This window comes from Lotus japonicus, chromosome 1, assembly GCF_012489685.1.
Source record: "Lotus japonicus ecotype B-129 chromosome 1, LjGifu_v1.2".
Lineage (NCBI taxonomy): Eukaryota > Viridiplantae > Streptophyta > Magnoliopsida > Fabales > Fabaceae > Lotus > Lotus japonicus.
Window position 1 is genome coordinate 37,477,017 of NC_080041.1, and position 72,089 is coordinate 37,549,105.

The 72,089-nt window shown below is 39.7% G+C and overlaps 2 protein-coding genes and 1 pseudogene across 2 annotated transcripts in view; 2 read left to right on the forward strand and 1 right to left on the reverse strand.

The window, feature by feature from the left end:
• Positions 1-16,549: 16,549 nt before the first annotated feature.
• On the reverse strand, positions 16,550-38,928 carry LOC130734698 (pre-mRNA-splicing factor ATP-dependent RNA helicase DEAH1-like; annotated as a pseudogene).
• Positions 38,929-62,546: 23,618 nt separating this feature from the next.
• LOC130734793 (uncharacterized) lies at positions 62,547-63,056 on the forward strand. The gene has a single exon (XM_057587205.1). It carries the CDS (start codon positions 62,547-62,549, stop codon positions 63,054-63,056), a length of 510 nt encoding a protein of 169 aa, XP_057443188.1.
• A 627-nt stretch (positions 63,057-63,683) lies between these two features.
• Positions 63,684-72,089, forward strand: part of LOC130734611 (plant intracellular Ras-group-related LRR protein 7) — a 9,755-nt gene continuing 1,349 nt past the window's right edge. The window contains exons 1-7 of the mRNA XM_057587099.1: positions 63,684-63,938; positions 64,953-65,022; positions 65,184-65,230; positions 66,133-66,241; positions 66,345-66,430; positions 67,010-67,100; positions 67,640-67,725. Of these exons, the coding sequence (XP_057443082.1) occupies positions 63,840-63,938; positions 64,953-65,022; positions 65,184-65,230; positions 66,133-66,241; positions 66,345-66,430; positions 67,010-67,100; positions 67,640-67,725 (588 nt within the window). The 5' untranslated portion in view covers positions 63,684-63,839. The remainder of the gene's footprint in view (positions 63,939-64,952; positions 65,023-65,183; positions 65,231-66,132; positions 66,242-66,344; positions 66,431-67,009; positions 67,101-67,639; positions 67,726-72,089) is intronic.

Consider the following 72,089-nt stretch of genomic DNA (forward strand, 5'->3'; position numbering starts at 1 on the left):
GAGCTCCATACACTTCTCCAAGTGAAGCTTGGTTGGTGTCCTATCTTGGCCTTCATAATTGAGCACTAAGGGAAATATTTCGCCTTCCAAACTTTGAATAGGATTGAGTCTTCCTTCGTGAGGAGCCTTCACACTTGCTTGGCTAGGAGGGCTTGGTTAAAAGCCTCCAAATCCCTGAATCCAAGGCCTCCTTTGTCTTTAGGGTAGCATAATTTTTTCCAGCTGGTCCAATGCATCTTCCTTTCATTGCCCTTCTGACCCCACCAAAAATTTGCCATGTATCCCTCAATTTTGTGACAAGTGCCACTAGGAAGCTGAAAACAACTCATCACATAAGTTGGTATTGCTTGAGCCACTGATTTGAGAAGAATTTCTTTACCGGCTTTAGACATTGTCTTCTCTTTCCATCCTTGCAATTTCCTCCAAACCCTCTCCTCAATTGTTGCAAAAACTTGCTTCTTTGAACGGCCAATGATGGTTGGTAGCCCAAGGTACTTGTCATGAACGTCCACAACCTTTACTCCCATCCTATCACGGATCATCTCCATACTGGTAGCTGGCACATTTTGGCTGAAAGATAATTCGGACTTGTCCATGTTCACAAGTTGACCTGAAGCTTGCTCATACCTCTTAATGACCTCTAAGAGACAGGTTGCTTCCTCCATTGTTGCTCTGGTAAAGATCAGGCTATCATCTGCAAAAAAATAAGTGGCTGATGTGGGGGGCACCTCTTGCAACTTGGACTCCATGAAGCGACTTCCTCTGATGTTGTTGCAATATTAAACCTGAAAAAGCTTCAACACAAAGAATAAAAAGGTAAGGTGATAAAGGGTCTCATTGTCTAAGACCACGCTTTGGGGCAAAAGCGGGTGAGGGCTCGCCATTCACCAATACTGTATAGGAGACTGTGGTTACACACTTCATGATGGTGCTAATCAAGAAAGTGGGAAAACCCATGGTCTTGAGAACCATCTCTAGGAAATCCCATTCTATTCTGTCATAGGCCTTTGACATGTCTAGTTTCAGAGCCATATATCCCATCCTTCCTTTCTTTCTCTTCTTCATGTAATGGAAGACCTCAAAACCAGTGAGAGCATTGTCAGTTATCATTCTATCAGGGATGAAAGCACTCTGCTGCTCACTAACTATGTCACCCAGGTAGAGCTTCATTCTGTTTGCCAAACATTTGGTAATGATCTTCATTAGAACATTACACAAACTATTAGTATGTTTGAATTCATAAATTTTACTAGTAGTTTTCTTCACAATTTAAAACACTTCATTCTAATATTTGAAAAATATTTGTGTTTCAATGTATTTTTTCTTGAACATTTTAAATATAATATTGAAATTTTAAACAATATCGCGCAATTTTTAACAATATCAGTTTTTTTTTTTTTTAAATCGCACATTTATGAGCAAACTCTCCATTGTTTCACAAAACAATTACAGAATGTTCCGATTTTATATGTATAAAAAAGAAGACACATCGAAATAAAACAGAGCACTTAAATCTCACAGAAAAAAAATTAGGAATGACTTTCAAATCCCTTGTGTAGGATAGCTTAGGCCTCAGGAAGCAAAACATACGATAGAAGAATCAAGGAATTTATATATCAGGGAATATAAGCGTCTCCTTTTCCATTATTTGCTGTCACGAATAGTGCTTTACAATATGTATAACATATTAAGCTCAACCATGTCAATGTCCTTAACATTTGGGCATTTGGCCGTACAAGCCATACTTGTACTTTCATTTGCCAAGTATAAAAGCTACTCTGCTAATATTATCCTGATGAAGCAATGCCTCCTGATAAAATTATACAATATGAAACCAATACAAATTAAATCAGATGCAAACTATCACCAAAAATGGAAAGACAAGCCTATAAAGCAGAATTTCTGTCACTTCCAAAACTATCCGGTCACCACCCACACCAACGCGGGCACAAGTGAAACATGCAAGAGTTAGTAGAGTGGAGACTAAATGCACTGACAAAATAAATTTTACAGTGCATCTTCTTCCAAGTTTAAGGACGACATTTTCTGCCGCCAACAAAGCCATCTTGTCACGAATTGTGCATCCTCCTCCCAAATCATCTTCGATGATGTGCCAGCTGTCTGTCCTACGTTGCACGTCCTTCTCCACGGGGCATTTTCTTGGACGCCGCTGCCAAGAAATTTGATTAAACAGCTCAATAGCTAAAGAGAATAGTATAAGTTTGCTTAACTCTAATCTCAGAAGTTATTGTCATGAATACACAATGTTCTGGCCATAATAATTAACAAACTAAAAACTGTTTAATATGCAATGTGCAGATAGACCAAATTGGTCTCCATAATTAAAATTTATGTTAAAGCTTGAAGGGAAACATGGTTGATTACTGCTACAGATAACAACAATATTAAGGATAAAGATAAAGAGAGTGTACCGTCTTCAACATCTTTAAGCTGGTAATAGTGAGGGGCTATCTCCACCAGCCACTCTGGCTTTAATTCTGTAACCTGCAATTTGAGAATGTGGTTTTAGCTTATATCACAAATATCCATGGAAAGAAGTCATAGAATAGACATTTGAATTACAACAGTTAGGAATACCTGTCTCATGTATTCCTTGGTTGTGAGTACTAGTTCATAGTATACAACCCATCTAGGAAGAATCTATTAAGTGTAAACAAAATGAAAAAAAGAAATTAGATGGTTATCACGAGAGCACAGCAGTTCAAACTTTATTAATGTGTATGCAATTAGGAAAGGCATAAGTAATAGTTCTTTTATGACCATTATGACTATCACCCCCAATCACGTTAAAACCATGGAAACTCCAAGCCAGAGGAGAAATTTATCAAATATTGATGAGAAACATGAATTGCTACAGTAAAATTTATTCCTTGTGAGAAACATGGATTGCTCTCTAACAATTAGTATGCGGTAGAAATAGATTAGGATCCTCTCATGTAAAAATTCTCTCATGTTAAAATTTTGTATCCATCTCTCTCTTCACATGTATTCACCAATCTCATCTGTTACAAATAAATGTAAATAGGGCTGACTGTGGGTAATTAAAAAAACTTTAAATTATGTATTTAAGTCTTCCTAGTATATATATAATCCTCCATTGTTCAATACAAAAACACAGATTTATTCTATGCCTCTAGTTTATGGTTCCTAAGACGGATGAGAGGCAATCATAATCCGTGATTCCCAGAAGACCCCCACTGCCGACCAGTGTAAACCTTTTTTGGAAATTTTTTTCCCTTTCCGGTTTGCGACCATACTCACCGTCGTGTCACATTTCTGGCAGGCTTCGGTCACTTTCTACTGCCACCGCCACTTTCTGCGCACTGTTTCCGTCTGGCGCATTTCTGGCTGGCAAACCCGCTGCTGACATCGCCTTGCCAAGATCAACAAACCCCACACAGCCCTCCAATTAAACACCGCTTCATGAGCTCTCATTTGCCTCCTCGGGAACGTGGTATTTACACCATCCTCATCTCCCCTATATGGCCTTATTTTATAGTTTAGAGGTCTGGTAAGTTGTAGATATGCTGTTCCAAATCTGTTTTCTGGGCGTTTCTCTCTCCAGCCCCCGTTTACTTTGTCGTACGTCCCAGATCTGCCTTTTTGGTTCTTTTGAGGTGGTTACAACACGCCAACCCTCAATCCCTCTTATGAGATGGTTACAACACGCCAACCCTCAATCCCTCTTACGAGCTTAGATTGTCCCTCCCACTGGTAATGAAATCTTATATCAAAATTGTCATGTCTAACATTGCTCGACCTCATCCCTATTCCCTTGTCCCTCTTTCTGCATTCAAAGGTTTGAAGGTCGACATGACGACATGTATGTGCGAGGTTGAAGGTCCTCTGTGCCTATCTGTTCGCATGCCACTCTGTTCTGTAGTTCTTGGTCTGCGATTTTGATTCTCTATATTCTGTTTTCTGCCTTTGCCTTTTTGGTTCTTCCTCTGCGAATTCCAATTATGTCTTCATATTCTGCCTAAGCAATCCCGACGAGGGCCATAAAATCTGTGTAAGTGCCTTCCCAAAGCGCACGTCCCTCCGGATTAGCACGATTTTATTTGACACCACATTCATCTATATGCCTTGCTGGTGTGGTGGTTATATTAGACTTGCATTGTTTTAGGTTTATAAGTATTAGTTGTAACTTATATTTCTTATGGCCGTAAAAAAAATTCATATTTCTTATTAATGCATTATATTTAAATTTATATTAATGATATAAATCAGAGGCTATTTTACTTATCTATGTGATTTTCTATGTATATGTTTGTCATCATGTATAATTTTGCATTTTAGATCTTAGAATCTGGTCTACGATCCTACGACCTATGACCTTTCATTCCCCTCCACATCCTTAGTAGGATCCCGATCTTAACAACGTTGGTTTTTGGGGGACGTTATCCTAACTTCTTATTTACCTACATAATCAAATGTCCTCCTCTATTAGATTATAAGAATAGGCGTTTGTTTTTATATTTTTTTTTTTATAATGTTTTGTTTTTATATTTAATTCTATTGTATTGTCTGTTATTAAAATGATAGGACTTATGTAATCCTAATTTCTGTTGTAACTAAGTATGTCTATATATTATCCTCTTTAAACACACGGATTCATTCTGTCTCTCGTTTCTCTCATTTTCAACATCATCTAATGATTTTTTTACACGGAGTAGAGGTGGAGTAAAACCCAGTTCAGTCTAGTGAGTTTCAAGTAATAACTCAACAATATACAACACCAAGTACCTGTGCTAGCCCCGAACTAGGATGTATGTGAACAGTCTGTGGATGTTTAACAGTTCGATATGATCCATTCTTTTGCAGTCGTGCAGAGTGTGGGAAAATCCTGCAGTAGTTAAAAATTAGATTCAGCACACTGAAAACGGATTCTTACTGCAAGGAACTAAGAGTTTTATAAGTCACCAGATGTTATGGATTTCTTGACGGCATCTAAATCATTAGGATTTGAAGTGAGTTCGATCTCAACCCTCTTTAATAGACCTGCAAGTTGATCACGGATATCCCTAGCCTGTTTCATACTTCTTACCTGGACATTTAATAACAATCATAAAAAATATATTCCATCAAAACACAGTTCTACCGAAGAATGAATAATTGGGAGGGAAAGCCATTTCACAGTGGAAACAAGTGCTAGATTTTGACGCAACCATGTATCATTATGATCTCATTTACCGAATAAAAACTGAGATCATCAGAAAAATCAATTTGTGTGCATGGCAAATGAAACAAGTTCATAAAATTCTAAAATATTTTCTTATAAACTAAACTAGTGTAATAACCCGTGCGCTGCACGGAATTTTATGTTGAATTTTTTTAATAAATAAATTATTTTTCATATATATGTAATTTTTAAATTATCATTAAGTCAATTGTGTATAAGTCAACTGTGTAATAATATATGAGAGAAAAATAGAATAAATAAATGAAATTGTGATGTATACATCAAACATTTCCAAAAACTTCCTCATTTACAATACTGGTCTGTTGTTTGTCCGACTCATCCAGTATACAAAGTTTAAGACTCTTTCTTGAGCGCACTCTAGAGAGAGGTACATATAACTGACCATGAGTGAATATGGGTCTCGGAAGAAAGAGTCCAACATGAGATAGTGTTTGTCATTGGTTTTTGTTAATATCGCAAAGCATACTACAATTGAAAATTATCTTCTTCTGAATTTAATTGGAAATTCCGAATGAGAAGGAACCAAGTCCATTCTTAAAATGTACACTTTGTCATTAACATTTGCTCTCGTGATAACAATTGCACCAATAACAAGTTCACCGAGTTCATCCTCAGTTAACCTAGTTCCATTGCATAAACCTGCTGCTTGGTCTATATTTCTCAAACGCGTGACTGAAGTACCAACTTTCGATAATAGTTTGTGGTTTGACATTCCATAACATTTAGTGTCGTTCAAAAACTATGTGGTAAATCACTCACCTCTAATTTCAGAATATTCAACAGATTGCAAAAGCAGAGTCAGATGTCAGATATTCATGTTCTGGTGCAACTATCATGTCAAGTGTAGGGGCCAATATTGCTCTATTTTGAAAAAAATTAGGGTCTTCATTTTGTGCGGAATGTCAAAATGTGTATATTTAACCAATTTCATTAATTGGTCAGGACTAATTGGGAAGAGAAGATCTGTCGGAATTTGAACATTATACTCTCATGTTCCGGAATCAGGATGTTCGTTATTTTCAATTTTATGAATCCAATTTGCGAACTCTTTGATTTCTTTTGCTTCATCAATCGTCTTAGTTTTCGTTAGCCGCATGTTCTTAGACAATATCATAACTTTGCCATGCTTCCAAAACGATAAAGAGTTTACAATAGTTTTCAAAACTTGTTGTCTACTTCCTCTAGTTATTACATGTAGTATTTGTCTAAAACCACCTTTAAGTATTACTACTTTTTCTCCAAAATGTTTATGTTGTCTTCATTTTTCGGAAAAAAAAAACTTTTTCAACATTGGAGCTTCGTCCCATATAAGGCTTGTTTCAAGCAGAAGCTTTGCTCGTAGACTTTCCAGCTTTATATTGCATGTTGAAGTCTTTGTAGAAACTAATAAAATGTAAAATTTAGAATGAGTTGTTTTGCCTCCAAGCAAGGGTAATGATGATATGTCATTGCAAGCAACATTAAGCACAATTAGTCATATGAATTTATGTAACGCAGATAAAGTGTTCCAAACAAAAGTCTTTCTGGTTCCACCATAGCCATATAAAAAATGGAAGCCTCCTCAGTTTGACAACACAGATATGACAACCTCTCATATACAGACTATTGCTCAGGTGTAAGCATACTAAGAAACTCTTCATATTGTACCTTTAATGCATATTTTTTGTCATAGTTTAGTTCATCGACAATAAATCTATTGTCAAATTGCAGGACTTCATCATATTATGAAGGTGACAAAGATGGGTAATCATTTAATGACGTATCATTTCTTTGGAGTAACTTCTCAATTTCAATGACACATAAATTTTCAAATCAGTATATGCGATTTGTAGTTTTGTAGTCGAGAAGGAAGATTAACTAATGTTTTGTAATGGTTTCGAAGATAACTAATGTTCTTCACACACTTTGCAAAATTATTATGCGCAACGTGATTTTCTAAATTTTGAATTTCATTTAAATTAAACCCAAGCAATAATTATATTATTAAAGAAACATTTCAAATCTAAATCATATAACTTGAAAACCTGCATACTTGTATTATGAAATGTTTTTCTTCTATGGTGTAGAATGTCTTCTGATAAGAGAAGCCAGCATGCGTCACAAACATCATTAGGTTTTCAGATTGAATTCATCATTAACATTCTGACAAAGAGTTTCCCTATTTGTTTTTCGAAAGCTAAATCAAAGACTTCTTTAATTGCATCTATATATTCTTTCTCATTTGTTAGCAATCTCAATTGATCGCATGCTTCCTTAAAAGTATCATATGTTATTCCCTTCACCGTTCTAATACTTCTATATGATGTACAACATTTTTGCATAGTTAGCAGGATTCTCATGTAATATAACTCTCTGATGCTTGGAGAGATATATTGTAGTCTTCCAAAACCTTTTTTTCTTGGTTTTCAGATTCTATCCTTTTATGATTAACAAATCTACTGAAAATTCAGCATATGTTAGATTCCGCTCGTCCCGGTATTTCTCATTAGCTGCAAACCAAGCCATAAACTTTATGGATTTGTACCACTCTTTTCAAGAACATCTCCAACGTCTTCATCATCATTATTATATACCAAATATTCATTTAGAAGATTAAAATTTAGTTTTAGCACCTGATGCGGAAGTGGTTTCGAGCGAAAATGGAAAACAGATGGATTGTAAGGCCCTAAGTTCAATTTGGAACAATTTTATGGATGTTTGAATAAAATTGAAGTTTTAGTTAATGTTTGATAGCTGGCAGATTAGAACTGTCAACTTGTGCGAATTTTTAGAGGGTCTTAACGACTTCATTTGGGAAAACTTCCTTCATGAGAGTTGTAGACCTTCAAGTCTAGAAAATTCTCCAAGTGGTTTGGTGTCGATCCGATATCTGTAGCTCCAGATATCCCCGTTTTAGTGAACGTAGTTCCGGTTGTACAGTGCCAGCGGGATTATTACATTGTTTTTCTTCTAAGTCCGAATTTAATTATGAATTTACCTTTGAGGGCTTAGGTTTTAGTAAGTTTCAGGTCTGATTAGGTAATTAGACTGGTGGGTTAAGGTTGGACTTGGGTCGGGCTTGTGGAAAAACAAAACCCTAGCCCACTTGTGGGTTGCATGTGATTTTAGCCAAGGGGGGAAACCCTATTCTTCCACAATCAGAAAACAGAGATACACTACAGCACCTTCACGTGAAAAACAAAGAGAGAACGTGTGAGAGAAGAGAAGGGAGCCGCCGCCCAAGCCACCACCATTGTCGCCGGTCACGCGCGCGAGCAAGGGAGAGAGCGCGAATAGAGAGAGTTTCGCGAAGGAGAAGGAAGGTGAAGGAGACTTGGACAGCAAGAGATTGTTCTTCCAAACTTCATTCTCTTCTCTTTTCAGATCAAGAATCAAGGTAAGGGCTGGTCCTAGGACTTGGGTAGTTTATTAGGGACTTGTTGCTATGTTTGTTTGTGAAGAATCTTGATTGTTGAAGGTTTGCTTGCTGTACTATTATCATATGAGACCTATGTGATTTGATTTTATTGCTGGAACATAGCTTAAAGCCTTGGGCTGAGATGGTTTATAGCTTAAACTAGAGGTGGGAGTTTCGCTGCCAGTTTCCTGTACTGGACAGCGGACTTCAGAGCCCCTTTTTACCTGTTTATGGTCATCAAATGAAAAAGTGATTAAAATGAAAGTTGTAGATTTTCGAAATATCTTTCCAGACATATAAAAATCATAATTTTTGGTTTAGTAATGTGATCTGGGGGTCGTGTTTAGTAACTGTCACACCTGCTGTCTTCCTGTTCCGGACAGTTAGCTTTAAAGCCTAATATCACCTAATTCTGGGACTCAAATGAAAATGATTTTAACTAGAGAGTTGTAGATATTTAAAATAGCTTTCTAGAAAGGTATCATACGTGATTTTTGGTTGAAAGATGCATTCTGTGGCTCTATTTTTGTGAAAGTTGTTTCTGCTGTCAATATGTTGAAGTTGCGATGATATATTATGCATGAGTGAATGTTCTTGCGTTCCTTTACGTGGATTATATTTATTTTCTGAGTTAATGGTTCAAGGGTCGCTCAACTAGCCGTAATTCCCTTGTAACCCGTGAATGTTGTGTTGTGAAGGTTGTTGTATAAAGAGTATGATAAGACTCTAGGATTGATTTTAGAGACTTAACAAAGAGAAAAGTGTAATAAACTCTCTTGCAAGTAAATGTGAATAATTGGACATAGGTCTGGTGAGGACTATGGACCATGAGAACGATGGTACCTTGCACGCGAGGGTGTTTTGTGGGTTGTACGGTGAGTCCCCACGTGATTGGCTGACTGCGGTCGCCTTGTGATTCTGTGGACGGACGGTGAGTCTGGCGGACGGTGAGTCCCCCCACATGATTGAGGGTTGTACGGTGAGTCCCCTCCGAGATTTGTTCATCTGCGGATGATCGTGATTATGACCATGGAAGTTTTGGTGGGTTGTGTGAAGTGAGATTCCGTTAGTAACTGACTCTTTCCCATAAAAGACATATAATGTACTTATATTATATATGTTGTTGTTGATTTTGTCATTATCATTCTTTTGTTGGACCTGACCCTGCTTGTTTGCTATGTGTTTGTTTGGGGGGGGTAGATGGTCGTGAAGATAATGACGATGACTCGTTCTTGGGAGTTGATGCTACGTGACGTGCCAATACTGGAGGACGACTACACTTTAGAGGAAGAGGAAGAGGCTAAGGAATAGGGTTTGGGTTGAGAGTCTTTTGTTTTCTGTTGGGGTTGAGAGTTTCCGAAGTGTTGGTATCGAACAATTTTATTGCTTAAATTCGAATGAACAAGTTTTGATGTAATCTTTATTTTCATTCAGGCCTTTGTTTCGTACTCTTTACAGTTGGTTATTTAAAAAGTTTTACGAAGTTGGTTACTTCCGCGTGTTTTTTGGAAAGGTTATGTTTCAAGAGTTTTTGTAAAATGAAAGGTTTGTCATTAATTGAAGATTAATAAGTGAATCGACGAAAACTCTTTACGAAAATTGGTTAATTAGTTACTGTGTAACACTCGAGAAATCGGGGCGTTACATTGTGGTATCAGAGCTCCGGTTGAGAAACCAGAGCACTAAGGGTTTTGGGCTTACGAGTTTCCGAACTCGTTGATGTTTTTGTTTTTGATAAAGATGTTTTCAAAGCTTCACGGTGAGATTGGGTAGACTTGTTTGCTAAGATGTTTGCTTGGCTGTGAGATTGTCTGTAGTTAGTATCATTGCCGTGATACTTGAGACTAAGTGTTTGATTATATTAAGATGTTTGAACTCTGAGATCGATTGATGGAATGTCAATCGAAGGAAGAGTGGGCTTTGGAATCCCTTTTGCGCCCCAAGGTGTACGCCTGTGTGCGTTTGTGTGCACCAGTGCTGTTGGTGAAGCAAAAGGATGGAAGGTCCAGACTATGTGTGGACTACCGACAACTCAACAAAGTGATCGTGAAGAATCGTTACCCGATGCCTCGGATAGATGATTTGATGGATCAACTTCGGGGAGCTGTTGTTTTCTCGAAGATAGATCTGAAGTCAGGATATCACCAAATCCGTGTCAAGGAGGCTGACATACAGAAAACCGCATTCAGAACTCGTTATGGGCATTATGAGTATCTTGTGATGCCGTTTGGGGTTACTAATGCACCCGCAGTGTTTATGGACTACATGAACAGAGTTTTCAGGCCATTCCTGGACAAGTTCGTGGCGGTGTTTATTGATGATATTTTGATTTACTCGAAGAGTAAGGAAGAACACGAAGAGCATTTGCGTCAAGTGCTAGGAGTATTGCGGGAGAAGGAGCTATATGCTAACGGCTCGAAGTGTGAATTCTGGATGGAAGAGGTGAAGTTCCTAGGTCATGTCATATCAAGTCAGGGTGTGGCTGTTGACCCCAGCAAGATTGAATCGATCATGTCATGGGAACAACCTAAGACAGCAAGGGACATCAGAAGTTTTGTTGGACTTGCTGGCTACTATAGACGCTTCGTGAAGGATTATGCAAAGTTGACTTCACCGTTGCCTCAGTTGACAAAGAAGAACCAACCTTTTGCATGGACGGAGAAATGTGAAGAGAGTTTCCAGGAAATGAAGAAGCGACTGACTACTGCACCGATACTAGCTTTACCCAAGGAAGGAGAACCATATGACGTTTATTGTGACGCTTCACACAATGGGTTGGGTTGTGTAATGATGCAGGAGAAGAAAGTGATTTCTTATGCCTCGCGACAGCTGAAGATTCATGAGAAGAATTATCCTACGCATGATTTGGAGTTGGCTGCTATAGTATACGCTCTCAAGATTTGGAGACATTACCTGTATGGCAGTACGTTCACGATCTACAGTGATCACAAGAGTCTGAAGTATTTGTTTGATCAGAAGGATCTGAACATGAGGCAGCGGAGGTGGATGGAATTCCTGCAGGACTATGAGTTCACTCTATAGTACCATCCGGGGAAAAGCAATGTCGTAGCCGACGCTCTCAGCCGGAAGGCTATACATGTGTCCTCAATGATGGTCAAGGAGTTGGAACTGTTGGAGGCTTTCCGAGATCTGAGCTTGGACGTTAAGCTCGCCCAGGAAGACTGAGTTTCGGAATGGTGACGGTGTCAAGTGGACTCTTGGAAGAGATCAAGTCTAGACAAGAGACTGATGAAGGGATAGCTGAGTGGCGAAACCGTGTGACTCAGGGAAAGGCACCAGAGTTCTCTATTGGAAATGACAATATTCTGCGATGCAAGGGACGGATATGTGTGCCTAACGATGCAGAAATGAGAAGATTGATCCTGGATGAAGGGCACAAGAGTAGGTTGAGTATCCATCCCGGAATGAACAAGATGTATCAGGACTTGAAACTTCACTTATGGTGGCCTGGGATGAAGAAGCAGGTTGCTGAGTATGTTTCTACTTGCTTGACATGTCAGAAAGCGAAGGTAGAGCATCAGAAGCCCGCAGGGAAGCTGCAACCACTAGATGTCCCAGAGTGGAAGTGGGACAGTATTTCTATGGACTTCGTGACGGCTTTACCTTTAACTCGGAGGAAGTTCGATGCAATTTGGGTTGTTGTTGATCGTTTGACAAAGACCGCTCATTTTATCCCAATCAATCTGAAGTACAAGGTGGAGAAATTGGCGGAGATTTATGTGGCTGAGGTTGTGCGTCTACATGGTGTACCGACCAGCATCGTGTCAGACAGAGATCCGAGGTTTACCTCTCACTTTTGGGGAGCCTTGCAGCAGGCCCTCGGAACTAAGTTGAGATTGAGCTCTGCCTATCATCCGCAAACCGATGGGCAGACAGAGAGGACAATCCAGTCGCTGGAAGATTTGCTACGGGCCTGTGTGTTGGATCACAAGAGCAGTTGGGATGAGATGCTGCCATTGATCGAATTCACTTACAACAATAGTTTCCATGCGAGCATCGGCATGGCACCTTACGAAGCTTTGTACGGTCGGAGGTGTCGTACGCCCTTATGCTGGCATCAAGATGGGGAAAATTTGGTGATTGGCCCGGAATTGGTGCAACAGACCACCGAGGAAGTCAGGAGAATTCAGGAAAAGATGAGAACCGCGCAGAGTCGCCAAAAGAGTTACGCCGACAACCGACGAAAGGAGTTGGAATTTCAGGCCGGGGACCATGTCTTCTTGCGGGTTACCCCGATGACAGGTGTCGGAAGGGCAATCAAGTCCAAGAAGCTTACTCCGAAGTTTATTGGGCCGTACCAGATCACGGAGCGAGTTGGACCGGTGGCGTACAGGATCGCCCTACCACCGTCTCTATCCAACATCCATGACGTTCTTCATGTGTCGCAGTTGCGGAAGTACATGGCAGATGATTCGCATGTGATTACGCCAGACGATATACAGCTGAAGGATGATCTAACGATGGTGATGCCACCCATCAAGATCGTCGATCGAAGTGTAAAGCGCTTAAGAAACAAGGAGGTGCCTTTAGTGAAGGTCGTGTGGAACCAAGAGACTGGCGACGCGACCTGGGAGTTAGAGGATAAGATGCGGGAGTCACACCCCGATTTATTTGTAAACCCTTAAGTTTCGAGGGCGAAACTATTTTAAGGGGGGTGGTATTGTAAGGCCCTAAGTTCAATTTGGAACAATTTTATGGATGTTTGAATAAAATTGAAGTTTTAGTTAATGTTTGATAGCTGGCAGATTAGAACTGTCAACTTGTGCGAATTTTTAGAGGGTCTTAACGACTTCATTTGGGAAAACTTCCTTCATGAGAGTTGTAGACCTTCAAGTCTAGAAAATTCTCCAAGTGGTTTGGTGTCGATCCGATATCTGTAGCTCCAGATATCCCCGTTTTAGTGAACGTAGTTCCGGTTGTACAGTGCCAGCGGGATTATTACATTGTTTTTCTTCTAAGTCCGAATTTAATTATGAATTTACCTTTGAGGGCTTAGGTTTTAGTAAGTTTCAGGTCTGATTAGGTAATTAGACTGGTGGGTTAAGGTTGGACTTGGGTCGGGCTTGTGGAAAAACAAAACCCTAGCCCACTTGTGGGTTGCATGTGATTTTAGCCAAGGGGGGAAACCCTATTCTTCCACAATCAGAAAACAGAGATACACTACAGCACCTTCACGTGAAAAACAAAGAGAGAACGTGTGAGAGAAGAGAAGGGAGCCGCCGCCCAAGCCACCACCATTGTCGCCGGTCACGCGCGCGAGCAAGGGAGAGAGCGCGAATAGAGAGAGTTTCGCGAAGGAGAAGGAAGGTGAAGGAGACTTGGACAGCAAGAGATTGTTCTTCCAAACTTCATTCTCTTCTCTTTTCAGATCAAGAATCAAGGTAAGGGCTGGTCCTAGGACTTGGGTAGTTTATTAGGGACTTGTTGCTATGTTTGTTTGTGAAGAATCTTGATTGTTGAAGGTTTGCTTGCTGTACTATTATCATATGAGACCTATGTGATTTGATTTTATTGCTGGAACATAACTTAAAGCCTTGGGCTGAGATGGTTTATAGCTTAAACTAGAGGTGGGAGTTTCGCTGCCAGTTTCCTGTACTGGACAGCGGACTTCAGAGCCCCTTTTTACCTGTTTATGGTCATCAAATGAAAAAGTGATTAAAATGAAAGTTGTAGATTTTCGAAATATCTTTCCAGACATATAAAAATCATAATTTTTGGTTTAGTAATGTGATCTGGGGGTCGTGTTTAGTAACTGTCACACCTGCTGTCTTCCTGTTCCGGACAGTTAGCTTTAAAGCCTAATATCACCTAATTCTGGGACTCAAATGAAAATGATTTTAACTAGAGAATTGTAGATATTTAAAATAGCTTTCTAGAAAGGTATCATACGTGATTTTTGGTTGAAAGATGCATTCTGTGGCTCTATTTTTGTGAAAGTTGTTTCTGCTGTCAATATGTTGAAGTTGCGATGATATATTATGCATGAGTGAATGTTCTTGCGTTCCTTTACGTGGATTATATTTATTTTCTGAGTTAATGGTTCAAGGGTCGCTCAACTAGCCGTAATTCCCTTGTAACCCGTGAATGTTGTGTTGTGAAGGTTGTTGTATAAAGAGTATGATAAGACTCTAGGATTGATTTTAGAGACTTAACAAAGAGAAAAGTGTAATAAACTCGCTTGCAAGTAAATGTGAATAATTGGACATAGGTCTGGTGAGGACTATGGACCATGAGAACGATGGTACCTTGCACGCGAGGGTGTTTTGTGGGTTGTACGGTGAGTCCCCACGTGATTGGCTGACTGCGGTCGCCTTGTGATTCTGTGGACGGACGGTGAGTCTGGCGGACGGTGAGTCCCCCCACATGATTGAGGGTTGTACGGTGAGTCCCCTCCGAGATTTGTTCATCTGCGGATGATCGTGATTATGGCCATGGAAGTTTTGGTGGGTTGTGTGAAGTGAGATTCCGTTAGTATCTGACTCTTTCCCATAAAAGACATATAATGTACTTATATTATATATGTTGTTGTTGATTTTGTCATTATCATTCTTTTGTTGGACCTGACCCTGCTTGTTTGCTATGTGTTTGTTTGGGGGGGGTAGATGGTCGTGAAGATAATGGCGATGACTCGTTCTTGGGAGTTGATGCTACGTGACGTGCCAATACTGGAGGACGACTACACTTTAGAGGAAGAGGAAGAGGCTAAGGAATAGGGTTTGGGTTGAGAGTCTTTTGTTTTCTGTTGGGGTTGAGAGTTTCCGAAGTGTTGGTATCGAACAATTTTATTGCTTAAATTCGAATGAACAAGTTTTGATGTAATCTTTATTTTCATTCAGGCCTTTGTTTCGTACTCTTTACAGTTGGTTATTTAAAAAGTTTTACGAAGTTGGTTACTTCCGCGTGTTTTTTGGAAAGGTTATGTTTCAAGAGTTTTTGTAAAATGAAAGGTTTGTCATTAATTGAAGATTAATAAGTGAATCGACGAAAACTCTTTACGAAAATTGGTTAATTAGTTACTGTGTAACACTCGAGAAATCGGGGCGTTACATGGAGCCTAACTCAAAATCAAGTGAGTAAGGAGGAATTGGGTTGCAGTTGGAAAGCGGATGAATAAAAAAGTATTGTAATAATGATGTAGTTTCTTTTATTTCGTTTTAGAATAAAATGGACTGTTTTCAATTATTGTTATCACATTTTTATTAAGAACATATTCTAACAAAATTTACTCGTGAATTTTCATTATTTTTATCACAATTTTATTTGGTAATAGGTAATATAAAGTTATAATAATATAGGTAAAACCTATAATAATAATAGGTAATATATAGCTCCACATTCAAAACATGTCATGCAAGACAAATCAAGTTTATAAACTTAGAATGAAATAACATGATACTATTTTTATAATAATAATAATAAGATTCCAAAATTTAAAATGCATAATAAGAAGAAGAAAAAAGTTGGTAATCTCATACAAAATCTTAACAGTGTTTCACCCTTGTAAACTCTCACACCAATGGTTCTATACATACTATTAGAAATATTAAAACAACAGAAGTCGCCTTCATGGACGTTCATGAGGTAACATAACTTATTCCAACCGACTCCAAGCCTGATTTCTCATATTTTGGTTGACATAAGATTGCCGCAAACATCTTTCCAAATTTGTGTGCACAGGATAATCGGGGCTGGCCCAAATTCCATAAGGAATGGAGTAATAGTGGATGTAAAAAACTGTCATAAATAATAGTTTTCACTTTTAGCCAACAAACAATCAAATCGACGAAATGTTACTAATAAAAACATAAAGAATGCGACAAATACTCAAATGGAAAGTCCAACTTACGAATTGGACTCTTGAAGCCTCATAAGCCGAAAGTCTCACAATGATTTCAGGAAGTTTCCTTTTATATGATAAGAGCTCGGCGATCGCTATCAATTTTTGATTTAGAAGGAATATCTCTATTGTTAGTAAAAGGAACTAAAGGACGAACAAACATAAGATTTTTAGGTTTTGTGACAACAGGATAACTGTGATACGTTATCTCGTCTAAAGCCTCAATAGAGATATTAAAGGTGGATTTTCTTATTTGGCAAAAAAGAAACCAACAATTGAAACTGAATTTGTAAAATGATCGAATGTCAGTCCATCCATCGGTTATTACAGCAAACCCATCATGAACTTCGGACTTCAACACTAAAGTTTTTCCTAGAGGGTCAACAATGTAGCACGTCCCGACATTTAAAAGTTTAAGCCGCATTGCCTCGTATTCAATAACCAAGACAAAGTCCTGCAAATTAAAACAAAAACTAAAATTATATATGAGCCAATACAAAAGAGATTTATACCATTTCATAATAAAAATAGGTAAGATTAAACATTCCCGATATCTTATAGAACAACAAAGTTTTGCAAAGCCATGGAGCAAAAGATATATAATTGTTGGGAAAAGATGAAATCAACAGTATGGAAGAAATTTTTTTTCGTGCTTGAACTGTAATGAAGTTGAGGAGTTTTATAGCACTGAGAGTATGAAAAAGGGCACAATTTTTGAAAATTTTAATTTTTTTCAAGGCTTAAATATGTTGTAGGTCTCTCTATTATAGTGTTATTTTGGTTTTGGCCCTTCTAAAAAAAATTCTTTGGAAAATAATAGTGAGCTTTTAGCCCTTACCATTAATGTCCGTAAAAAAATGATGACGTGGCTAATAGAAGGACTATAACCAAAACTCCATTTCATTTTTTTATTAACAAAATATAATTAATTTTTTTATACATCATAAAATATATAATTAAATATTATTTAATCTTTCAAAAAATATTATTTAATTAGGTTAATTAAATTAATTAACCAATAAAACTCTTCTCAATCATCTTCTTCTCCCAATCACTCACCCAGCAAAAATCCTTCTCCGATCCTTCATCTTCTTCCAATCATCACCTCACTACCAAACTTCATATGAAGCTTAATTATAGCCAAAATAAATATCTCTCCCAACACAAACATAAAACCCAAATCTTAAAGCTGAAGAGCACCGAATTAAAGCCAAATCCCCCAAACAGAAACATAAACACATGAGGAAATCCACCACCAAATTTCAAAGCCACAAGCAGGAACTCAAATAAAAAAAATTCACGAATAGAAGAATCAAGGTGAGAGAAGTTACGTTCAAAAAAAGGTGAGGGAAGTTATTTTCCAAAAACTTGGGGTGTTCTCATTTTAGAAGAATACCAATTCATTCATCCGGTGATTTATATGATTTATAAAGGCAGGATTATTCTAGTACTGATTTGTAGCATTTTTTCAATCTATTCATCTGGTGATTTAACCTATTGCGAGCTGAAATTTAATTTTTTGATTTAACCTATTGAAAGAAAACTTGCATTAGAATTTAGAAATGCGCCGTGTTTCAAATTGTCATTTGGTGTGTCCAAAATCAATGCTAGGATTTGATAACAGGTTTGAATTCATTAAATCAGAAATATTTATGGTGTGGTTATTTGGGAATTGATTTCATTCTCATTATTTTGGTCGATTTGGTTATATAAATGAAGCCATATTTAATAACTTTTCTTTTGAGGTGAATTTGTGAAAGATTCCATTCTCATAGTTAAAATTGCTTGTTTTCCTACTGTAAAAAAACAGTCACGTTCAAAAAACAAAACAAAAAGTCAAAATTGCGTGGTGGCTAAAAGCAAAAAAGTCAAAATCACATGTGTTAAGTGATAATAATTTTTTATCTTTCTTGATTGTTTATCTCTAGTGTTAATTTGTAGAACATAAAAGAAAAAATATTCTAGTCCTGTTTTCTAGCAACTAATTTGTAGAACATAATTATTTCCTATTTAAACATGTTTCAAAATTTAAATTTTAAATGTATTAGTTGAATGAATTAAATTTTGAATTTATTAATTTACTGAGTCATCAATTTGGACTAATGAGAAATCATCAATTGTGGACCAATCAGAAGAAGACATTTGGAAATTCATTTTAACCACTAATAAAATTAAAACATATATCATTTAAGTGACTATATGGCCCACTTTGGTGGATGAACTTTATATATTATTAAGATTCAAATTTGAATAAAATTACATTAATTAATATGATCTTCCAAACATTTCTAGTTGACAAATTTTGCATTAAGTATTATTAAATTGCATTTTTTTTTTGAAATAATGAGATTGTTAATCAATTAAATTCAGATTTAAAATAACGTGAATAACTTTTCATATAATTATAACATATTTAAACATGCTATTTATAGACTATTAATTAAAAAACTACTATTGATCACCTATTAATTATTCAAATTCGAATTCAACTTAATGAGTTAATAATATTTACTATATGTTTTTGAAAATTTTGGAGTGGATGAAAATAATACTTAGTTAAATTAATCCTTACTTTTTTAGTTTTTTTAAAAAGACTTTTTTAGTTTTTAAAATTATTATTATGTTTTAAACAAATAAAAGAATTATGCTCGAAGTGTTAAAAAAACAAAAAAAAAAAAAAAACTTCCTAGCTTTAAAATAAAAACTTTTATTTTGAGTTAATAATATTTTACATTTTTTTTTTGGAAAATTTTGGAGTAAACAAAAATATTAATGTATTGAATACAATTATAAATAGTATAAACCTCAAAATTAATGGGCTAGAAGATTTTCGAAGAAATTGGATTAACTAATTGAATATGGTCAAAATTAATGTTTTCCTCTTGTAAAAAAAACCTCAAAATTAATAGGTCAGATTTGTTTTTGAAGAAATTGTAAGATCAAGTTTTGATCTAGTAGTACAACGTACTCTATGTTTTGATGATTACAAGTTAACCTTTTGATATGAACAATTGTGGTACTCTAACGTGTTTTTCTGAGTGTGCTATTTACAGGCTCTGACCTCAACTCAATCTCACACAAATCAGAAGCACTGTGTATAAAGAGCGACCCAAGCAACGCTTTCGCATTCACCATGTTCAGTATGAACAGTGGAAAAGCTTCAGAAGTTCTGAAGTTATACAAACTCTGATGTGGACTCAGTCACTAGAAGTTCTGAAGATCCAGAAAGTCTGATAACCAAGAAACACTGAAGGATCAGATATTCTGATGGTGTAGAAGACTCTGAAGATCCAGAAGCTGATTAGTGAAATTCTGATGTCCAGAAGCAAGATACTCTGAAGACCATGTACTTCCCTCTGAGTTCAGAATCAGAAGAAACAATGGTCAGAGGATCTGGGCTTTCCCTCTGACTCTGATCAACCGGCTTCACAATTTCCAACATGAAGCTTTCTCCTGATCAGAAGTCTCCTAGGTTTAAAGGTCAAGTCGCTATCCAAGTACAAAAGCAACTGTACCTTCCTGACGACCTACCTAACAGTCTCAGACACAGCAGAAGCTGGATTTTCCAGAACTGCCCTCCAACGGTAGCATTTCCCATGCAACGCTCAACCCTAATCCTTGGAGTATATAAAGAGGCTGAAGACTGAAAGAAGCGGCTAGAAGCATTCATATACGCGCAAGACAAATTCAAATTCTTCTAAGCTTTCTTTCATCTGAAATTCATTGAGTTTACTATTAGCTTTTTAGAAGCAAATCTCTTGTAAACAATTCTTTGATAAACAGTTTGTTTAGTTCCTTTAGGAGATCAAGGTTGATCGGATCCTAGAGAAGACTAAGAGAGTGAATCTTAGTGTGAGCTAAGTCAGTGTAATTGTTAGTCACTTGTAGGTTTCAAGTGCAGTTGTAACTCTTACCTGATTAGTGGATTGCCTTCATTCTAAGAAGGAAGAAATCACCTTAACGGGTGGACTGGAGTAGCTTGAGTGATTTATCAAGTGAACCAGGATAAAATCCTTGTGTGCTTTTCTATCTCTTATCTTTAGCACTTAAGTTCTCGAAAGATTTGTCAAAATCTTTAAGGTGGAAGCTTTATCTTGAAAACGTTATTCAAACCCCCCCCCCTTTCTACCGTTTTTCATACCTTCAATTGGTATCAGAGCGCAAGTTCTGATTACCACACCTAACAGTGTTCAGTGATCCGGGCCGGTGTGAAAAACAATGGCTGCCACCACCAGTGAAACTCAAAGAGATGGTTACAATGCGAAGCCTCCTATGTTCGACGGTCAAAGGTTCGAATATTGGAAAGATAGACTGGAAAGTTTCTTTCTGGGTTTCGATGCAGATCTCTGGGATATTATTGTGGATGGCTACGAGCGTCCAGTTGATGCAGATGGCAAGAAGATCCCAAGGTCAGAGATGACTGCAGATCAAAAGAAGCTGTACTCACAACATCACAAAGCAAGAGCAATTCTTCTAAGTGCTATTTCCTATGAAGAGTACCAGAAGATTACAGATCGTGAGTTTGCGAAAGGCATTTTCGAATCTCTGAAGATGTCTCATGAAGGAAACAAGAAAGTCAAAGAATCAAAGGCATTGTCTTTAATCCAAAAGTATGAATCCTTCATCATGGAGCCAAATGAGTCCATTGAAGAAATGTTCTCTAGATTTCAGTTGCTTGTAGCTGGCATACGACCTCTCAACAAGAGCTACACAACAAAAGATCATGTCATAAGGGTCATCAGGTGTCTTCCTGAAAGTTGGATGCCTTTAGTGACTTCAATAGAGCTCACGAGAGATGTTGAGAATATGAGTTTAGAAGAACTCATCAGCATTTTGAAATGCCATGAGCTGAAGCGCTCAGAGATGCAAGATCTGAGGAAAAAGTCCATAGCCTTGAAATCTAAATCTGAAAAGGCTAAGGCTGAGAAGTCAAAAGCTCTTCAAGCTGAAGAAGAGGAATCTGAAGAAGCATCAGAAGATTCTGATAAAGATGAGCTGACTCTGATCTCCAAGAGACTCAATCGCATCTGGAAGCACAGGAAGAGCAAATACAAAGGCTCTGGAAAGGCAAAAGGAAAGTCTGAATCCTCAGATCAGAAGAAGTCCTCACTTAAGGAAGTCACATGCTTTGAGTGCAAAGAATCAGGGCACTACAAAAGTGACTGTCCAAAGTTGAAGAAGGACAAAAAGCCAAAGAAGCACTTCAAGACAAAGAAGAGTCTAATGGTGATATTTGATGAATCAGAGTCAGAGGATGTTGACTCTGATGGTGAAGTCCAAGGACTCATGGCTATTGTCAAAGACAAAGAAGCAGAGTCAAAGGGAGCTGTTGACTCTGACTCAGAATCAGAAGGAGATCCTAACTCAGACGATGAAAATGAGGTATTCGCTTCTTTCTCTACCTCTGAACTGAAACATGCATTGTCTGATATCATGGATAAGTATAACTCCTTATTGTCTAAGCATAAGAAGCTGAAAAAGGACTTATCTGTTGTTTCCAAGACTCCTTCCGAACATGAGAAAATTATTTCTGATTTGAAAAATGATAATCATGCTTTGATCAATTCTAACTCTGTGCTTAAGAACCAGATTGCTAAGTTAGAAGAAATTGTTGCTTGTGATGCCTCTGATTGTAGAAATGAGTCTAAGTATGAAAAGTATTTTCAAAGATTCCTAGCTAAAAGCGTGGATAGAAGCTTAATGGCTTCAATGATCTATGGCGTAAGCAGAAATGGAATGCATGGCATTGGCTATTCTAAACCAATTAGAAATGAGCCCTCTGTGTCTAAAGCTAAATCCTTGTATGAATGCTTTGTTCCCTCTGGTACCATATTGCCTGATCCTTTACCTACTAAAGTTGCTAAAACCCTCCTAAAAAGGGATCTTTCTCTATGTCTAAATATCATGCAAATATTCCTTTAAAATATCATGTTGAGACACCCAAGGTGATCAGAACCTCTGGGGTAACTAACAAGAAAGGACCCAGAAAGTGGGTACCTAAGGACAAGATTATCTATGTTGCAGATATCCTTGATAGCTCCACTGAAACACCAATCATGGTATCTGGACAGTGGATGCTCGCGTCACATGACGGGAGAAAGGCGTATGTTCCAAGAGCTAAAACTTAAGCCTGGAGGCGAAGTTGGCTTTGGAGGAAATGAAAAGGGTAAAATTGTTGGTACTGGTACTATTTGTGTAGATAGTAGTCCATGCATTGATAATGTGTTATTGGTAGACGGCTTAACACATAACTTATTGTCTATAAGTCAATTAGCTGACAAGGGTTATGATGTTATATTCAATCAAAAGTCCTGCCGGGCTGTAAGTCAAATCGATGGCTCTGTTCTGTTTAACAGCAAGAGGAAGAACAACATTTATAAGATCAGATTATCTGAGTTGGAGGCTCAGAATGTGAAGTGCCTTCTGTTTGTTAATGAAGAGCAGTGGGTATGGCATAGACGGTTAGGGCATGCCAGTATGAGAAAGATTTCTCAGCTGAGCAAGCTAAACCTTGTCAGGGGCTTACCCAATCTGAAGTTCGCTTCAGACGCTCTTTGTGAAGCATGTCAGAAAGGCAAATTCACAAAAGTCCCTTTCAAGGAAAAGAATGTTGTCTCAACCTCAAGGCCGTTGGAACTTCTGCATATCGACCTTTTTTGACCAGTGAAAACTGAGTCTATAGGTGGCAAGAGATATGGGATGGTTATCGTTGATGACTATAGCCGCTGGACATGGGTAAAGTTTCTAATCCGCAAGGATGAGTCTCATGCTGTGTTCTCTACCTTCATTGCCCAAGTGCAAAACGAGAAGGCTTGTAGGATTGTGCGTGTCAGAAGTGACCATGGTGGAGAGTTTGAGAATGACAAGTTTGAGAGTCTGTTTGATTCCTATGGAATTGCACATGATTTCTCTTGTCCCAGAACTCCTCAACAAAATGGTGTTGTTGAGAGGAAGAACAGAACTCTTCAGGAGATGGCTAGAACCATGCTCCAAGAAACTAGCATGGCTAAGCACTTTTGGGCAGAGGCAGTAAATACAGCATGTTACATTCAGAACAGAATCTCTGTGAGACCAATTCTGAATAAGACTCCCTATGAATTGTGGAAGAACATAAAACCCAACATTTCTTATTTTCATCCTTTTGGTTGTGTTTGTTATGTTCTCAATACTAAGGATAGATTGCATAAATTTGATGCTAAATCTTCTAAATGTCTATTACTTGGTTATTCTGAGAGATCTAAAGGTTTTAGATTTTATAATACTGATGCTAAGACTATTGAAGAATCTATTCATGTTAGATTTGACGATAAGCTTGACTCTGACCAGTCAAAGCTAGTTGAGAAGTTTGCAGATTTAAGCATTAATGTTTCTGACAAAGGCAAAGCTCCAAAGGAAGCTGAGCCAGAGGAAGATGAACCAGAGGAAGAAGCTGGTCCCTCTGACTCACAAACTCTGAAGAAGAGCAGAATCACTGCAGCTCACCCTAAGGAATTGATTCTGGGCAACAAAGACGAACCAGTCAGAACCAGATCAGCCTTCAGACCCTCTGAAGAGACCTTGCTCAGTCTGAAAGGATTGGTGTCCTTAATTGAACCCAAGTCCATAGATGAAGCTCTTCAGGACAAGGATTGGATTCTGGCCATGGAAGAAGAATTGAATCAATTCTCCAAGAACGATGTTTGGAGCTTAGTGAAGAAGCCTGAGAGTGTCCATGTAATTGGAACAAAATGGGTATTCAGAAACAAGCTGAATGAGAAAGGAGATGTAGTCAGAAACAAGGCAAGGCTAGTTGCTCAAGGCTACAGCCAGCAGGAAGGAATAGACTACACTGAAACATTTGCTCCAGTAGCAAGACTAGAGGCAATCAGACTGTTGATCTCTTTCTCAGTGAATCACAACATAGTTCTACATCAGTTGGACGTGAAGAGTGCCTTCTTAAATGGTTATATTTCAGAGGAAGTCTATGTTCATCAACCCCCAGGTTTTGAAGATGAGAAGAAGCCAGACCATGTATTCAAATTGAAGAAGTCACTCTATGGTCTGAAGCAAGCTCCCAGAGCATGGTATGAGAGACTCAGCTCATTCCTTCTGGAGAATGAGTTTGTAAGGGGTAAAGTAGATACAACTCTTTTTTGCAAGACTTATAAAGATGATATCTTAATTGTGCAAATTTATGTTGATGATATTATATTTGGTTCTGCTAATCAATCTCTATGCAAAGAATTTTCTGAGATGATGCAGGCTGAATTTGAGATGAGTATGATGGGAGAATTAAAGTACTTTCTGGGAATACAAGTTGATCAAACACCAGAAGGAACATATATCCATCAGAGCAAGTACACTAAAGAACTTCTGAAGAAGTTCAATATGCTGGAATCTACAGTGGCCAAGACTCCAATGCATCCTACATGCATTCTGGAGAAAGAAGATAAAAGTGGTAAAGTATGTCAGAAGCTCTATCGTGGCATGATAGGTTCACTTCTATACTTAACTGCATCTAGGCCAGACATACTATTTAGTGTTCATTTATGTGCTCGTTTCCAATCAGATCCAAGGGAAACCCACTTAACTGCTGTTAAGAGGATCCTAAGGTATCTGAAAGGCACCACTAACCTTGGCTTGATGTATAAGAAAACATCAGAGTATAAGCTTTCAGGTTATTGTGATGCTGATTATGCTGGAGATAGAACAGAGAGAAAAAGTACTTCTGGAAATTGTCAATTTATGGGAAGCAATCTAGTCTCATGGGCAAGCAAGAGGCAATCAACCATTGCACTATCAACTGCAGAGGCAGAATATATCTCAGCAGCAATATGCAGCACTCAGATGCTCTGGATGAAACATCAGCTGGAGGATTATCAGATCCTTGAGAGCAATATCCCAATCTATTGTGATAACACTGCTGCAATCTCATTGAGTAAGAATCCTATCTTGCATTCAAGGGCAAAGCACATTGAGGTAAAGTATCACTTTATTAGAGATTATGTACAGAAGGGCGTACTTCTTCTGAAGTTTGTTGATACTGACCATCAATGGGCAGATATCTTTACAAAGCCCTTAGCAGAGGATAGATTTAATTTTATTCTGAAAAATCTGAACATGGACTTTTGTCCAGAGTGAAGATGGATCAGAACCTCTGACTATGATACTTCTTGATCAGAAGATGTCTAGTCCAGAAGGTAACTCAATCAGAGTGTGTGTACCCATTGGTACTGACTCTGAAGCTGAGATAGCAACACGTGTGTCAGTATTTCTGATGCATAGTTCCTTGTGCCCGTGTGACAGTCTGTCATGTTGCGTGTAGATGTGCTTCTCTCCTGTGTGTGATATGTGTATTTACTGTTACTATCTATCTTTAATTTTCAACCGTTGATTTTAAATTGCTTTTTGAATCAACAACGGTTATTTGTCAAAACCCACTATACACACACGATCTCCTTCACTTTCGGTTTTTACTCTCTCTCTCTTCTGCTATTTCAAAACCGCTTACCCTCGATTTCTCTCTCGATCTCTCTTCATCTTTCAACCTTCATCTTCTACCTAAACCTTCAACCGCTCCAAAAATGGTGAGTCAAACCAGAAGAGCTACTGCAGATGCAACCCAGTTCCCTCATATGGTAGTTGGTCTAGCAACAGGTCAAAGGGGTCCTGAGAATCCGAATCAAGATCAAGGTCAAGCTCAAGAGCAGATTATTCCGATTGCAGAACGGGGCTGTGCCGTTCACTGCGTATATGCTCCTGAGGAACTTCAAGTACTGGCAGAATGGAGATTCGACCTCGACAACCTTGCTACAAATGGGTATGATCTTCGTCCTGAAGTCCAAGCTCAAGGTTGGGGAAATTACTTCAACAGGCTTCGAGGACCGGTGTATGACAAACTGATCAAGGAATTCTGGAAGCACGCCGACTGCGATGATACTCAGGTGGTATCTCACATTCTTGGAAGGAAGATCATCATTACAGAGAAGTCTTTCGTGAATCTGCTGGGTGCAGAAACTGCTCTTGGGTATCGTTTCCAATTCACTGAATCGAAGCTGAAACCCAAGACGAAGGATGAGACCAACAAGGCCCTGTACACCAATTACAAACCGGGCAAGACTAATTACAAAGTGATGGACCTTTATCCCAAGCTCAGGATCTGGCACAAGATTCTGCTCAACTGCATAAACCAGAGACCAAAGGGCAGTTCCCCAGACTACATCAACTTCAACCAGAAGACGATGTTGTTCTTCATCCAAGACAAGAAGAAGATCTGCCTTCCCTACTTCCTGTTCTCCTACTTGAAGGAGTGTATCCGGAAGTCTAGGACTACTGCCTCCATCAAGTCAGCAATCAAGTATATCCCCCTTGGGAGACTGTTGTCTGATCTCTTCATTGAGAGTGGCCTCATTCAAGATCTGGTCAATGCTGGATGCACAGAGGATCTGACCACCATTGTCAGTGATGTCTTCACTGCGAATTCTCTAAAGAAAATGGGCCTAGTCAAGAAGAAGATTGCTCCTGCCCATGAAGACACATCTTCTGAAATCAGAAGTAGAAGGGTGCCTCTGAATGACTACCCTCTGTGGACACAGGCAGACAATCCTGAAGCCATTAGGTGCTATGTTGAAGACTTAAGGGCTCAAGGCTATGAAATTGATCTCGATGAATTCTTCAGCAGACTGCCGCCAGCTCCATAGTTTCCTTCTCCTATTAAGAAGAAAGTTCAGAGGAAGATGATCCTAGAAGAATCTTCTGAGGAATCAGATGTCCCTCTGACCAAAGGGAAGAAGGCTGGTCAATCCAAGAGAAAACATGATGAAACCAGCAAGCCAGATGATGGTGATGATGGTGATAATGAGGATGGTCCTCCTTCTCCTAAGAAGAAGAAGAAGCAGGTCAGAATTGTGATGAAGCCTACTCGGGTGGAACCAGCTGCTGAAGTGATCAGAAGGATTGAAACTCCTGCCAGAGTGACAAGATCATCAGCACAATCAAGTAAGTCTGCAGTTGCTTCTGATGATGATTTGAATTTATTTGATGCACTCCCCATATCAGCCATGCTCAAACAATCTTCAAATCCACTCACTCCCATTCCTGAGTCCCAACCAGCTGCACAAACCACCTCTCCACCACATTCCCCAAGGTCTTCATTTTTCCAACCTTCTCCTACTGAAGCACCTCTCTGGAATTTGCTCCAGAACCAACCCTCTAGGCCAGATGAACCAACCTCTCCCATTACCATCCAGTACAACCCATTAACTTTTGAACCCATCATCCCTGAGAAACCAGAGCCTAACCAAACAGAACGTCTGGCTCCCATAACCACGGATACAGACTCTTCCACAGCCCTTACACCTGTATCCTTCCCAACAAATGTTGCTGACTCTTCTCCTTCCAACAACTCTGAATCCCTTCGAAAATTCATGGAAGTTAGAAAAGAAAAGGTGTCTACCTTATAAGAATATTATCTCACTTGTCCAAGCCCTAGGAGATATCCTGGCCCTAGACCTGAACGTCTAGTTGACCCAGATGAACCTATCTTGGCCAATCCTTTACATGAGGCAGACCCTTTGGCTCAACAAGCTCACCCTGCCCCTGACCAACAAGAGCCTGTTCAACCAGAACCTGAACCAGAACAATCTGTGTCTAACCACTCCTCAGTTAGATCACCCCATCCTCTGGTTGAAACTTCAGAACCTCACCTTGGAACCTCTGAACCAAATGCTCAAATGTTTAACATTGGCTCTCCACAAGGTGCCTCTGAAGCTCACAGCAGCAATCACCTAGCCTCTCCTGAAACCAACCTCTCTATAATTCCTTACACTCACCTCCGACCCACATCTCTCTCTGAGTGCATCAATATTTTCCATCATGAAGCCTCATTGATGCTACGCAATGTGCAAGGTCAGACTGACCTAAGCGAGAATGCTGAACATGTGGCTGAAGAGTGGAACAATCTGAGCACTCTGCTAGTGGCTCAAGTTCCCGTTATGATGCAGCTACTGAATGCAGAGGGAAGTCAGAGGATCGAGGCTGCAAAGCCAAGGTTTGCTAGAAGGGTGGCTCTTCATGAACAAGAACAAAGACATAAGCTACTTGATACTATTGAAGAAGCCAAAAGAAAGAAAGAACAAGCAGAAGAAGCTGCACGTCAAGCAGCAGCTCAAGCTGAACAAGCCAGATTAGAGACAGAACGACTTGAAGCTGAGGCTGAAGCTCTTAGATGCCAAGCACTTGCACCCGTAGTTTTTACTCCTGCTGCTTCTGCTTCCACTCCAGCTCCTCACGCTGCTCAGAATGTTCCTTCTAGTTCTACACAGCCAAACTCGTCCAGACTCGACATTGTGGAACAACGTCTTGACACTCATGAGTCTCTGCTGATTGAAATGAAGCAAATGATGATGGAACTTCTGCGTCGATCTGATAAACCCTAGCTTTAGGATCTCTTCGTTTTGATTTCTTTTTCTTTACCTGTGTTTTATTTCGTTAACCTCTGGCTCTTTCTTGTTAATCTTTACTTTGCTCGTTTGTGATTATCTATGCATATATATCTATATATCTGACATTATGTTTGCAAATTTTTTTTTTTTTATTATTCATCATAACCGCTTTTACATCATACATTTTTTCTTTTTCCTAAAATCCTAGAATGGAGGATCCCTCCTCATTCTTCTGCACTCCTGGCGCTGCTCTGACCTCTCCTTCTCCAGACGCTCCAGTGCATACTGGATGTTGTTGAGCCTGTCTTTTAGCTCATCCCTCTCCAGAATCTCTTCTGCAGTCTTGAGCTTCTTTTCCAAGATCTCTTTTTCTTCCAGCAGCTTTAGTTCAAGCTGGCTGAGTTCTTGCACCTCCTCCACGAAGGCAAGAAATTCCCTCAAGTCTCTATTCAACTCTGGACGCAGGTCCTCCTCCAGCAGTGTCCGTGTTAGCTCTGAGATGGTTGTTGTACCCTCTGGATGCCTAATGTTGAGAAACAAGTCCTCCTCAAAGGCTCTCTTTCTCAGCTCCTCTAATGCGCTCATGTATGATGCCATTTTTCTCTGGTATGATGTTCTGAAGCTTACCTCTCTCTCCAACGCTTTATATAGGCTTCACTTTCTCTCTGAAAGTTAATGCTCCTACAGTTTCTCGAGGTTAAGTTCTTGGTAACTGACCCTCCTCTTTACTCCCTTGGCCGGTGGTAAACGTTCTTCTCTTGCATTAACTCTTCTATTTATTTCGCCTAACTCTGATTCATGCATCGTTTTAATTGTCTTTAAACTTAGACCTTCTCTAAGGGTTTGCTTATGACAAAAAGGGGGAGTAAACCCAGTTTTTGATGTGTAAGATGTGTTAGTGTGATTTATTTTTCTTTTGGAGAATTTAAGAGTTCCACCTTTATGACCATAGATGTGTCACTGGGCAAATACAAGGAATACATTTCACTTCCTCTGAAGTGATTCTAATTTGACTCTGATACCCAAGACTCTGATACCTTCTCCGTGACTCTGATTACTTATGCGCTCTGATTACTCTATTTTCATCTATGTCATAAGTTTTTCACTCTGAACTCTTATATCATTTAGCTCAGAATCTAGACTTTACTAATGTTTTCATCAAGTATTAGATTCAGGGGGAGCTAAGCTCAGAATCAAGCAGTGACTTGAATTCAGAATGAGCAAGATAAACTATTCACATCAGGATAAGTCTTATTCTATATCTCTAAACTCTGAGTGAATTCAGTTTAATGTTTAAGAATTGTTCATCAAAAATCTTAGTTTTGTCATCATCAAAAAGGGGGAGATTGTAAGATCAAGTTTTGATCTAGTAGTACAACTCTATGTTTTGATGATTACAAGTTAACCTTTTGATATGAACAATTGTGGTACTCTAACGTGTTTTTCTGAGTGTGCTATTTACAGGCTCTGACCTCAACTCAATCTCACACAAATCAGAAGCACTGTGTATAAAGAGCGACCCAAGCAACGCTTTCGCATTCACCATGTTCAGTATGAACAGTGGAAAAGCTTCAGAAGTTCTGAAGTTATACAAACTCTGATGTGGACTCAGTCACTAGAAGTTCTGAAGATCCAGAAAGTCTGATAACCAAGAAACACTGAAGGATCAGATATTCTGATGGTGTAGAAGACTCTGAAGATCCAGAAACTAATTAGTGAAATTCTGATGTCCAGAAGCAAGATACTCTGAAGACCATGTACTTCCCTCTGAGTTCAGAATCAGAAGAAACAATGGTCAGAGGATCTGGGCTTTCCCTCTGACTCTGATCAACCGGCTTCACAAGTTCCAACATGAAGCTTTCTCCTGATCAGAAGTCTCCTAGGTTTAAAGGTCAAGTCGCTATCCAAGTACAAAAGCAACTGTACCTTCCTGACGACCTACCTAACAGTCTCAGACACAGCAGAAGCTGGATTTTCCAGAACTGCCCTCCAACGGTAGCATTTCCCATGCAACGCTCAACCCTAATCCTTGGAGTATATAAAGAGGCTGAAGACTGAAAGAAGCGGCTAGAAGCATTCATATACGCGCAAGACAAATTCAAATTCTTCTAAGCTTTCTTTCATCTGAAATTCATTGAGTTTACTATTAGCTTTTTAGAAGCAAATCTCTTGTAAACAATTCTTTGATAAACAGTTTGTTTAGTTCCTTTAGGAGATCAAGGTTGATCGGATCCTAGAGAAGACTAAGAGAGTGAATCTTAGTGTGAGCTAAGTCAGTGTCATTGTTAGTCACTTGTAGGTTTCAAGTGCAGTTGTAACTCTTACCTGATTAGTGGATTGCCTTCATTCTAAGAAGGAAGAAATCACCTTAACGGGTGGACTGGAGTAGCTTGAGTGATTTATCAAGTGAACCAGGATAAAATCCTTGTGTGCTTTTCTATCTCTTATCTTTAGCACTTAAGTTCTCGAAAGATTTGTCAAAATCTTTAAGGTGGAAGCTTTATCTTGAAAACGTTATTCAAACCCCCCCCCCCCTTTCTACCGTTTTTCATACCTTCAGAAATGAGTTTTTTTGTTTTAGAGGGAAATGAATGACTTAGAAGGTGACATGAGCATAAATATCTAGAAAATGAATGACCGGACCAAAAAGTTTTGAGAATGTAAGTCAAATATGAAGAGTGAGATTTAAAAACATAAATTAAGAAATGAAGAATAGAGGCACCCTATGTAAAAGCAAGTCTGATTGCCGCGGGACAAAGAAATCATCAAGGAGAATAAGACTGAAAAAACTCAACGAAATTCAAAAAGAAAGGTGAAAATGCATGAAACAAAAAATTAGTTGAATACAATGGTACCTAGAAGAGAAAACACTCCTGGGGTACGCCAATATGGTTGAAAATATATAATTCATTATATAGTGTGTAAGTGAACCAAAATAGAATAAGGCATAATTATGAAATTTAGGGATTTGAATGGAGATTGAGAATTTGGGCGAAAATTGAGGAACTAAATAATTTTAGAAGTTAGAAGGGAGGAAGAAAAAGTCAAGGCGAAAATTAAGAAATTAAGGTAGACTTTGCTGAAATAAAAACTCAAAAATAAATTAATGTTTTTATTGTAAAAATTGATAATTTTTTTTTTACTCTTTATTATGAATTACAAATTTAATTTTTTACGGTAACATTTAAATTGAAAAGTTATACAGTGGTATAATCGAATATCTTAAGATGTTGTATTAATTCGTTTTTTCAAATTTTTAGTGGATAATGATAACTTTTTTAAGTTGATAATAATTAGACATTATATATAGTATTTGACTACATTTTAGTCATCATATCTCTTAAAAAAAGAGTAGACATTCACGTTCAAGTTCACAATTTTTTTAATATGCTTTTTTTTTTTTACTTTTAAAATTTTTTAACAATTAATTGCAAAAAATATAGAGTAGACATTCACGTTGGAATGATTCATCATGTGCCATTATCACTATCTATATTCATAATTAGAAATGATTCAAATTTAGAATTTCAAATTTTGTTGATTGAATGATTAAAATTTATAATTAATGAAAATAAAAAAGTCAAACCAATGGTATCAAATTAATTGATTCCACATGAAAGGCATCAGAAGGTATCAACTATTAATTAATTTATTTATTGATTTATTTAATTGTTGATTTATTGACTCATTAAATTCGACCAATGAAAATTAAACATGTGGACCAATCAAACGATGTCATTTGGAAATTCAATGGTAACTGTAAGACCTGGATTTACTGAACTAGTTACTTTTCCGACTCACGCGTAGAACCAGTGTAAGCGTGACAGGAGTTCGCCGTTTGAGAAAGATTAATGAAGAAGAAAGTTCAGGAATTGCTTGAAGAATGTTTCATAGTTGTTTTAGGAGTTAGTACGAGTCGTCTGCACACCTGCCTTATGGCGAGAGTGTCCAGAATAGGCTAATTTCGCTCTTAAAGCAACGTTTAAGTGAGATTTCAAATCCTTGGAAAAATAAGAAGTTCTCTTTATTTTTCCTTCGACCAGTGTTTCATTTCGGAACCCTGGACTGTACGCACGATAGTATTCACTTCTCGGAAGTTCGACGACGCTAATTTCTTTACTTCAAAAACCCTAAATTCAATCACTGAAGGAAGACTTTTCCTATTCGGAGCTTTTAACGAAGTTTCCACCCGCGTTGCCAGATTTGTTTTGATGTTTCCAATCTTTCTTCAGAACGAAGTTTTGTCGTCTGACCTTCACAACAAAAAGTAGTTTTTCGGGACAGATTAACTTACACCGCTTTTGGATCGTTTTGGATCGTTTTCCCCTAATTATAGAGATTTGTTTTGAGTTCTGGAATTCTGTCGCCAGAATCTCGCTTAGAATTCACCGATGAACGTGCTGTAAAAATCGGAATCGCGAAATTTTCATTTTTCCGCAATTTCACATTCCTATAAATAGTAAAAAAATCAAAATATCTCCCATAACTTCCCAAGGAGGCCGCGAGTTTGAGGAGAGAAAGGAGGAAGGAGATTTTCTCCGAAACTCGACCGATCTTCGAGCTGTTTGTCCCTACTTCAAGGTATCGAGGTAACTAGCTTGATTCTTACCTCTGATCGTTCTTTTCACTGCGTTTCTTTAGCTGGTTTTGTGTTCAAAGTTTCGAGCTTTTCGTAAAACTATCCGTTTTTCTTGATTTCTCGCTTGGGATATCTTATATACTTGCCCAACAACCTAGAACACTCGCCGTTGTTCGCCTATTTTGATCGAGTTGTCAAAGATCTGAAAAACTGCTTAGAAAACCCATTTGTGCACATATCGAAACTTTAATGTCGAAAAGTCGCAATCCGACTTAGTGCCTTTAGGATTAGTTGCTACAAATGTCGTTAGGAACATCGCTATCAAATTTGTTTTCCGAAGTTTTAACTTGGAGTTTTTTAGCTTTTATTTTGGACTAAAACGCCCCTGAATAGCCGTATTTTGACCCGATTGTTCTAAAAATTTTCCGACAGTTTCTTTACCCTAGTTTTACCCTAAAACTACCTTGTAATTAAATTAGATCGAAGAAAAAGAGCCGGAGCCTTTTTCCTCTTGTGGCCGAGAGCATGTTTGTGTGGGGGGGGGGAGTTTTTCGTTTGCGAAAACTTGTCCTTTCGTATTCGATTGTTGTACTCTGAAGCTTTAAATGCTTGTCTATCGTTAATTAGTTGTGTGTGATCGAGCTAATCGATTTTGTTTGGATTTCTGCTTGTTTTCTCCGAGGTTGAGTTGAAGGAACTTTGGGTTTCTCAGAGCAATTGTGTGAAGAAAACCTAGACCACGAGGCTGGAGCAACTCGAGGTTAGGGCAACTTACATATTAGCTAAGATTGCATGATAGGCGTCGATAAATTCGACTTATGTATGATTTTGATATTGGTTATGTTGATGATTTATTGTTATGACTGTTTTCATAACTTATGTTGATATTGATGTTGTATTGAATTGTACGTATTGACGCGACTTCGGAGCGAAGAATCACTGAATTGATTCCTTTTGATCTTTCGGGTTGGATGAACAACCCTAGGCAAGTCCAAACACAAGGTTTGAGACTTAGCTATCGTTTATATACTTAGACTTTCCCCGGGGGGTTACATTTGGTGGGATTTTGGCAAACTTAGAATGAACAGAATCTTGGAAACTAAAGACCTTAGAGAACTTAGTCTTCAAAGAATTAAACTCATAACCTGACTAATTAAATTCGAAACGTTTTCAGTAACGAATGAACCATAGGGAACCTAAAGGGGGAAATGATTGTGAAAGACGGGGAGATGTCGACAAGTCTTGAAGTTACTGGGAATTGGTGGAAGCCACAGAGGCGATCTACGGTGAAGACGGGCGGTCACCGAGTACTCTAGTACTCTTGTTGTTGGAGTTTGTGTTGTATTGACCGACACTAAACTCTTGGGTTTTGAAATTGGGTTTTAACCTAAACACTTGTGTTGTGAGGACGATTCGATGTTTGGCTAATCATATTGCATCATGCATCATTCGAGGTTTGTACGATCGAAAGATTGGGCCTCGGTGAAGAACGGGAAAGCTTCACGAAGGTTGGGGAATTGCCTTCATCGAAGAACACCTGGGTGTATCTTCGGCATAGCGGGCAGAGTGGCACGACCTTTGATGGTTGGGGCTGATCCGACTATGCATGGGTTTGTAAGCGACACCCGAGCAGAGTTGGCGACACTAGGCCTGTGTCGTGCAGACTCGTGGTGCCCATCCCAAACAACTATCCGGATCATATTGAATTGCATTTCACGCATACATTCACCTTGACTGGAATTGTGTGTTGTTTGCATTACTGAATTATTGTTAGAGCCGATAACATGCTAGGAATATATTTATATATATATAATAACATATATATATATATATATCCCCCAATCACATGTTGTTTGTATATCTACTCTATTCCGTGAGTTGACCCTAGCGCCTTGGCTTTGGTTTCATGTTTGTGTTTGGGCGGTCGGCCTGCTGCCAGATGTCGATGGCGATTTGGGTTTCGATGGTCTCTCCCTCGGGGGGGATCAGGTTTGAGTTGGTTGACCGACATGCCCCCACCGCTTGGGTGATCTATCTTGTGGGTCATCGAGCGACGCACTGGGGAAAGGTCGTGGAGGACCGTACTGACGAGCGTGGACGTCTAACGAAGGGAGCTTTACGACGCATGGAGCTGAGCTTCAACTTGCCAACTTCAGTACGCTGTGGACTCAGACTCTGACTCCGACACCAACGTTGACAGCTACTCGCCGAGCGACGAGGAGGAGGAGGATGAGCTTTGAGCGGTACTGGGAGGGTAGGTTTAGGCAGGCGTCATATTTTGTGTAGAGCTCTGATTCGTTTTGCTTTTGGGACAGGGTAGGTTCCCGACGCATGGCTTTTGTGTGGTTCTCTTACTGAGGGATCACAGTGAGTCAGTCGGACCATAGGGGTCTTTGCTTAGGCCATTTTGAGGCCGACCTTCTCCTAATGGATTGTAATTATAACTTTCTCACTCACACTTCTGGATCTGTATATATATTTGCCTACGGGCACACTACTTTGGAGTCACTGCGAGTGCGCATGACGTGGGAGTGCAGCTGAGGCTGTACATGTTTATATATGTTGTACATCGGTTAGTTTAGTTTTCTGGGTTATGTCTTTATTTTTCTATCGCTTTATTAAAAAGAAAAAAAAATACATGTTTTCCGCGTAAAGTTTATTTTTGAGTTACTAAAGTGACACCTGGAAATCGGGGTGTTACAGTAACAACCAATAGAATGCAAACATGTGGAAATTATGTAGCAATGTGGCCCACTTTGGTGGATGCACTTTATATATTATTAAGATAAGAGGTGAACCGATACCAAGAAAAGTTGAAAATCCAAAATTTGCAATTAAATGGCCTCTCAATAAACAAGATTCGTGGAAAGACATTATGGCCTCATTTAATCTGGTAGTTGTTGAAATATTATCAGTCATAAAAGAAAGGATAACATATCCTTATTAAAGTAATCTTCAGAAAGAAGAAATGAACAAAAAAACAAACAAAATGCAAAAGCTAAGTACAACTTAGCATAGCAAACAAATCTATTTGAAACCCTCTAAAATAGCTATTAACCTAGCACCATAAAAAAATACGAGAAAAACACCATACATCTCAACAATCAATAAGAATAACATTGAAACAGTTATTTATGGAAAAAAAAATCTTCCCAGTGTTCAGTTGTATTCTAAAATAATTTTTTTTTATCATTATAACTGTATATTACTTTCTAGCATGGTAGTTGAATCGTGAATCGTATCATGAATCGAAAGACCTATTTTTTGACTCGTGAATCGTATCGTATGATACAAACACACAAAAATACGTCATAAATGAAAAATATATGGTATAAATCATATAATTAATCTTAAGATGACAAAGTGCAAGTGTTCATCATCTTTAGAATCATCAATAACATGACAAATGCAAAGTACTTCCATACTTGGTAAATTATGTTTTGATCCAATAACTTAATAAACTTCAAACTTCAAAATAATCAAAAGATGAAAAATTGCAAGTGTTCTTCCCTCCAATAAACATCATTAACATGACAAAATGCATGATACGATACAAACAATTCAAGTGCGATTCACGATACGATACAAACGATTCAAGTGCGTTTTAGGGGAGAAATTGATTCACACATGTGATTCGTATCGTCAGTCCTCAAAAAACATATCATATTGTGTATCGTATCGGTGTATCCTACAATACTTACTACCATTTTCTAGCAGTTCCACTAAATATAAATGTGGTAAGTACTGGATTTCAAAACAAAGAACTATACCTGTATATAATTCTCATAACACCATTGTGTTGAATAATTGGTCTCCTTCCAGGAATTGTAGACCTAAATGAAACAAAATGTAACAATAAGGTTTAAAAACAATCTAGAATAAGGAAACATATCAATAACAAAATACAACTTGACATGAAATTCAAATGTGCACTGCAATAATAACCTAGCCATATCTCATGATTTGAATGACAAAATGTTCTAGGTAGATGTAAAGATAAATACACAATGATAGAACATGGCAGAATGGTGATCTTTGTTCTTTCCCTCCTGCTATTTATATCCTGTTATTTCTCTAACTCAACCTAACTAGCTCTAACTAATTAACTAATGGTTGGAGGTATGCAGAATGCTAACAAAACAACATATACTCAACTCAATTGGTAATTAGGTCAACAATTGAGCCTGACATTTTACAGCATGGAAAAAAGGAGAAATAGATAAGTCAACAAAAAAAAGTTACTGAACCTTCAGCAATGCAATATGGTCTCCAACATTTCCTGTGTGAAAGTTCATCCTCGCATTGTCTGCATGTACTTGTTTATCCTTTGTGCGGTAAAATATTGAGTTGCCAACAGAAAGCATGGCAGAAACGGAAATTATATCATCTGAACTGTACTTTTCTGAAGCCACTATCATTTTTGACAACATAGGATCAAGTGGGAACTCTGCCATCCGTCTACCTACCTTAGTTAACTCACCAAGCTTATTTAATGCACTTAAAGCAAATAGAAGCTCCAGGGCTTTCAATAAGGCCTCAGCCGCGGAGGATCCATAAAATCAAAGTGTAACAAGTCATGAATACCAAGACTTTTCAAAGTCAAAACTACATTTGCAAGGTTAGTTCTCTGTATTTCGGGTACAGTGTTATCATCCAAATCATTGTGAAAATTGTATGCAGTATACAACCGGAAGCACTTTCCAGGCCCTGTTCTTCCAGAACGACCAGCTCTTTGCATTGCTGAAGCTTTTGAGATGGGGGTTATTAACAAAGACTCCATACCAGTTCTTGGATTATAAGTTTTCATCTTACAGAATCCTGGATCAATGACATACTTGATCCCATCAATTGTCAATGACGTTTCTGCAATATTGGTAGCAAGAACAACCTTTCGTGCCCCTTCAGGAGTGGGTTCAAATATTTTAGCTTGAAGTTCAGTTGGTAGGTTGGCATATATGGGGCATATTATTAATTAATTCAGCAATTTTAGTCCCCAAACCTCTAGTGCGATGCTTCAAGATTTCTTCAGCAGTTTCAATTTCTTCTTGACCAGTAAGGAATACCAATATATCTCCAGGAGGTTGAGTGACATGAATTTGAAGTGATGTAACAATAGCTACATATAAGTAGTCAGCTTCTGGTGCTTTGGTAAAAGTTTATCTCAACAGGATACCGTCTCCCTGGAATTTTCAATATGGGAGCAGAATCAAAGTAGTCACTGAACTTTTCCGCAACAAGGGTAGCACTTGATATTAGCAACTTAAGATCAGGTCGGAAACGAGAAATATCCTATCACAAAAACAGAGGTACGTAAACAGGAGGATATTATCATCTACAAATAAGATTAGTTATTCATTTAACCCAAACATACGCTTCAAATGCATCCAACTATAAGCAAAGATGATGCATTAATTAGTACCACATCACCAGTAACCAAATAAGAATCATTGCACAATCATATAGAACAAAAAGAACATGGGCAATGAGTGCAACATCAACAGCCAACCAAATAATTGCAGAAATTTGATTATCATTTGTCAGGATTCTAAATATCTAAGATTAGTTTATTTTAGGATTTAATATTTTATCTTGGTTGGGTTATCTTCATAATTGGGGACCAATCCCCACCTTTACTCCGGCGAGGTGTCAGACAGAAAAATCTAAGGTTTTCTTTCTTTCCCTTTGCTCTGGACTTTTCAAGGGAATCTTCTGTCTCTTCATAATCAAACTGCAAAGCAAGACCGGTTCAAACACAAGAATATCACCATTAAGTCTAATGAGTCCAGTCATTACAATACCTTATCTCCATCCATCACCGATTCCTTGATAAAGTCAATTTGGTCCTCAAACACAAACCTAAAAACAAAAATTTTGGAGAGCTTTGAAATCAGTAATATGTACACTCAGCAAAGTATGTTGTAATGAATCACATCCTTACACTATACCTAAAGAATACCTAGGAATTAATTTAGATCGAAGAAAAGTCGGGAAACCCTATTTTTTGGTAGTGGCTGAAACTTTTTGGAGCTGTACCGTGTCCAAAAATAATTTTTGGGTTTGTATGCCCTGAGCCATAGTGTAGCCCTCTCCATTGTCGAAATTTTGGCTTTGGTTTCGTGTCATTCCGAGTTCTGTAGCTCGAGTTATGCGCATTTTAGCGAAAACATGTCTTATTGTCCATTCGTGCCTAAATGTTGAACTCTAGAGCTTCGAAAGCTTCTTTTCGAGTTTTGATAGTGTTATTAGTTGTTTTGTTTCTTAGCGACTAAGCAATGATACTTTGCTTAAGGTTTGGAACAAGTTGAGCTGAGGAAAGAGACTTTGAAGCAATTGGTGAGGTTTCACAACTGAGGAGGACGCCCGAGGAACTTGCTGAGTTCGGGAGCTTTATTTTGGATTGGACTGGGATGTTGAGCTTGGATGGGGAAATTGGCTAAGGTAAGGGTAACTCAGTTTTAGAGCGTCATTTGAGTCTTGCATGATTTATTCGCACTGCATGTGCTTGAGATGAAGATGTTTAATTTGATTGGCGTTGATTGAAATATTGTATGCTTGCTTATGTTGACTGTTTCTGAGGCTTGTGTCAAATGTTTTATGGAGGCTTCGGCCGAGTGAACTTATTGAGACGTGTGTCTCCGTTTTCTGAGAGGCTTCGGTCGTTTACTGGTTTCTGTCACTTCTGCTTTCTAGTGGATAAGACGTGGTTATTGTTGATACTTGACTTGATTATTAGACTTGGAATTGTGGATTGAGTGACCACTGAGCTTGATGAGATGTTGTTGGCTAATTGTGGCGTATAGGGCTTGAACTTGAAGTGGCAATGTGGTGGCGATGGTTCCACGTGATTGTCTCGTCTTTCAAGGCGTTATAAAGTGGCGATGTGGTGGATATTGTCCCACGTGATCGTCCCATCTTTCAAGATGTCCTAAAGTGGCAATGTAGTGGCGATGGTCCCATCCATAGTGGCGTTAAGTGGCAATGTAGTGGCGATGGTTCCATGTGATTGTCCCGTCCATAGTGGCGTTAAGTGGCAATGTAGTGGCGATGGTCCCACGTGATTGTCCCGTCCATAGTGGCGTTAAGTGGCGGTGTGGTGGTGATTGTCCCACGTGATCGTCCCGTCTTGCGAGACGTTATTGATCGATCCATATTGGTAGCAGCATATAGTCGCATTATAGGGCACTAACATCTTGCTGATTCTGTTGATACATGATTTAATTTTAGGTTGATTGATTCTGTTTATATATATATATATATATATATATATATATATATATATATATGATTAAATTCTATGTTGCTGATTTTGCTATATGCGTTATTGGATTATATTGTGGAGCCTGTGTGGCATATTGTGGAGCCTGTGTGGCATATTGTGTGTGGCTTGTGTGGCATATTGTGGAGCCTGTGTGGCATTTTGTGTGGGGCCTTCGTGACATATTAAGTGGCAGGTCAATGGTTTTCGTTCCAGGTGACTGTCCCGTCTTGCGAGACGCTTTTGATTGGACCTATCTTGGAAGTAACACATAGTTGTACTACAGGACACTCATTGAGGTTGTTGATATCTGATTTGATGTTATGTTGTTGAGGATTGTTGATATCTGATTTGATGTATATTGTTGAAGTTGTTGATATCTGACTTGATGTTATATTTTTAAGGTTGTTGATATCTGATTTGATGTTATATTATTGAAGTTGTTGATATCTGATTTGATGTTATATTTTTAAGGTTGTGATATCTGATTTGAGGTTATTGTCATATGATTTTGTTCTGTATTAGGGAGATCTGCCGTCGGAAACTGACAGAAAGTAAACCCTAGCAGAGTACTAAAAGGATCATAAAAGGAATATTCTCATTAAATGTTCAAAAGGTACTTTTTACAAAGGGTTGACCTCTCCTTTTATAGAGGGAATGATCATAACGTGGACTTTCACTGTACTTGGGCCTGACAACCGGGGCCCAAGCCTCTATACATATAAGACAAAACTAAAGGAATCTTCCAGCTGGCGCGTGGACCCATCCAGAAGAAGGGCGGGCTTCGACGTTGTTCCATAAACCCCGCCATGGCTGCTTTCGTTCACCTAAATGCTCGATTTGGGCGGGAATAAGGGATACTTATATCCCGCCCAGTCCACATGCCCCCAAGACATGAGGCTTAAGTAAGTTGAGTCGAAATGTCTTTATACGTTGCTTCGTCGCCTGCTTTTATCATTTACTTCGTTCTTCTGATAATTGTGTCGCCGTTCTTTCATTTGTGTAGGTGTCCCGCCCAGTCCACATTCCCCCAAGACATGAGACTTAGGTTCTTTGAGTCGAGACGTCTTTACAGTATATCACCATTCTTTGTAGTCATGGGCCTGTCGTCACATTCTTGCTTATGAATTCTCGCCATTTTCTTGTTCCTTTATATATCGCCATTTTTTATCTTTGTCAATATCTCGCCGTTATCACACCTGTCAAACACGTCTTTTCAACTGACGCACGTATCCTTCTTTTCCGGGATTTTGTTATCATTTGCCATAAATGCAGTTGTGCGTCTCGAGGAGTTATGTCTTTTCATTTCATACCTTTTCGAATTTCAAATCCCACGATCCCACGACCCTTCACAGTCTTTCCCACTCATTCTCTCTCTTCCTTTTTCTTCTATAAATACCCTTTTCACCTTTCACTTTTCACTTTTCTGAAAACCTTTGCTCTGAAAACTTTTTCATCGCAGCTTTCACTCTCTTCTTTGTTCTCCGGTAAACCTTGCTCACTCCGGCCGTCGTCATTGCGCGGTGCTCCCCTATTGCCGACGTCCTCTTTACTCAATCTTCCACTCCTTCCTCCGGTGAGTCCTTCCTCTTTCTCTTTTCTTGGCACTGTTCGTCTTCTTCCTTATTTTTATGAAATTACCCAGTATGTCGACACAAAATTTTAGCATTTCTTCTTTAGAACTCACTTCACCTTCTACGGAGGGGGAAGTTTCTGCCCCTGCTGTTATCGAAATTCATTCCTCGCCCTCCACTCATGAGGATTCCGGTCCCGCCGGCTCCGTTGATTCTATTCTCTCCGTTAATGGAGATTTGTCCTCGCCCGAATGGCGCTCCAACGCGCATTTAGTTGAAGATAAGTGTCTTTGGCGCTCCATCTGGGGTAGTCTTGGAAGCATCAGCTCGCTTCGAATATCTTCTCAAGGGTTTACAAAGATAAATCCCGCCACCTCTAATAACGAGGATCACCTGTTAATTGTTCTTCCATGTGGCGAGGATGATTGTGTTCTTTTACGCAAGGAACATTCTGATGAATCGCCCGACTTCTTTTTTGTTTATGGCTATTTCTTCTTGGATTTGAATATCAAACTCCCTTTCTCGCCTTTTATATGTCACGTTCTTACCTTTTTGAACGTGGCGCCTTGTCAACTCCAGCCCAACGCCTGGGGTTTTATTCGCTGCTTTGAAATTCTTTGTGAACATTTGAGTTGCACTCCCACCTATCCCTTGTTTTTCCTTTTCTATAAGACAGTCACCACAAAACCTACATCTGTCAAGTGGGTTCCCCTTTTGGCTCGCAAGAACTTGAGCCGATTCACCGCCCTTAAAAGCCATTACAAAGTGTGGCAGAAAAAATACTTCAAAGTCATGGAGTCACCTGAAATGAATAACTTATTTCGAGATTCCGATAATAACCCTCTCTTCCCCTTTTACTGGACAAAAAACCCTCGCCGAAAAATATCCGTTTCATACGACGCCTTGGATGAATCCGAGCAGGCCATCGCCAATTACCTCCGCACATTACCAGTAATCTCTGGTCATGACTTGATTGAAGCGTCGAAATCCGGCACTTTAAATCAATTTTTTAGTAAGTTTATAATTTTTGCACAACTTGTTTTTCTTTTCGTTCATGTACCTCGCCTAATTGATGCTTTCCATGCAGCCTCGATGGGAAAAAGCAAGATTGATGCCAACCCCATCAAGATGAAGGAATACCTCGCCCAGTCTGCTGCGGCGGCGAAGAAAAGGGCCGCCGAGACTGAGCAGAAGAAAAAGAATGAAGGTACTTCGGGCTCTGGTAACGTCAGGGATCCTAAGCGCCAAAAAACTTCGAGCGCTGCTGGTGGTAGATCTCTTCACCAATCAACTCTCGATCCAAAAGGTTGTCCGGCTGAGAAAAAGAAGGGTCATGACAATGTCCCGCCAATTCAACCGGATTCAAGTGCACTAATCAACCGTCCGCCAACTCCATTTACCCAAGCTGGCCCTAGTTCAGCTATTGGTGTTGAGACTCCTCCCCCTTTGCTGAGTTTATCTGATCCTCATTTCAACGGATTGGATTTTATGACCCGCACCTTTGATAATCGGCTTCACAAGGATGTTTCCGGCCAAGGTCCCCCCAACATTGCTTCTGTGGCGATCCATCACGCACTTTCTGCCGCCAGTACCGTGGCGGGCATGGCTCAGTGCGTGAAGGAATTGATATCGGCCAAGAACCGTCATGAAAAGAAAGCAGCTGATTACAAAGCTGCCTACGAGCGAGCAAAAGTCGATGCTGAGACCGCCAACAAAAATCTGAAGGCTGTTGAGGAGAAGTGTGCTAAGTTAACTGATGACTTGGCGGCTTCTGACCTGCTTCTTCAAAAAACCAAGTCCTTGAAAGAAACTATCAACGACAAACACACTGCTGCTCAGGCCAAGTGCCAAAAGCTGGAAAAGAAGTACGAACGCCTAAATGCTTCCATCTTGGGGCGTGTTTCTCTTCAATTTGCCCAGGGCTTTTTGGCGGCCAAAGAGAAAATAAGTGTGGTTGAGCCAGGCTTTGATCTTTCCCGTATTGGGTATTTGAAGGACATCAAGGATGGTCAAGTGATTGGTGATGATGATGTTAGCCTCGACCTCCTTCCTCAATTCGACGATGAAAGTGAGCCTGAAGAAGAAGATGGCGAGGATGGAAATGAGCAAAACAAGGATGAGGACCAAGAGAAGGAAAACCCTCAAGTTGGAACAAGCCAGGGAAACGACGCCAACAACGATAATGTAGCTTGAATTTGTAATTTGTTTTTATTTTGTTGAGTCATCTTTATCTTTGGGGCCTTGCCCTTTTGTCTTTTATCATTCCAAATCATGTACGGGCGTCGCCCCTTTTTCTTGCTTTTAATGAAGACCGTTTTAAATTTATTCGTTGTTACCTTGAGTTGTTACCAATTATTGTTGTTACTTAGGTCTATATACCTTAGTCGATTTTTCGACGAGGCTTGGTTTCTAGTGGCCACTAGAATTGCCAAGGCTTGCAATATTGGATGGCGATACTTTCTTATTCCGAAAGGTTTATTCGCGGTATTATATACCTTGATACGATTTACTTTGCATAAACTCGTAATATAAATTAAAAAATTAAAAAGTAACTTCTGTTGAAATAATCTTCATTTCTCTTTCATACATGAGAACAATTGTCTCCATTCTTTTTACATGCCGCCTCATTAAAAACCTCTCCAAAGAAAGGAAAAAAGAGTGCCGCTTCATTCACCTTTGGTTGTTTCTATTAACTAAAATACTGCTTTAGATGAGAGGCGTTCCATGTTCGTGGAACCCTTTGACCATTTAGTTGTTCCAACTTATAAGCTCCTCCTCCAACATCGCCTATAATCTTGTAAGGCCCGCCCCAGTTGGGTGAAAGTTTGTTGTGTTTATCGGGTATTGTATTTTTTCGGAGCACTAAGTCTCCTACCCTCATTTTTCTTGGCACTACTTTCGTTGAGAATTTTCTTGCAACCTTCACTTTTCCCGCCTCATTCCTTATGTGAGCCTCACGTTGTTCCTCGGGCAGCATGATTAGATTTGCTATTAAATTTTCCCCGTTGTCATTCTCATTAAACTGAGCCACTCGCCAATTTTGGTTTTCAATTTCCACTGGGAGCATGGCGTCAGTCCCATAAGTTAAACGATACGGGGTTTCCTTTGTGCTTGACTGTTCAGTGGTGTTGTATGCCCAAAGAACGCCTGGTAGTTCCTCCGCCCAAAGCCCTTTTGCTTCATCCAGTTTCTTCTTTAAACCTTTCAGGATAACCTTGTTAGCCGATTCAGCCTGCCCATTGGTTTGTGGATGTTCTACAGAGGCAAATCGCATCTCGATTCCCATTTCTGCACAAAATTCCCGGGTAACACTACTTGTGAATTGTGTTCCGTTATCCATTACTAATGTCATGGGGACCCCAAATCGACAAACAATCCTTCGCCACAAGAAGCTCCTGACCTTGGCGGCCGTGATAGTTGCCACTGCCTCAGCTTCTATCCACTTAGTGAAGTAATCAACCGCCACGATGATATACTTCATTTGTGCCTTCGCTACTGGGAATGGTCCCAAAATGTCCGTCCCCCACATAGCAAATGGCCAAGGCGCCATCATGGTTGTTAATTCTTCTGGCGGAGCCTTGTGTAAGTCAGAGAAGACTTGGCATTTTTCACATTTCTTAACATACTCCAGACAGTCCTTCTTCATTGTCGGCCAATAAAATCCTGCTCTCACAATTTTTACCGCCAAGGATTTCCCGCCTATATGGCTTGAACAAACACCTTCATGGACTTCCGCCATTATTCCATGGGCGTCCTTGGTGTCAACGCATTTGAGCATAGGGGACATAATTCCCCGCCGATACAACTCACCATCCACCACTGTGTAAAAGTTCAATGATCATTTTGTCTGGACTTTCAATTGTTATCCCAGCCCCACTTCCAGTGTTATTAGAGGATCCATCCACAGATAGGATCCATTCTCCTTGAGTCTTCTCGCCTTCCGTGGGTGTTAATTCCGCCACGAAGTCGATCAAACTTTGAACTGTGACTTGGCCCCTTGGCTCATATTGTATATCATATTCTGACAATTCCACTGACCAGCTAACCAATCGCCCTGATAAATCAGGCTTCTGAAGTACTTGTCTTAAGGGGACATCAGTTTTAACTTTGACTTGGAAACTTTGGAAATAAGGCCTGAGGCGCCTCGCAGTTTTCAGAATCGCCAATGCAGCTTTTTCAATTTTTTGGTACCGCAACTCTGCCCCTTGTAAAGTATGGCTCACGAAATATATAACTTTCTGCTTTTTTTCCCTCTTCCTGGAGCAACACTGTGCTCACCGCCTTGTCAGTAACTGCTAGATAGAGCACTAATGGAAGGCCTGGTGTTGGCTTGGAAAGTACTGGTAATGTGGCCAATGATTCTTTTAATTTGGTAAAAGCTTGTTCGCATTCCTCTGTCCACTGAAACTTTGAATTCTTTTTTAAGCATGTGAAGAATGGGGCCGCTTTGTCACCCGCCATTGGCAAGAAACGTGACAGGGCGGCCATTCGTCCTGTCAAACGTTGAACCTCTTTTACACTTGTTGGGCTTTTCATCTCCAAGATCGCCTTTCCCTTATCAGGATTCACTTCTATTCCTCTTGATGTCAACATAAATCCCAAGAACTTTCCTCCCTGGATCCCAAAAGAGCACTTCTCAGGATTCAACTTCATTTGATATGTCCTTAATTGAGTAAATGCTTCCTTGAGATCGCTACCATGATCGCTAGCCCTGGCGGACTTTACGATCATGTCGTCCACATATACCTCCATATTCCTGCCCACTTGTTTTGAAAAAATTTTATCCATGAGCCTTTGGTACGTAGCTCCTGCATTCTTCAAACCAAAAGGCATTGTCTTGTAACAATAATTCGCCTGATTGGTCATAAATGCGGTACTTTCTTCGTCCGAGGGATGCATCATGATTTGATTGTAGCCCGAGTAAGCATCCATGAGACTTAAAAGTTCATTCCCGAAAGCTCCATCCACAAGCTTATCAACATTGGGAAGTGGGTACGAATCCTTGGGGCACACTTTGTTCAAGCTTGTGTAATCCGTGCACATCCGCCATTTCCCATTGGCTTTTTTGACCATCACGACATTGGCGAGCCATGTTGGGTACTGCACCTCACGGATGAAGCTAGCCTTGATCAGTTTCTCAGTTTCCAATTGTACAGCCTTGTTCTTTTCTTCACTCATTCTTCGCCTTGGTTGGATGATTGGGGTCGCCCCTGGTCGTATGGCCAGTTTGTGAGTGATCACATTGGGGTCAATTCCTGGTACATCATTGATGGTCCATGCAAAGAGATCCAAATTATCACCTAGCAGGGTGATCAATCTTTCCTCTTGCTCCTTTGTTAAACTGCTGCCAATTTTTAAAAATTTATCCTTAATTTGTACTCGCTTGGTGTCCTCCAGAGGTTGTGGGCGGAAATCATCAGCATCGTCTCTTGGATCCAAACTAAATCCTTCTTGTGGAAAGATTTCCGTGATTCTGTGACTTTCTTTGGCGGCCTTACGCCCATAGAGCGCCACACTTCTCAAATAACATTCTCTTGCTGCGTTTTGGTCCACATGTAATACCCCAACCTTTCCATTGCAGGGTGGATATTTAACAGTCAAATGAGCAGTTGAAATGACCGCACATAGCTTGTTGAGGGTGTCTCGCCCTAGGAGTACATTGTAATTGGCTCTGCACGCCAAGACCAAGTACTTCACTTGAAATTTCTTTACAAACTCTCCTTCGCCAAAGGCAGTTGGTATTTCCACATATCCCCGCACAGTGACACGGTCCCCTGTAAATCCTACCAAGGTTCCTTTATACGGCCCTAAGTCTGAATCTTTTAGCCCCAGGCGATCAAAGGCATCTCCGTAAATGATATCCGCCGAAGACCCTTGGTCTAAAAACACTTTCTTCGTCACATATTTGTTAACCCTGATTGTTACCACAATTGGATCGTTGTCATGGGGAATCACATGCGCAAAGTCCTGAGGGGTAAATATGATAGGGGAGTGATTCACCCCACACTCGCTTTCACTTGCCTCATGTACTGAGTGTACTGCCGCCACATAGCGTTTTCTAGCCTTACTTGAAATTGCGCCCCCGCCAAATCCTCCTGCAATGGATGAACATTCCCCAACAGGATCGCCCAACTCTTCAACTATCTCCTTGCCTTTGCCTTTGTCCCCTTGGGTGATCCTAGCGACCTCTGGCGTTGTTGTGTCTTTAACGAAGTTTGCCAACTGACCAGCCTTAATCAAACGATCAATTTCCCGCCTTAAGTTCCAACAATTATCTGTCGTATGTCCCAACGCTTTATGGTACTCGCACCACCTATTGGTATCCACATTAGCTGGCGGCCGCCGTGGTGGTGGCGGATACTGTACCACGTTTGTCTGCCCAACTGCCCTTAAAATGGTACTCAAAGGCGCATTCAACTTAGTGAGTGGCGCTGGAGTTGGAGGAGCACCATGCTGACCGGTTGTGGCTGTTGTGGGACTTTGAGAATTTCTGTGCCATGTATTCTGAAATCCGGGTTTGGAGTTTTGATATGGTCCCGGTCTTGGTACACGGGGGGTTTGCGCTACCCTGGTTTCCTTCCCCGCCTTGGGTTTCTCTTGTGAAACACCGCCAGATTGAGACTGCTTGCGTCCTTCCTCTCTTTCTTGTTTCTTCTGATCATCTTGTTCAATCAATATGAATTCCTGAACACGAGCACGAAGATCCATCATATCCTTCGTCGGTCGCCTAGTTAAGTCTCGATTCAGATCTCCTGCCCGAAGGCCATTTTTGAAAGACGCTAGGCAAACATCCGGATTATCTTCCTCCAATTGAACCGCCATTTTACTAAATCGCGCCATGTAGTTCTTGAGCTTCTCCCCTGGCTGTTGATGTATGCTGATAAGATCAAACATGGTTGCCTTGGTAGTTTTATTAGCGGAGAATTGAGTTAAGAACTTTGTGGACAAATCAGTAAAATTGTTGATAGAGAAGGGCGGTTGACGGATGAACCATTGCATCGCCATCCCCTTGAATGTTGATGGTAACAACCTACACTTCTCCTCATCTGTTGCTCCTCCAATAACCATTTTCGTATTAAAGTAACGCAAGTGTTCCATGGGGTCTGAGTCGCCTGAAAAGGCGTCCAAAGCCATCGTTTGCAGATGCTTCGGTATGCCCACCCTTGTGATGGCGGGAACAAAAGGCTGGAACTCAACAACGTCTTCAGCCTCGAGCCGTTGTTCTTGCTTATAGTCTTGTCGCTGGGTTAAATACTCCACCTGGGCTTGCAACTGTTCATTCTGACTTTGCACTTTTTGCAAAGTATCCAACATTTGTTGCAAGGCCGCCGGAGTGTTACCCGTCACCACCTCTGGTGCTTTTCTCGGAACGCTGGTTTTGAGGTCATCCAGATTTATGTACTCAGGCGACGATCAGCTATCAGATCTGAAGGCCTTCCCGGAGCTGCATTCACCAACGACACCGGTGACTGCGCCGCCGAGTGAACCCCCGCCGAAGAAGCCTCCTGCTCCGGCTCTTGAGGTACGTCGCGGTTGTTACACCGTCCACCGCCGCGGCCGCCGTGACGACCACCACCCCTCCGACGATGATCGCGGCGGCCCACGCCGCACGAACGAGTTTCCATGGATCTTAAATCTCACCTTCTAGGTCACGTAGTAGATCGAAGTAAGACCCACAGACGGCGCCAATGTTCTGTATTAGGGAGATCTGCCGTCGGAAATTGACAGAAAGTAAACCCTAGCAGAGTACTAAAAGGATCATAAAAGGAATATTCTCATTAAATGTTCAAAAGGTACTTTTTACAAAGGGTTGACCTCTCCTTTTATAGAGGGAATGATCATAACGTGGACTTTCACTGTACTTGGGCCTGACAACCGGGGCCCAAGCCTCTATACATATAAGACAAAACTAAAGGAATCTTTCAGCTGGCGCGTGGACCCATCCAGAAGAAGGGCGGGCTTCGACGTTGTTCCATAAACCCCGCCATGGCTGCTTTCGTTCACCTAAATGCTCGATTTGGGCGGGAATAAGGGATACTTATATCCCGCCCAGTCCAGATTTAATTCTATATTGTTAAGGTTGTTTATATCTGGTTTAATTCTATGTTGTTGCTTCTATTGATATCTGTCTTGAACTATATTGTTAGCTTATCTATTTGTGGTTATATGTCGTGAAGTCGTTGATTTATGTTTTAAATCCCTATTGTCGATTTCGTTGATATGTAATTTGATTTCATATTGTTGGATGAGTTGTCATCTAACTTGAATTAAGTTGTTAGTTATTTATCATGTTATGCAATTAAATTTGAATAGCATGCTTTTCTCTTTTATACGTGGTAGTTGTATGGAGTTAACCATTTCTGTTGCTACTTGTTGTTTGGGCGCTTAACGCTATTAGGCGATGGAGAATCTTCGATGGAGCTTGACCTTCGTACGAGTCGGAGTGAAGAACTTGAAGAACTGTGGATGATTCGAAGAATAGGGTCAGGCGTATGGCTAGAGCCTTGGGTTAGAGAGCTTACCATTATTGATTTAAGCTTGCATAATGATTTTTGAAATTTATATTTGGGGTTTCGGATACTCGCCTTGTTCAAGGTTTGATGTAAATTTATTTACAGTTGGGAGTATGCATGACATGTTTTGGAAATACTTCGAAAAGAAAAAAATATACGCATGTTTATAAATCCTTTTGGAAAACATTGCATATTTATTTTATCAGATTGTTACCGTAACCCCTGAAATTCGAGGCGTTACAGATACAGAGAAAATTTCTCTCTCCGACAGTGAGACTGTGAAAACTGCCAATGTAGGTCGGCCGCCGCCGGAAGGGGGGCCTCGTTCCGTGACACGCTCATGGGGGAATTGAAAAACCGACCCCGATGTAACATGAGGACTTATGGAGTTTAGGGAAGATGATGGTGGAATATGTCAACGGAAACCAGCAGCTGCCTAAGCTTTTCGTTGATCAGCCTGTCATTGAGAACATGTGCTCTCCATGGAAGGATGTCCTGGTTGTGAGCCTGTTGGGGAAGAGGATTGGGCTTCGATTGATGAAGACCAAACTTAGCAACGTGTGGAAGCTGACAGGGGACTTTGAACTTCTGGATCTAGATTATGGTTTCTTCCTAGTGAAGTTTGATTTGGAGGAAGATAATAAGAAGGTGATGGATGGGGGCCATGGATGGTATTTGATCACTACTTGGTTGTGGCAACATGGAATAGAAGCTTTATATGTCCGGTGGCGAAGGTGACTTCGACATTGGTTTGGGTGCGTATACCAGGACTGAATGTTACTTTCTATAATGCCAACTTCCTTATGTCAATGGCTAGACTTATTGGAAAACTCGTGAAGTTTGATACCACTACTCTCAAAGCAGAAAGGGGGACGTTTGCTAGAATTTGCGTTGAAATTGATCTTACAAAACCAATGGTGGGAAAGTTTTGGTTTGAAGGCTTTTGGTAGAGTGGTATCAGGGGCTCCATATTATATGTGCTAAATGTGGCTGCTATGGCTATAGGAGCAGGGATTGTGCTTGGGAGCCACCAGTAATGGCGCCGGTGCAAGTGCCGAAAACGCAGCAACCCACAGGGTCTCCAGAACAGCCACCGCCAGGCAGCAGGGAAACCCTAGAGGCAACGAGCACTACGAACTCAGATTCGGAAGGTGCGAAATCGCAGGAAATGAAAGAGGATAACGTGGCAGTAGTTACGGAGAATGGGAAGCAGCATATTGAGCCCATCATTGAAATAGATCCCACAATTTTGGTGGCAAGTGATTGGATGGTTGTTAAAAATAAAATGAAGAAAAAGATTCCTAGTTTTCAGCACCAGAATCTGCAAGCTGGAAGTGGGGCCCAGGCTGCTTGGAAACCCCATGATGGCGTGAGTTTTGCGTCAGGGATTGGTGGGACCACGATCAAATCATTGGTACCCAATAAAAAGAAAAGTAAGGTTGAAGTGGTTAACAAGGGAAAAGGTGGGCCAGCTGTGCTGACGAATAAGGAGATGCCACCTCGAGCTCAAGGCAGTAGCAAGGCTCGGGAGACCTTTCCCCAAACTCATGGAACGCACAAACCCTATAAGGGGTCGCAGACATCAAAGCAACCCCAGAGGAAGGAAAAAGATAGGGGCAGTGTAAGATCCTGGATTTTAGAATTAAATAATTAATTAATTTTCAGCTCACGCATAGGACTCTGTGTAAGCGTGAGTGGAACTTGACTTGTGTTTGACATTTTGACTAGTGTTATGATGATGAAAGTTCACAGTATGTTTAAGGATGACACTGTAGTCATTTTGATTGATAGCACGAGCCATATTCGCACCCGACTAAGGTCGAGAGTGTCCAAAAAAGGCTATATCCGCTCCTATACCAGTATTCTGATACGCTTGTTAGGGTTCGCTTCCCGGAAGTCTTTCGAAGCTAGACTTTAACTTCTCGGGGACTTTAATTAAGACCCCGAATGAATAGTTTTTCTATTCGGAGCTTCTAACGAAGTTTCCATCCGTGCTACCTCATTCCTTTCGATGTTTGTGATATTTCTCCAGAAGGAAGTTTCTTCATCCGACGTCGACTGCAAAAAGAAGTTTTTCGGCGTAAATTGACCCACACCGTCCTTGAGACGTTTTCCTCAATTAAATGAACCTCGATTTGAGTTTCGACATTCTGTCGCCGAATACTCAATTTTTATCAGCAAATGAAAGTACCAAAACGACCGGAACCGCGAAATTTCGGATTTTCCCCTCCCCTATAAAAAGGGAAAAATGAGAAATATCTCATTTCTTCCCCAAAGTGGTCGAAGCTTAGAGAGAGAGAGAGTGGAGCATAGCTTTTTCATCTTTTGCCCAATCCTCCTGATTTCAGAAGCTACGTGTAGGTGCAGAGGTAAGGATGCCCGATCTTACTTCTGTTTCTTCTATCTGTTGGGTTTTCTCATGTCTTTCTGTGCTCAAAGTTTGGAGCAAAATTTCAAAATGTCTGATAGCTTTGATCTTTCTTTTCAACTATCTTCCCCAATAACCCAACATGTTATAATCGCTGTCGGTTTGTTCGGATTTGCACCGAGTCGCCGTAGATCTGAGTTTTAAATCCCGAAACCCATTTTCTCTGTGAATTTAATTTTTGATTCAAAAACTCTTGATCTTGCTTAGTGCCTTTAGAATTAGTTGTTATACACGCCCTGGTCTACGACCCTGTCAAAAAGTTCGGGAAACCCTATTTTTGGTAGTGGCCGAAACGTATTGGGGCTGTACCGTGTCCAAGTATAATTTTTGGGTTTGTATGACCTGGTCCATAGCGTAGCTCTCTCTGTTGTCGAAATTTTGGCTTTGGTTTCGTGTCATTCCGAGTTCTGTAGCTCGAGTTATGCGCGTTTTAGCGAACGAAGTCTCCGTTGTCCATCCGTGCCTTAATGTGAACTCTGAAGCTTTAAAAGCTTACTTTACGGTTTCGATTAGTGTTCTTAGATTGATTGCTTCATGTGGAGCTTGTGTTGATGATACTGTATTTCTGTATTTTAGGTTCGCAACGTCTATGCACTACTTCTACTCACGAAGGTAAGGGTAACTCAGTTTTAGCGCGTCCTTGAGTCTTGCATGTTTATTCGCTAGCACGTCCTTGAGTCTTGCATGTTTATTCGCACTGCATGCGTTTGAGATGAAGATGTTTAAATTTGATTGGCATTTGATTATGACTGTTGTACTGAACTGGGAAAATGTTTTTTGGAGGCTTTGGCCGTGTGAACTGATTGAGACGTGTGTCTCCATTTTCTAGGGCTTCGGCCATTGGTTATAGTTGATAACTTGATTGTTGTTATGTTGATATATTGAACTGAGCTTGATGAGTTGTTGATTGGCTAACTGTGGCATTTAGGTATTGAACTTGAAGTGGCAATGTGGTGGTGATTGTCCCACGTGATTGTCCCATCTTTCGAGGCGTTATAAAGTGGCTATGTGGTGGATATTTTCCCACATGATCGTCTCATCTTTCGAGGTGTCCTAAAGTGGCAATGTGGTGGTGATTGTCCCACGTGATTGTCCCATCCATTATGGTGTTATGTGGCGGTGTGGTGGTCATTGTCCCACGTGATCGTCTCGTCTTGTGAGACGTTCTGATCGATCCATATTGGTAGAAGCATATAGTCGCATTATAGGACACTAACATTTGATTCTGTTTATATCTACTTTAATTCTATGTTGTTGATTCTGTTTATATCTGTTTTAATTCTATGTTGTGATTCTGTTTATATCTGCTTTACTTCTATGTTGTTGATTCTGTTGTTATCTGATTCATTTATATGTTGCTGATTTTGTTGATATATGTCTTGAAATATATTGTTAACTTATTTATCGGAATGTTTTGGATCACTTGAAGTGGCGGTGTGGTGGTGATTGTCCCACGTGATCGTCCCGTCTTTCGAGACGTTATTAAGTGGTAGTGTGGTGGATATTGTCCCACGTGATTGTCCCGTCTTACGAGACATTATTTGGTTGATAGATATTGGTAGTTTCGTGGATAACTGATTTAAGTCCATATTGTTGATTTCATGTTGTTGGATATATGTTGTCATTTATCTTGAAATAAGTTGCTAGTTTTTGTGCCACGATATGCACTTAAATTTAAATAGCATGTTTTTCTCTTTTATATGTGATAGTTGTATGAAGTTAACCCTTTCTGTTTGCTATTTGTTGTTTGGGGGCTTAACGCTATTAGGCGATGAAGAGCCTTCTGACGATGCTTAACTATGATCGAGATGGAGGAGGGACAGTAAGTGGCGGAGCAGAGATGGAAGAAGCTATTTGTTTTTCTTTTAGTAGTTTATGCCTTGAGTCTTCTTCATCCTTTGAAAACTCTTTTACTGGAACCCTGACTTAGCCACTGTTTAAGTGTGCATACTTATTTTGGAACCCTGCTTTATGTTATTGGAAGTCACTATTATTATATGTCGGGAACGGGTTGTTTAATTAAGGTTATGTTATGGTTTCGAGTATGTTTAGTTTGCCTTCAAAAAAAATATATCGTGTTTTCTTTTGGATTTCAAATTAGTCCTTAGACTTTGATAGGTTTCTAATGTGACTCCTCGGTTGAGAAATTGGGGCGTTACATTTGTGGTATCAGAGCTTTGGTTTAGAAAACCAGAGCTTTTGGGTAGATTGCTTGCTTAAGATGTTTGAACTCTGAGACCGATTGATGGGTGTCAATCGGAGGAAGAGTGTGCTTGATTACTTCTTATTTTGATAGTATTTGAAGGTTGTTCGTGAGTGAATAACATTATGTTAGTTAGTGTTAACTATACATTTGATATAAGTATATAGGTACGTATATCTATATATATATAGTTAGTTATTTTTTCCGATGCTTGACTCGCCGAGTTTCCGAACTCGTACTTTTCGAAGCTCTCTTTGAAGAAAGGAGCTTTGAGTTCCCTTTTGTCTACAACTGTGATGGAAGCTAAGGAAAATGGAGTACAAGGAATAGCTGTTGTGCAAGATTTCGAGGATGTGTTTCCCGAAGACGTACTTGGAATACCCTCAGTCAGAGATATGGAGTTCACAATTGATATGGTCCCAGGCACTGGACCTATATCGATCGCACTTTATCGTATGGCACCGACAGAACTGACTGAGCTGAAGAGTCAACTTGAGGATTTAACCAAGAAGGGGTTTATTCGACCTAGCGTTTCTCCCTGGGGAGCGCCAGTGCTGCTTGTGAAGAAGAAGGATGGTAGATCGCGACTTTGCGTGCATTATCGACAGTTGAACAAGGTCACGGTGAAGAACCGTTATCCGTTGCCAAGGATTGATGATTTGATGGATCAGTTGAAGGGTGCTGCTGTTTTCTCGAAGATTGACCTGAGATTGGGATATCACCAGATTAGAGTCAAGGATGAGGATATCCAAAAGATTGCGTTTAGGACACGTTGTGGGCGCTATGAGTACTTGGTGATGCCGTTTGGAGTTACGAATGCACCAGCTGTGTTCATGGACTATATGAATAGGATCTTTCATCCATTCTTGGATCGCTTCGTTGTGGTGTTCATTGACGACATCCTGATCTACTCTAAGGATCATAAAGAACACGAGGAACATCAACGTTAAGTATTGCAAGTTCTTCGAGAGACGGCGTTGTACGCTAACGCGGCAAAGTATGAATTTTGGTTGGAAGAAGTGAAGTTTCTAGGACATGTCATCTCAAAGGAGGGCATTGTTGTGGATCCCAGTAGAGTGGAAGCGGTACTTGCATGGGAGCGTCCTAAGACTGTGACAGATATAAGGAGTTTCATCGGTTTAGCGGGCTATTACTAACGATTCATTGAAGGTTTCGCTAAGATTGCAGGACCATTGACAAAACTCACCCGGAAGAACCAACATTTTGCATGGACAGAGGATTGCGAGCAGAGTTTCCAAGAGCGGTTGACGACCGCACCAGTTCTGACCTTACCACAAGAGGAGGAACCTTATGAGGTTTACTGCGATGCTTCGTACCACGGGTTGGGTTGTGTGTTGATGCAACACCGAAAGGCGGTGGCTTATTCTTCAAGGCAGTTGAAGATACATGAACAGAACTATCCTACGCATGACTTGGAGTTAGCGGCTATTGTGTTTGCACTCAAGATTTGGAGACACTATCTTTATGGGAGCACCTTCACTGTTTTTAGTGATCACAAGAGTCTGAAGTACTTGTTCGATCAGAAGGATCTGAACATAAGACAAAGGCGTTGGATGGAATTTATCAAGGACTATGATTTCACTTTGTTGTACCACCCAGGAAAAGCAAATGTTGTAGCAGACGCTCTGAGTCGCCAGGCAATTCATGTTTCATCACTAATGATTAAGGAATTGGAACTTATCGAGACTTTTCACGACCTTAGTTTGGGTATGCAAGTGGCACCTGGAAAATTGAGCTTTGGGATGGTGAGGATCACTAGTGATTTGCTGAACGAGATCAAGGTGAAGCAATTGTTGGATGAGGAGTTGATCGAGAAACGAGACATGATCATTATGGGAAAAGCGTCGGATTTTGAGGTAGGAACCGATAACATTCTGCATTGCAAAGGATGTGTTTGCGTACCATTTGACATGATGCTGAGAAGGATGATTCTTGACGAATGCCACAAGAGCATATTAAGTATCCATCCGGGATCGACAAAGATGTACCAAGATCTGAAGTTGAATTTCTGGTGGCCAGGAATGAAGAAGAATGTGGCGGAATTTGTGGCGGCATGTCTGACGTGACAGAAGGCGAAAATAGAACACCAAAAGCCTGCGGGTATGTTACAGTCACTGGATGTGCCAGAGTAGAAGTGGGATAGTATCTCTATGGATTTTGGTGGTAGCTTTACCAGCTACAAGGAAGAGATTTGATTCCATTTGGGTCATTGTGGACCGTTTGATGAAATCAGCACATTTCAAACCAGTAAAGACAACGTTTAATGTGGAGGCTCTTGCAAAGGTGTATGTTGCTGAGATTGTACGACTTCATGGAGTACCTTCATGTATTGTTTCTGACAGAGACCCAAAGTTTACTTCACGTTTCTGGAAGGCTTTGCACGACGCGCTTGACACGAAGTTGAGGTTGAGCTCTGCCTATCACCCTCAAACAGATGGGCAGATAGAGAGAGGACAATATAGTCATTGGAATACTTGTTGCGAGCATGTGTTCTAGATAGCCAAGAGAGCTGGGATGAGTTGTTACCATCGATCAAGTTTACTTACAACAACAGTTTTCATGCCAGTATCGGAATGGCACCGTATGAGGCTTTGTATGGGAGGAGATGTAGAACTCCTCTATGTTGGTTTCAAGATGGCGAACATCTTCTCGTTGGACCTGAATTAGTACAACAAACCACTGAGAAAGTGAAACAAATACAAGAGAAGATGAGGACGTCACAGAGTAGGCAGGAGAGTTATGCTAACACACGTCGGAGAGAGCTAGAGTTTGAGGCGGGAGACCATGTGTTTCTTCGCGTGGCACCAACTACTGGAGTGGGAAGAGCAATAAAGGCAAGGAAGCTGACACCGAAGTTCATCGGGTCATATCAGATTATCGAGCGGGTTAGTAAAGTAGCTTATCGTATTGCGTTGCCACCTTTTCTGTCCAAGATTCATGACTTGCTACACGTGTCACAATTGAGGAAGTATATTCCAGATCCCTCTCACATTATCAAGGAAGACGACATTCAGCTTAGAGACAGCCTGTCTTTTGAAGTCGCGCCAATGAGGATTGAAGAACGTAGGATCAAGCAGTTAAGGAACAACCAGGTTCCTCTGGTGAAAGTGATTTGGAACCAAGTCACGGGCGATGCTACTTGGGAACTAGAAGAGAAGATGAAGGAGCAGTATCCAGAACTCTTCACTGAGCTTTAAGTTTCGAGGACGAAACTTTCTTTTTGGGGGGTAGTATTGTAAGACCCAGGATTTTAGAATTAAAGAATTAATTAATTTTCAGTTCACGCATAGGACTCTGTGTAAGCGTGAATGGAACTTGACTTGTGTTTGACGTTTTGACTAGTGTTATGAAGACGAAAGTTCACAGTATATTTAAGGATGACACTATAGTCATTTTGATTGATAGCACGAGCCATATTCGCACCCGACTAAGGTCGAGAGTGTCCGAAAAAGGCTATATCCGCTCCTAGAGCACTGTTTAAGAGAATTTTAGAATTTAAGAGAGAATAAGAACCTCTGAGTATTTTTCCCATGACCAGTATTCTGATACGAAACCCTGGACTGTACGCTTGTTAGGGTTCGCTTTCCGGAAGTCCGTCGAAGCTAGACTTTAACTTCTCGGGGACTTTAATTAAGACCTCGAATGAAGATTTTTTCTATTCGGAGCTTCTAACGAAGTTTCCATCCGCACTAGCTCATTCCTTTCGACGTTTGTGATATTTCTCCAGAAGGAAGTTTCTTCATCAAGCGTCGACTACAAAAAGTAGTTTTTCGGAGTAAATCGACCCACACCGTCCTTGAGACGTTTTCCTCAATTAAATGAACCTCGATTTGAGTTTCGACATTCTATCGCTGAATACTCAATTTTTATCAGCAGATGAAAGTACCAAAACAACTGGAACCGCGAAATTTCGATTTTTCGGATTTTCCCCTCCCCTATAAAATGGGAAAAAAAAGAGAAATATCTCATTTCTTCCCCAAAGTGGTCGAAGCTTAGAGAGAGAGAGAGAGAGAGAGAGAGAGTGGAGCAGAGCTTTTTCATCTTTTGCATGATCGTCCTAATTCCAGAAGCTACGCGTAGGTGCAGACGTAAGGATGCCCGATCTTACTTCTATTTCTTCTATCTGTTGGGTTTTCTCATGTCTTTATGTGCTCAAAGTTTGAAGCAAAATGTCTGATAGCTTTGATCTTTCTTTTCAACTATCTTCGCCACTAACCCAACATGCTATAATCGTTGTCGGTTTGTTCGGATTTGCACCGAGTCGCCGTAGATCTGAGTTTTAAATCCCGAAACCCATTTTCTCTGTGAATTTATTTTTTTTATTCAAAAAGTCTTGATCTTGCTTAGTGCCTTTATAATTAGTTCCTATAAACGCCCCGATCTACGACCCTGTCAAATTTGTTTTCAAAGTTTTAACTTTGAGTTTTGAGCTTAAAGTTTGGACCAAAAAGCACCTAATAGCATAGCAATTTCTAAAAAATTTCCGAGCATTGTTTTACCCTAGATATCACCTAAGAATACCTAGAAATTAATTTAGATCGAAGAAAAGTTCGGGAAACCCTATTTTTGGTAGTGGCCGAAACCTGTTGGGGTTGTACTGTATCCAAGAATAATTTTTGGGTTTGTATGACCTGGTCCATAGCGTAGCTCTCTCTGTTGGCGAAATTTTGGCTTTGGTTTCGTGTAATTCTGAGTTCTGTAGCTCGAATTATGCGCGTTTTAGCGAACGAAGTCTCCGTTGTCCATTCGTGTCTTAATGTGAACTCTGAAGCTTTAAAAGCTTACTTTCCGGTTTCGATTAGTGTTCTTAGATTGATTGCTTCATGTGGAGCTTGTGTTGATGAGACTGTATTTCATGTGTTTTAGGTTTGGAACGTCTATGCACTACTTCTACTCATGAAGGTAAGGGTAACTCAGTTTTAGCGCGTCCTTGAGTCTTGCATGTTTATTCGCACTGCATGCGTTTGAGATGAAGATGTTTAAATTTGATTGGCATTTGATTATGACCGTTGTACTAAACTGGGAAAGTGTTTTCTGGAGGCTTCGGCCGTGTGAACTGATTGAGACGTGTGTCTCCGTTTTCTAGGGCTTCGGCCATTGGTTATAGTTGATAACTTGATTGTTGTTATGTTTGATATATTGAACTGAGCTTGATGAGTTGTTGATTGGCTAACTGTGGCATTTAGGAATTGAACTTGAAGTGGCAATGTGGTGGTGATTGTCCCACGTGATTGTCCTGTCTTTCGAGACATTATAAAGTGGCGATGTGGTGGATATTGTCCCACGTGATCGTCTCATCTTTCGAGGTGTCCAAAAGTGGAAATGTGGTGGTGATTGTCCCACGTGATTGTCTCGCCCATTATGGCGTTAAATGGCGGTGTGGTGATGATTGTCCCACGTGACCGTCTCGTCTTGTGAGACGTTGCTGATCGATCCATATGGGTAGAAGCATATAGTCGCATTATAGGACACTAACATTTGATTCTGTTTATATCTGCTTTATATCTATGTTGTTGATTCTGTTTATATCTGTTTTAATTCTATGTTGTGATTCTGTTTATATCTGCTTTACTTCTATGTTGTTGGTTCTGTTATTATCTAATTCATTTATATGTTGCTGATTTTGTTGATATATGTCTTGAAATATATTGTTAACTTATTTATCGGAATGTTTTGGATCACTTGAAGTGGCGTTGTGGTGGTGATTGTCCCACGTGATCGTCCCGTCTTTCGAGACGTTATTAAGTGGCAGTGTGGTGGATATTGTCCCACGTGATTGTCCCGTCTTGCGAGACGTTATTTGGTTGATCGATATTGGTGATTTCGTGGATAACTGATTTAAGTCCATATTGTTGATTTCATGTTGTTGGATATATGTTGTCATCTATCTTGAAATAAGTTGCTAGTTTATGTGCCACGATATGCACTTAAATTTGAATAACATGTTTTTCTCTTTTATATGTGGTAGTTGTATGGAGTTAACCCTTTCTCTTTACTATTTGTTGTTTGGGCGCTTAATGCTATTAAGTGATGAAGAGCCTTCTGACGATGCTTAGCTATGATCGAGATGGAGGAGGGACAGTAAGCGGCGGAGCAGAGATGGAAGAAGCTGTTTGTTTTTCTTTTAGTAGTGTATACCTTGAGTCTTCTTCATCCTTTGAAAACTCTTTTACTGGAACCCTGACTTAGCCACTGTTTAAATGTGCATACTTATTTTGGAACCCTGCTTTATGTTATTGGAAGTCACTATTATTATATGTCGGGAATGAGTTGTTTAATTAAGGTTATGTTATGGTTTCGAGTATGTTTAGTTTGCTTTCAAAAAAAAATATATCGTGTTTTCTTTAGGATTTCGAATTAGTCCTTAGACTTTGATAGGTTTCTAATGCGACTCCTCAGTTGAGAAATTGGGGCGTTATAGGCGGGGTCTCCTCAAGCAAGCCATCCCCGACAGCTGGGTTTGTCCCGATTGGAGGCCAGGTTCCGATTCAATTAGTTGTAGTCATTGGCACTGCATACTTCATGAAGCTTCATGACAAATTTGAGGGGGGAATGAAGACTTTGGGGGTATACCAAGGGGATCCTCCTGACAAAAACTAATGTTCACTAGCCTCTTCTTTCTCTTAGTTGATGATGATGTTAGATACAACTAAGTTGAATATCCTAGCGTGGAATGTGAGGAGTGCTGCTAGTGCATCCTGCAAGAGAAATCTCAGGGAAGGGGTGAGAAAGCACAGAGCTGATGTGTGTTTTCTTTTTGAAACCCATGTACAGTTTATTCATTTGGAGTCCTTTTGGGCTCGTTTGGGGTATATGCCTTTGGCAATTGAGGAGGCTTAGGGGCAGACCGGTGGAGTATGGGCGATGGGGTTAATTGGTCTTCAGTTAGCTGTTGAGCAGGTGTCAATGCACCGGTAAGCGGTGAGCCTTCATTTTCGTTCTGCTTCGACGAGTTGGGTATGCATTGGGGTTTATGCAAGCCCAATTCCTACGATAAGCCTTCAGTTATGGGAGCATTTAAGGCAGGTGGCGCAGCTTAACCAAGGTTTGTGGGCAGTAATAGGGGACTTTAATGATATGGCGTTCAAGACTGAGCAGAGAGGAGGCATCTTCCCCACCTCGCGGGCCCGAGCATTTGTGGAGGGGTGCGAATCGTGTGGGCTATTGGACCTTTGGCTCGTTTGGGCTTTCCTTCACATGGTATTGTCATGCGCAAAGGAGGGCTCCTATTCATCGTAGATTGGACCAGGCTTTGGCTAACGTAGCTTGGAATGTTGGGTTTCCAGATGGATCGGCGGAAGTGCTTCCCTGGTTGCATTCAGATCATAGTCCTCTTTTGCTTCGGTGTTGTCCGCCACCGGCCACGATTGTCAACAAACCATTTAGGTTTGAAGCGGCTTCGATGGATCATCCTCAATACCTAGCGGTGGTTAGTGGAGCATGGGACAAGGGAGCTTCAAGCTATGTGGCAGCGTTAGCTTTTGTGAGGGATGACTCTTTGACCTTTAATAGAGAGGTTTTTGGAAATATCTTCTGGCGGAAGCATTGTGTGGCAGATCAGAAAAGACGTGTCCTTGAGTAGCTTGAACAAGTTGATTCGGCTTACTTACACCGGCGGCTTTGTGAGTTGCGAAAGGAGCAGGAGGTCGTGTTAGCCCAAGAAGAAATGTAATAACAATAAAATATGATTTAATGCACATACATTGTCGCAGTAAAACTTACAGTGTCATCAAATGATTGCTTGTCACATCAGAAAGTAAGTTTTAATTTCAGTTCATAATGTAACTCATGTAACCTTTTGAGGTAATTTGAAATGAAACAATTGAATGTAATGGTAACGCTTTCCTATTCTTGCTGAAATTCAAGGGATGAGGAATAAGAGTGGGAAATATCTCTTGGTGCAATTAATAGGGATGGTAATCAACCAGCGGATTGACTAGCTAGGAAGGGAGCATTTTCGCCTGACATAGATATGTGTCTTCTGGAGACCCCTCCTTCGGACTTGGAGATCCTCATTTTGAGGGGTTGTTTAGCTATCTCTTAGTTTTTATTTGTTATGTTAGTTTTCCGATATAACAAAAAAAAAATTGGTCATTTAAACTGCATTAAGTCATTAATCATTTAGAAAATAAGAACTTGATAGTTTTAAATATAATGAAATAATAAATTATATTTTATCTTAATTGACGACAACTCAACCGAACAGAACAGGCGAGCACTACGTCATGAGTGGTTGTTGGTTACGACCAAAAACGAAGAAAAACGCGGTTTTCTTTTCCTTCCTCACTGTGACTCCTCCTCCTTCTGCAAAAACCTCAATCCATTTCGCGATTTCAATCAACCATTTTGGTATTGGAACGCAGGAATGGGTTGTTTCGCCAGCAAAAACGCTGACACCAAAGCCAGTAGAACCGCGCGGTGGCGATCCACCGGCATTGTTGCTCTGCGCGATTCCAAATTGAAGGCAAACAACTAACTCTCCTTTCTCTTTTGTTTACATCGCGATTCAATTTTTTTCTTCCTTCTTATTTCTTGATTATGATGCAGCATGTGGCATGGGATTGGGATTTTGAGTGTATCATATCATGTGTTAAACCTTTATAAGTTCCATTAATGTTATAGCTTGTTAATTTGTATCAACTTCTCCCCAGAATTGATTCTGCTTGCCTTCAGAATCAATTCACTTAGGCCCCGTTTGGGAAAACAGCTTAATTAAGTGCTTATTGTATAAGAGCTTATGTCATAAGCGCCCTGTTTGAAGAGCTTATTTGACCTTATCTGACAGCATAAGCTCTTGTGCCAGTGTATGGGAGGGCTTATGCAAACAACTTATGGCCTACTCAGGATAGATTATGAAAAAGAGCTTATGCTTATATATAGCTTATTTTCAATTTATTTCAATAATTTTTTTAAAATAATAAGCACTTATGCCACAAGCGCTTAATTAAGCTGTTTTCCCAAACGAGACCAAATTCAATAAGTTTTTTTTGCTTTAGGGTGTGCACATTGAGAATAGCTTATACAAAATAGAAGCATTTGGGTGTATTTTAACAGAAGCACCTATCAGCTTACGGAAATAAGCTAAAAAGAGCTTATGCAGGGCTTATAAACTATTTCGATAAGCTCTGCCAAACGTGCAAAAGAGCTTATTTTATAGCATAAGCTCAAATAAGCTGTTCAGAAGCTCTCCCGAACGGGTATTCTAGTGGCAGCGGAGAAAAGCTTATGATGATTTGTTTTACTTACAAAATTAACTATTTGGGAATAGTTTGTGTTGTGGGTCTAATTTAATTTTCGTAAAAGTAGTGTAATGTTTATGCTGGCAAGACTCATGTGCAAAATATTTGGAATTTGATGTTGTTTTCTGCTCTGCTTCTCTGTTCATTTGTAATTGTATTTGTATTTGTGTGAATGCTCATTATGCCTTTCTGTAACATGCTTACTAACCTTTGAGCCTTTTCCTCTCCTTCTAATGTAGACATTTCCAGATGAAATTCTTGATTTAGACAGATCAGTACGCACCCTTGACTTAACACATAATCGAATAGGTGAGCTATTTTTCTTTCTCTCGTTTATTTTCTTTTCATTAGTTTGCGGTTAAGAAGCCTTTTCTCTGAAGTAGATATGATAATTTTAACCTCAAAGAGATATCATTATTGTAGTTGGTGCTGTTGGTTTTATTGTTAATAATTCATTTTCTTTTCTGCAGTTGACATTCCCCTGGAAATTAGCAAATTAGTTAATGTGCAGCGCCTGGTAAGAGCCAAATATTTTACTCTATGGGCACAGCATGATAACTTTTGTTAACATTTACTTAAAACCTTTTGTGACTGAAAGCATTAGGTATTTTATATAATCCTGTTGAGTTATTAAGGGGCAGTAAATTAAATAAGATGCTATTGATCTTGACCTGAATTTAATAGCCCTCTTTTGTGATCAGGATTCCAGCCAATTATTGTTGACTTGAGTTTGTTTCCTTAAATTTGTGTGGTTTAGTTACTTTAGTACTGTAATAGTTGTTGCTTAGTTTCCTTTTCAGCAAGGCACCAACAAATGATACGCTATGCTTTGTTTTCAGATCTATGTATTATTTCATGTCCGGTTCTTATGTCATTAGTGAAATTACCATCTTATATTCTGTTAATTCACAAGCTGTTCCTAGAAAGCTTCGTTCAAACGTCAGAATAGAATTGCCACTGAAGCAAAAGAATGGAAGAGTTTTGTGCTTACCCTTACAAACCAACATACAATTAGACATTGTAATTGTCTGCTTACTTGGTAGTTCATACGATCTTATCCAAGTTGCTGTACATGTCTCTTTCACGTCACTTGTCAGATTTATCTACTAGAAATGTAATAAGTAGTTTTGAAGCTTAGGTTTATCGGAACTTTGGCTTCGTAATCACCTCAAACCCTCTGATATTGTTTCTTTTCTTTTATAAGTTTGGTTACTCATTGATCTTGTAGAATCATTAAATTTGGAGGTTTTTTTTTCTGTTTTGAATCTTACATTTTGGCACGTGTTATGACTATGAATACTACGGCCTTTCATTTATTTTTGCCCTGGTAATGGTTGTTTTAAAACTTCTGTAAGTGCTATAAAGCATTCAAGATTTGATTACAAGTAATATTTCATCGAAGTTGCACGAACATGACAGGTATTAGCAGACAACCTCATTGAGAGACTGCCAGTGAATTTGGGGAAACTCCAATCTCTAAAACTCGTGAACCTTGATGGAAATCGAATTACGTCCTTGCCAGATGAATGTAATTCTATTCTTGAATCCAATAAGATTATCATCCTATTCGCTTATATTATGTGGATTTTTTTTCTTTCTATGTAATAACTTATAGTGTATTGTTTTTCTAGTGGGCCAGTTAGTAAGGCTTGAACGCTTATCGATCTCAGGGAATTTGTTGACATCCTTGCCAGAAACTATTGGCAGTTTGAGAAATGTAAGTATACATAGTGGAACCTTGAATATCATATGACTTTCTACAGCTACTGTTATCTGGACTTTACACGATCGCATCCATAGTGCATTTATATGTATATACGAGTATCGTAGCGGCATGATTTGGTTTCAAAGAGTTTGCTATTATCATTTTAGGCAAAGATATGTCATTATAATAAGACACGACTCGTAACTTAATACAATGAGAAACTCAAAATTTTGTCATGTTGTCTGAGTTGTTACCTATTTCCATCAGAATATCCATGTTTCTTAGAGAATATATGTTTCCTGTTGACATTGGCGGAAGAGTGTTTAAATACGCCCTCTTAGGACTTGGGAAGTATTTTATTTTCATCATTATTATTATTATTATCATTTATATTTTGTTATGTTAAATGTTATGTAAACAATGAGTTCATGCTGGAGAGGCCTATGAGTTGGATTTGCACAAGGATTGGTTCATAACCACTCATAATAATGAACTGAACATGTCCTTATAGTATTTTATTGTATATTTTGGGAAATTTTGTTATGAAAATTTTCTAACTTTTAAAGTTTGATATACATCTTGAAAATGCAGTTGTTGATTTTAAACGTGTCAAATAACAAGTTAAAGTCTCTTCCAGAATCCGTTGGGAGTTGCTTCTCTTTGGAAGAACTACAAGCTGATGGTATGCTACGATATCTTCATGTATGCATTACATGAGCATGTATCTGTGTCCTGCACCACCCCTTCCCCCCCCCCGCCCATGATATGTTCTTTATTTAACTGGATTTGGTTAATTGTTAGTCTGCTGAGGATGATCTGCCTTTGTGCTATCTTTATTACTTTTCAGTGGAAGTTTTAGCGTGATGGTAGATAAACGTTAAAGATTAGATTTCTTTGCAAGTTTTCTTTCAGTTTAAGATAAATTTTCTGCTCTGCGTTCTATCTCTAAACTTAAGCTAAGATGTTTAGATTGCCTTGGGCTTTGCAGTTACTTGGTCTAGTTTAATTTAACCAAAAGTCATAATTGAAGCATACTGACAATATCTCGGGTTGACGAATGACTATGGTGATATCCATGCCATAAGACGAATTCTCTTCTTATCGGCTATTTCTAGGATAATCTAATCTGGATATTCAGGACAATTTGCAGGGTCTTTCTTGCTATTTAGCTTTATGCTGTGTTTGATTGAAGCTAATTTCAAGCTTTTTGGTACATTTCAGATAATCTTATTGAAGATCTTCCCTCTTCTGTGTGCAATCTCTCCCACTTGAAGTCACTTTCCTTAGATAACAATAAAGTGAAGCAGGTAGGATTTGTGGGTTTAAAACATTATCAATGTAATGCTGGACTTGATTGAATGTTAATTGATTGTTTTCTTGTTCTCTTTAATTCAGTTCATTATTTTTATGATTGCTTGTTGAATTCTCTTTTTGTTCTAAAAGTAATTTCTTTGTTCTCTATTCATTCTAGAAGACTACATGGCTTTATTACAAGTTCAGAGAGTTTGACAGGAAAATGTTTCTATGTATTATATGGTTGTTTATAATGAGGCAGTTTTGTAACTGCCTAACTGACTTCTGACCAGTCTAACTAATCAGAGCAGAAAACTAACTAATTAGTGAAGGAAGAAGCTAATAACTATCTAATAGAGATAACAAGTGGTCACTCAAAGAAGTCCCACATTGCCTAGTGCACAAGTGTATATATAATAAAGAACACACACACCCATTGCCTTAAGCCTAAGGTTTTGTGGTGTGTGGTTCTAACTTAGGATTTCTAACATTCAGAACTAGTCTGATCCAAGCCATCACTTCCGCTTCCAAAAATAAAAAATTGAAAAAAAAAAAGAAAAAAAAAAAAGAAAGATGATATACAGTACAAGGCCTCTGAAGACTCATGAACAAAAGTCTAACACCTAATGACGTTCCACTGAGCTCAAGCCCAAGACAAAGCAAGCCAAGGCCTCAGACTCAGACGAAGGAGCACAAGTCCAAGGAACTCTGATGTTCCCGCTGGAGTACTAGCCCAGACAAAGAAAGTCGAAAGGCAGACTCAGACGAAGGAACACAAGTCCGACGACCACTGATGTTCCCGCTGGAGTACAAGGCAAAGGCAAAAAAAAAAGCAAGAAAAAGAAAAAATGGAGTCCCACTTGAGGGGGGAGTAATAGAGATAACAAGTGGTGACTCAAAGAAGTCCCACATTACCTAGATTAGCTAGTGCACAAGTGTATATATAATAAAGAACACACACACCCATTGCCTTAAGCCTAAGGTTTTGTGGTGTGTGGTTCTAACTTAGGATTTCTAACACTATCTAGCCGAGGCTAAGATTTCATACAAACAGCAGTAGAGTTAGCTACTACGTACTCTTTGAGCACTATTCTCTAATATTTCCCCCTCAAACTCAAGTGGGGTGACAAGAGGAAGTGTCACACACATTGAACTTCGCTCAAAGATCAGTGAAGTGGGTGATTGATAGAAGCTTTGTGAGAGCATCAACATCTTGGAGCTAAGCTGGAACATGTTGAACCCAAAGGTGCTTGGCAAGACCTTTTCTCTAACAAAGAAAAGGTCACTCCATGTACTTGATTCTGGTGTGTAAAACAAGGTTGTGAGCTAGAGAACGGTGTTCATGTTGTCTCACAAAACAGAGGGCACAATTATGAAAATCTTCAACTCATTATGCACAGGCTCTGTAACCATAAAATATCATTGGGCCAAACTTCGATATTCAGCTTCTGTACTACTGTGAGTTTCAACCTGCTGCTTCTCGGACAACCAAGATATCAATTGGGCCAAGGAGACAACCACCACAGGTTGAACGCCGATCATGAAGATCGATGCCCAATCGGCATCACAATAACCTGGAAGGGAGAAGGGGAAAAAGGAACAGCAGGTATCAGGAGGAGACTAGTTGAAGAAGTTCCTTGTAGAGAGTAAAGGATCCTTTTTCTGGAGATGAACTAGAAGACCATATTAATGGAGTAACTGAGCTCGGGGCTAGTAATTGAAATATATTGTTGGGCTCCAACCACAGATCTGTTCAGAGAGGGATCTGAGAAAATATCTCATGCATCTTTGGAAAGCTTTGAGGTGCTAACCATTGGTGAAGAAATAGCTTTGCAGCTTACCACATCGACTTTGGCAAGAAGGCCCTCGATGTACTTGCTTTGGGTCAAGAGAAGGGAACAACCAGAGAGATATTTTAATTCAATACCAAGAAAATAATCCAAGGGACCCAGTTTCTTGAGAGAAAAGACTGAATTGTGCTGAGTAATGAAGTGATGGACAAGAGAAGTAGAAGTCCTGTAACAAGAAAAAGTGGATAATGTTAGGTACTGACTCGGAAGATGAGAAGTAGGAAAAAGAGAGGTGTATGGACATTGTTGCCTTTGAGACTCCATTCACAAAAACAACTCTGTTTCAGCATGTTTGTATGTGGTAGCGGATTCTCTTGCCAGAAGCTCTTTGCCGTCGTCATGTAACTAATTAAAGATAACATCACTGGAGGTTATGAGCTTACTCTTGGGTGAAAGACATTTGTATCCCTTGTGTGATGTTGAGTAGCCAAGAAAAACATTCTTGAAACCTGAATCGTAGTTTGTGAGAGTTATGAGGGCGAAGGAGAAGGAGAAGGAAGCAAGAACAGCCAAACGCACGAAGAGAATTGTTGTTAGGTTGCTGCTGATTATACAGTTTAACAAATGGAATAGCAAGATTAATAGCACAACTAGATAGACGGTTAATGAGATTACACCTGTTTAGAAAGAATAATCCCAAAATTTGTATGGGAGGGGAGGTTTGGACTAACAGGTTTAAACCAAGCTCAGCAACATGTCTGTGTTTAAGCTCAAGCACCAGCATTTCGGTGGTTTGTATGAGGACATATTAACCTATGCAATACACCTTTATTATCAAGAAATTTGGAGAGAGGTCTAAACCCCCCTACCTAATCAGTTTGAAGTGCTTTGAGTTTTTCATTAAACTGTAACTCTACCATGTACTTGAACTGCTGAAAGATAGTAAAATTGTCAGATTTGGACTTGAGAAGATACAACCAAGTGTACCTTGAGAAGGCATCCACAAAGAAAAGATAGTAAGTAAATCCATTGGCAGAGGTAAAGGGTGTTGGAACCCAAAGATCACTCGCTATACACCAACTCTAGAGGATGGTTATATGTAGAGTGATTTAACAAGACAACAAACAAAAAACCATGATGCTTTTTTTTGGAGTGGGTATATTAGAAGATTGCAATACTATGTGAAGTGTACCATTATTGGGATGTCATAGTCTAGAATGCCAAATCGTAAAGGAGGCGTGTGTTTTAACTTTTAACAAACTTAGTATGAACAGCGTATTTATAGAATTCAATGATGCATCAAAGGTTGGTGCAATAGAAGATTGCTGTAGGAAATTTGGAAAGTTGTAGAGGCATTCCATATGGAAGAGCAACATTAGATTTGTCTGCCGTTACAACACACAATGAAGGGTGAAACTCAAAATACACTTTGTTGTCTCTAGCAGATTGACTAACATTAAGAAGATTTTTAGTAATGTGAGAATTGTGAAGAGGATTCTACATGACAAGAGAAATTGATGAAATATAAATCTAATTTTGGTCCTTCAAAAGGCTCAACTTGGTCAATATTTTGGATGTTAAGTGTTACATGATGTGTTGCACCCGAGTCTGGGGTACCAATTGGCAGTCTGACCATTGCTGGAGTTTGCAACCATGGCTTGTGGAGGTTGCTGAGCAGGGGGGGGGGGGCGTTTACTGGAACAGCTTTGTAGGCTTAATATCGTGTGAAGGAGCAGGAGCTCTAGGTTGTGTTTGAGAAGGCCTCTGTTGTTGTATCCACTGATTGGGATTTCCTTAAAAACTTGGTTGAAGATGAAAATTATACTGTTGATGAGTAGAACTTGGTTGAGCAAAGTAATTTTGGTCAAATCTGTGATAACAGATGGAGGCATTTTGTACAAAACTTCAGGAAGACCTGACACTGGACATTAAAACGTTCAGTTCTGCCTCTTCCTCCTCTGCCTCTACCTCTAGAGGTGAAAGATCTGCCATCACTAAATGAACTGAATCAGAAGTAGTGTTCTGTGTTTGACACTTGAGTTAGCTTTATAGGCAGTTTGATTGATTTCTTGTTATTTTCAACCCGAACTTCCTGAGGATGAAGCAAGCCTTCAATTTCATCTGTAGTTAGTGGCTGAAATTTTGGAATCATTGAGATTAAATTGACTAAAGATTCATACTTAGAAGGAAGACCCTCTAGAATCATATCAATGTTGTTTCTGCGGAGGGAGTTCTTATCATCAAGCCTATCTAAAATAAAATGGGAGAAAGTAACAGGTGCATTTGCTGGACCAGACAGAAGAGGTGTCGCCATTATTCAAGACACTTGTACGGGTTGGGCTTTGCTAGAATTCATGGTGTTTGTGTGGAGAAATGTTTCCGCGAGGATGAGGCTTTTAATACCATATTAGAAGCTGAAAGAGTTTGAGGGGAAAATGTTTCTATGTATTGATTTTTTATCAGATACACGGGAAGGAGAGACTATATGGTGTTTCACAATGAGGCAGTTTTATAACTGCCTGGCTAACTTCTTCTGACCAGTCTAACTAACCAGAAACAGAAAACTAACTAATTAATAACAGAAGAAA

Excerpts from the sequence above, each read along its gene's own strand:
- LOC130734793 (XM_057587205.1), top strand. The coding sequence starts at position 62,547 with ATGATATGGCGTTCAAGACTGAGCAGAGAGGAGGCATCTTCCCCACCT.